This window comes from Urocampus carinirostris, chromosome 1 (genome assembly GCF_059441175.1).
Source record: "Urocampus carinirostris isolate Australia breed hairy pipefish chromosome 1, RoL_Ucar_1.0, whole genome shotgun sequence".
In the NCBI taxonomy this organism is placed as follows: Eukaryota; Metazoa; Chordata; class Actinopteri; order Syngnathiformes; family Syngnathidae; genus Urocampus; species Urocampus carinirostris.
The window spans coordinates 22,080,782-22,151,587 of NC_142349.1; the positions used below are offsets into that span (position 1 = coordinate 22,080,782).

General features: G+C 39.9%; 30 non-coding genes across 30 annotated transcripts; all 30 read right to left on the minus strand.

The window, feature by feature from the left end:
• Positions 1-17,706: 17,706 nt before the first annotated feature.
• Positions 17,707-17,788, minus strand: trnas-gcu (transfer RNA serine (anticodon GCU)). The gene has a single exon. It is a non-coding gene; the product is annotated as a tRNA-Ser (tRNA).
• A 341-nt stretch (positions 17,789-18,129) lies between these two features.
• trnas-gcu (transfer RNA serine (anticodon GCU)) lies at positions 18,130-18,211 on the minus strand. The gene has a single exon. It is a non-coding gene; the product is annotated as a tRNA-Ser (tRNA).
• A 764-nt stretch (positions 18,212-18,975) lies between these two features.
• Positions 18,976-19,057, minus strand: trnas-gcu (transfer RNA serine (anticodon GCU)). The gene has a single exon. It is a non-coding gene; the product is annotated as a tRNA-Ser (tRNA).
• Positions 19,058-19,394: 337 nt separating this feature from the next.
• trnas-gcu (transfer RNA serine (anticodon GCU)) lies at positions 19,395-19,476 on the minus strand. The gene has a single exon. It is a non-coding gene; the product is annotated as a tRNA-Ser (tRNA).
• Positions 19,477-20,241: 765 nt separating this feature from the next.
• On the minus strand, positions 20,242-20,323 carry trnas-gcu (transfer RNA serine (anticodon GCU)). Its single transcript has one exon. It is a non-coding gene; the product is annotated as a tRNA-Ser (tRNA).
• Positions 20,324-20,664: 341 nt separating this feature from the next.
• trnas-gcu (transfer RNA serine (anticodon GCU)) lies at positions 20,665-20,746 on the minus strand. The gene has a single exon. It is a non-coding gene; the product is annotated as a tRNA-Ser (tRNA).
• Positions 20,747-21,087: 341 nt separating this feature from the next.
• Positions 21,088-21,169, minus strand: trnas-gcu (transfer RNA serine (anticodon GCU)). Its single transcript has one exon. It is a non-coding gene; the product is annotated as a tRNA-Ser (tRNA).
• Positions 21,170-21,510: 341 nt separating this feature from the next.
• trnas-gcu (transfer RNA serine (anticodon GCU)) lies at positions 21,511-21,592 on the minus strand. The gene has a single exon. It is a non-coding gene; the product is annotated as a tRNA-Ser (tRNA).
• A 341-nt stretch (positions 21,593-21,933) lies between these two features.
• On the minus strand, positions 21,934-22,015 carry trnas-gcu (transfer RNA serine (anticodon GCU)). The gene has a single exon. It is a non-coding gene; the product is annotated as a tRNA-Ser (tRNA).
• Positions 22,016-22,778: 763 nt separating this feature from the next.
• On the minus strand, positions 22,779-22,860 carry trnas-gcu (transfer RNA serine (anticodon GCU)). The gene has a single exon. It is a non-coding gene; the product is annotated as a tRNA-Ser (tRNA).
• A 341-nt stretch (positions 22,861-23,201) lies between these two features.
• Positions 23,202-23,283, minus strand: trnas-gcu (transfer RNA serine (anticodon GCU)). Its single transcript has one exon. It is a non-coding gene; the product is annotated as a tRNA-Ser (tRNA).
• A 341-nt stretch (positions 23,284-23,624) lies between these two features.
• On the minus strand, positions 23,625-23,706 carry trnas-gcu (transfer RNA serine (anticodon GCU)). The gene has a single exon. It is a non-coding gene; the product is annotated as a tRNA-Ser (tRNA).
• A 335-nt stretch (positions 23,707-24,041) lies between these two features.
• trnas-gcu (transfer RNA serine (anticodon GCU)) lies at positions 24,042-24,123 on the minus strand. Its single transcript has one exon. It is a non-coding gene; the product is annotated as a tRNA-Ser (tRNA).
• A 341-nt stretch (positions 24,124-24,464) lies between these two features.
• trnas-gcu (transfer RNA serine (anticodon GCU)) lies at positions 24,465-24,546 on the minus strand. Its single transcript has one exon. It is a non-coding gene; the product is annotated as a tRNA-Ser (tRNA).
• A 341-nt stretch (positions 24,547-24,887) lies between these two features.
• On the minus strand, positions 24,888-24,969 carry trnas-gcu (transfer RNA serine (anticodon GCU)). Its single transcript has one exon. It is a non-coding gene; the product is annotated as a tRNA-Ser (tRNA).
• Positions 24,970-25,310: 341 nt separating this feature from the next.
• trnas-gcu (transfer RNA serine (anticodon GCU)) lies at positions 25,311-25,392 on the minus strand. Its single transcript has one exon. It is a non-coding gene; the product is annotated as a tRNA-Ser (tRNA).
• A 342-nt stretch (positions 25,393-25,734) lies between these two features.
• trnas-gcu (transfer RNA serine (anticodon GCU)) lies at positions 25,735-25,816 on the minus strand. The gene has a single exon. It is a non-coding gene; the product is annotated as a tRNA-Ser (tRNA).
• A 342-nt stretch (positions 25,817-26,158) lies between these two features.
• Positions 26,159-26,240, minus strand: trnas-gcu (transfer RNA serine (anticodon GCU)). Its single transcript has one exon. It is a non-coding gene; the product is annotated as a tRNA-Ser (tRNA).
• A 342-nt stretch (positions 26,241-26,582) lies between these two features.
• On the minus strand, positions 26,583-26,664 carry trnas-gcu (transfer RNA serine (anticodon GCU)). The gene has a single exon. It is a non-coding gene; the product is annotated as a tRNA-Ser (tRNA).
• Positions 26,665-26,999: 335 nt separating this feature from the next.
• Positions 27,000-27,081, minus strand: trnas-gcu (transfer RNA serine (anticodon GCU)). The gene has a single exon. It is a non-coding gene; the product is annotated as a tRNA-Ser (tRNA).
• Positions 27,082-27,422: 341 nt separating this feature from the next.
• Positions 27,423-27,504, minus strand: trnas-gcu (transfer RNA serine (anticodon GCU)). The gene has a single exon. It is a non-coding gene; the product is annotated as a tRNA-Ser (tRNA).
• Positions 27,505-27,845: 341 nt separating this feature from the next.
• trnas-gcu (transfer RNA serine (anticodon GCU)) lies at positions 27,846-27,927 on the minus strand. The gene has a single exon. It is a non-coding gene; the product is annotated as a tRNA-Ser (tRNA).
• A 342-nt stretch (positions 27,928-28,269) lies between these two features.
• trnas-gcu (transfer RNA serine (anticodon GCU)) lies at positions 28,270-28,351 on the minus strand. Its single transcript has one exon. It is a non-coding gene; the product is annotated as a tRNA-Ser (tRNA).
• A 341-nt stretch (positions 28,352-28,692) lies between these two features.
• Positions 28,693-28,774, minus strand: trnas-gcu (transfer RNA serine (anticodon GCU)). Its single transcript has one exon. It is a non-coding gene; the product is annotated as a tRNA-Ser (tRNA).
• Positions 28,775-29,109: 335 nt separating this feature from the next.
• Positions 29,110-29,191, minus strand: trnas-gcu (transfer RNA serine (anticodon GCU)). Its single transcript has one exon. It is a non-coding gene; the product is annotated as a tRNA-Ser (tRNA).
• Positions 29,192-29,532: 341 nt separating this feature from the next.
• trnas-gcu (transfer RNA serine (anticodon GCU)) lies at positions 29,533-29,614 on the minus strand. The gene has a single exon. It is a non-coding gene; the product is annotated as a tRNA-Ser (tRNA).
• Positions 29,615-29,955: 341 nt separating this feature from the next.
• On the minus strand, positions 29,956-30,037 carry trnas-gcu (transfer RNA serine (anticodon GCU)). Its single transcript has one exon. It is a non-coding gene; the product is annotated as a tRNA-Ser (tRNA).
• Positions 30,038-30,379: 342 nt separating this feature from the next.
• On the minus strand, positions 30,380-30,461 carry trnas-gcu (transfer RNA serine (anticodon GCU)). The gene has a single exon. It is a non-coding gene; the product is annotated as a tRNA-Ser (tRNA).
• A 342-nt stretch (positions 30,462-30,803) lies between these two features.
• On the minus strand, positions 30,804-30,885 carry trnas-gcu (transfer RNA serine (anticodon GCU)). Its single transcript has one exon. It is a non-coding gene; the product is annotated as a tRNA-Ser (tRNA).
• Positions 30,886-31,310: 425 nt separating this feature from the next.
• trnas-gcu (transfer RNA serine (anticodon GCU)) lies at positions 31,311-31,392 on the minus strand. The gene has a single exon. It is a non-coding gene; the product is annotated as a tRNA-Ser (tRNA).
• Positions 31,393-70,806: the final 39,414 nt, after the last annotated feature.

The window sequence follows — 70,806 nt, forward strand, 5'->3', positions numbered from 1 at the left end:
GTTCCTGCTGCTGAAAAACATCCCCTCACCATAATGCTGCCACCACCATGCTTCACTGTAGGGATGGTATTGGCCTGGTGATGAGCAGTGCCTGGTTTCCTCCAAACATGGCGCCTGGCATTCACACCAAAGAGTTCAATCTTTGTCTCATCAGACCAGAGAATTTTGTTTCTCATGGCCTGAGAGTCATTCAGGTGGTTTTTGGCAAATTCCAGACGGGCTTCCATGTTCCTTTTACTAAGGAGTGGCTTTCGTCTGGCCACTCTACCATACAGGCCTGATTGGTGGATTGCTGCAGAGATGGTTGTCCTTCTGGAAGGCTCACCTCTCTCCACAGAGGAACGCTGGAGCTCTGACGGAGTGACCATGGGGTTTTTGGTCACCTCCCTGACTAAGGCCCTTCTTCCCTGATCGCTCAGTTTAGAAGGCCGGCCAGCTCTAGGAAGAGTCCTGGAGGTTCCAAATGTCTTCCATTTACGAATAATGGAGGCCACTGTGCTCATTGGGACCTTCAAAGCAGCAGACATTTTTCTGTATCCTTCCCCACATTTGTGCCTCAAGACAATCCTGTCTCGCAGGTCTACAGACAGTTCTTTTGACTTCATGCTTGGTGTTTGTGCTCTGACATGCACACTCAACTGTGGGACCTTATATAGACAGGTGTGTGCCTTTCCAAATCATGTCCAATCAACTGAATTTACTGCAGGTGGACTCCAATTAAGCTGTAGAAAGATCTCAAGGATGATCAGTGGAAAAAAGATGCACCTGAGCTCAATTTTGAGCTTCATGGCAAAGGCTGTGAATACTTATGTAAATGTGATTTCTTAGTTTTCTATTTTTAATCAATTCAAAAAAAGTTAAAAAAACAAAAGCTTTTTCACATTGTCATAATGTATTTTGTGTAGAATTTTGAGATAAGAGATTAAATTAATACAATTTGGAATGAGGCTGTAACATAACAAAATGTGGAAAAAGTGAAGCGCTGTGAATACTTTCCGGATGCACTGTATGGCGTCCAAACAAGAGTAGCTTAAGTCACAGGGAATCACATACAAGTTGGGAATGTAAACAATGTCACAAAAACATCGGATTTCATCCCAAAAGTTTGTAAGTCTTAGGTATGACTCGAACCTGTGACCTCCCAGTCTTGGGGCAACCTTACGTCTGCCTTTTTAGATGAGACACAGGGCCCACTGCCCGCTAGGGTGCATTATTTGAAAAAACAGGCTTTTATATGCGCCTTAAGGCCGTGAAATTGCGGTACTTATCATTAACCCTTATTTATATCACAAAAAATAAATTATAAGCTTTTTGTATTGCCAGAAAAAAAGAATAACCAAAAATAAATGATTGACTTAACATCTTATTATAAGCACATTTGTCTTTCTCCAAAGCTATCTTTGTTCATATTCTAAAGATAGATTGACAACATTCTTGCACTTATCGTGGGATAAATGTACAATTTTGACAAATATCTCATTAGCATCAGGCTAAAGTGCCACTCTTTAGGAGTCCCCCAAAACAACACGTTTTGATCGTTTTTCAGATCTACTCCATATTTAACACTGTAATGCATGCAATATCAGTTATTTGTGGACATTAATTTGTACCTTTATTTAAATATTTCAATATGATGAAAAAATGGATAGTACAGCAATTGTCTTTTATGGGGTCATTAAAATGAAAACTCAACGGTTTACAGGGGATGATCAGTGTCATGTCATTGGTTAATGGACGAAATTAAATGAGCGCCACTTTTGTGAAATAGTTACAGGATTTTAAAATGAATTCTCAAATACATGTGCGATATTTTTAAAATAGTTTTTAAAACAAAAACATTTGTGCGTAAACCACGCTTGAGTTAGCGCTGCATGTGTCAATGCATAGGTCACCACTAGATAGCAGCACAATATCAAATGAAAATTCCAAACGTCATGGCCCGCTCACACATGCCTATTTCCCGACGCTCGAAGAGTCTGAGAATTTGAGGAAGGGTCGTGGTTTGCTCCAAAGCTGGATGAGAGCAAACCACAGCGACCACACACTAGCTTTGCGGCTTTTGCAGAGCTACTGGCATGGCTCAATTAACAAGGTCTCAAAAAGCCCCTGTGTTGAAATGAAGAGACAAATCCCAATTTAGTTTTTCCTTCGACAAAAATAGAAGAGAAAACACTTGTGATTTTATTTATCTTACACGGGAAGTTCTGACCTTTGTGAAGGTCAATAGAACGCGACATGGGTGTAACCTGATTTTGAGGGTTCTCAAACCCCCTAAATTCAAGCTGAAGGAACCCCCTAAATGATAACATTTTTTAGAACGCTCTAATCCTTAATAAAGGACAGGATAGTCTTAAATATGATTAAAAACGCCAGATAAAACAATGAAAAAAGTACAACAAAAATGTGAACAACTGCCTTGAAATGGTTGAGTCCATTTGATTCCACACACACACTCTTGTCCACAGCTCTTGCCCCTTAGTGTCACTTTGACATAGTTTCGGAGTCTCTGGAGGCTCTGGTGTTTTAGGATGAAACTATATCATACAGTGGTTATATTGAACAACTATTTTACCACCCGATATATAAACATACACATATATATATATATATCACTCAGTTGGGCATTGTTAACACATACTTAACCCTTGATCATAATTTTCCAAAAAGTAAATGATTCTTGTGTTGTCCAGGGTTCTAATAGAAAACATATTTACCTTTCAACTTTTTTTAAGGACACCTCAAACAATGCAACTCACAATGACTTAAAAATGAAAAATGAAGTTCGTGAGCAGCCATGTAGCACGCCCTTTGAAGAAGGGTGGCGGTGTTGCGCTAATTTCTGAAAAAACGCTCAAATTTACTCGTCGTACCTTTAATAATTACAAGGTGTTCGTGGCTCTGGTTATGCGGTCCTCTCTATTGTCAATTTATGTAGTAACTATTTATCGCGCACCAGGGCCATACACAGCTTTCTTGGACGAATTCGCTGAACTTTTGTCTGAACTAGTAACCTATGCAGACAAAATTATAATTATGGGGGACTTTAACATTCATATGAACTCCCCACTCAGTTCACTTAATGTTGCGTTTCGGTCTCTAATTGATGCATTTGGTTTCAATCAACTGGTTGATTTGCCAACTCATAAAGATGGAAACACGCTAGATTTGGTTCTGACTCGAGGAGTTTCAACCTCAAACATGACGGTGTTACCGTGTACTACCGTTATCTCTGATTATTATTTAGTTACATTCGAGGTGCTAGCTAAATATAGTACTAAAAAAGCTGAAGGATTTAGCGGACGCAATATAAGCACTGGCACAGTTTCTGAGCTCTCCGATCTTTTTTCAGGGGCAGTTGCGTCCTTTCCTTCATACAAAGGCTCTATCGACTCACTCATGAATAAGTTTAATGCTACCCTGGCTAGTGTCCTGGATTCAGTAGCACCCATACGGCTTAAATCACAACCTAAAAGACGCATGCCTTGGTTTACTGATGAAACTAAATCCCTTAAACAAGAATGCAGGAAATCTGAAAGAAAATGGCGCGCTACCAAGCTTGAGGTTTTCCATCAAACCTGGTGTGACAGCTTGTTAAAGTATAAAGCGGCCCTTGCCTCTGCAAAATCAGCCTACCTTTCGAAGGTGATTGCGTCACAAAAGAACAATCCCAAAATCCTTTTCGACACTGTTGCATCGCTTACAAGGCAAGAGATTATCCCAGATAGTTCCACCCATTCAGCCCATGACTTAATGGTCTTATTTAATAAGAAGATGCAATGCATACAGGAAGAAATTGCTAAAGACAAAATTAATACAACACATACTAAAGGGCTGAAATCTATAGATGCACGACATGGTGGCTGTCCAGGGAATTTGTCCCGTTTTAGTGAACTGTCAATCGATAATCTTAAACAGGTGGTGAATACGGCCAAACGGACGACTTGCCTGTTTGACCCGCTTCCAGGTTCACTTATTAAAGGTCTTTTTGGGGTCCTTGGACCTTCAGTTCTAAATATTATAAACATATCACTCTCCTCATGTGTAGTTCCAGCGGCTTTTAAGTCCGCTGTTATTAAACCTACACTGAAACGACCCAACCTTGATCCAGAAAGCTTATGTAATTATAGACCTTTGTCAAACCTACCGTTTCTTTCTAAAGTACTTGAAAAAGTAGTGGCACAGCAGCTGAATAATTTCATATCCGAGAACATTCTTTTTGAATCAATGCAATCAGGATTCAGGGCGAACCACTCTACTGAGACAGTCTGATTAAGGTAACCAATGATCGCCTACTGGCAATGGACTCTTGCGCTTCATCACTTTTGCTGCTGCTGGACCTTAGTGCTGCTTTTGACACAGTGGACCATAATATCCTACTATAACAGCTGGAAAAATGCATTGGTCTCTCAGGAACCGTCCTCTCTTGGTTCAGATCCTACCTCTCAGATAGGACGCACTGTGTTAAATATGGCGAAATGGCATCTGAGCGTGTTAATGTTACCTGTGGTGTTCCGCAGGGTTCAGTGGTTGGTCCCCTTCTTTTCAGCATCTACATGCTTCCATTAGGTAATATTATTCGCAAGTATAATATCATTTTCCACTGCCACGCAGATGACACTCAACTATATCTGCCGTTGGATGAATTTGCCACACTAAATTGTGGGAATTTGGAGGCCTGCCTCACTGAGATAAAAGAGTGAATGTCACTCAATTTCTTGCGTCATAACTCTGAAAAGACCGAAATGTTAGTTATTGGTCCATCTAAATGCCGTGACTTACTCTCAAAAACTGCTGTGAACATTGACAAATGTCACATCATACAAAAATTTAGGTGTCATATATGACCACGATCTGTCCTTTCAAACACATGTGAAGAAAATTACGAGAACCGCTTTCTTCCATCTTCGCAACATTGCTAAAATTCGTCCTATACTGTCTCAGTCGGATGCGGAGATTATAATTCACGCATTTGTTACCCCCCGTCTCGATTACTGTAATGCACTACTCTCCGGTCTCCCGAAGTCCAGAATCAAGAGTCTTCAGCTGGTACAAAATGCTGCAGCGAGGCTATTAACTAGGACAAAAAAGTCCGATCATATCACGCCGATTTTGGCTAACCTGCATTGGCTCCCTGTTAGCCTAAGATGTTATTTCAAGGTTCTCTTAGTATTATACAAAATCATACATGGACTTGCTCCTTCATATCTTTCAGATCTGATTCCCCCCTATGTTCCGGTCCGAAGCCTTCGTTCTGAGAGCGCCGGTCTTCTGGTGATCCCAAGATCCAAGAAGTGTTCCGCTGGTTCGAGAGCGTTCTCCATCCGGGCACCGGTGCTGTGGAATGCTCTTCCCCTCTGAGATCAATTCTGCAACCTCAGTGGAAATGTTTAAATCCAAGCTTAAAACACACATCTACTCTATAGCATATGAATAACCTATACTTTTCTTGGACAATATCTCTGTATTATTTGTGATTGCAACATCCTTTGCTGTCTGGTAATCCTGAAAGGGGGATGCCACATGTGCGGTCCCTTCTCAAGGATTCTTCATTTTCCTCATGTTGAGGTTTTTGAGTTTTTCCTTGTTGGTTCCAGATCAGGGGATGGTGTAATAATAGTCTGAAAAAATAGTCCGTGAAATAACCTGTGAAGCCCTTTGAGACTCTTTGTGACTAAGGGCTATACAAATAAAAATTACTTGACTTGACTTGACTATGCGCTGCTCCTTTTGAATAAAAGCTTCAATAGATAGATAATACCCCATTATGCCATTATGAAAAAAAGTCTGTGCAAGGAAAGAAAAATACTGGATAACTTGACTTGCTGTTAGCTTTCTAATACTATCAACTAATTCTATTGTTTAGGGCTGAGGTGTGCGCCAAACCAGAATCATTGGTCTCACTATCGCCCTCTGGTGTGAGGCAAGATAATTCCGTGCCTCACTTGGCTTTTGCATGGGCTCAGCACTGTAATATGTTACATACTGATTGTATGAATAAAATTGGAATATAATTTGACAATTCTGCGATTTTTGAAAAGAAAATCAAATTTTTTTTAAGTTAAATGAGAAAATATTTAACACTATCTATATGTCTAACCATTTAATGTATTTTTTATTTTATATTTCCATGCAGTTAACAGATACAGTGTAAAACTCAAAGACTTTTGATCAGGGATGTCAAACGGCTTTGGGGCCGGATCCAGACTTTCTGCTCTCAGTTGGGCCGGATCAATAAACGAATGTCAACTCCAGATATTTTTTAAAAAAATCATATTTTTTTTGAAAAAATGACTTAGAGGCTCGTTTCTTTTTTGACATACTCACAAAATGTATGGCGGGTCAGATTAAATCATCCAAGGGGCCCTCCGGGACTTATGTTTAACATGTCTGCTTTCGAGCCTTGGATGTCAAAGGCTACATTGAAACGTTGCTTCAGACCAGGGCTCGGCACCCAGTTTGAATGGCTTTTCTGAAATAACGACTTGTTATTAAAATGTCTGTTACCATGTTATAACAAGGTTAGTTTTCGGAACTATGGTTAAATATACTCAGTCAACCCCCAAAAAATGTTTTACTAGAAAATCTCAGTGACCCAGCACTTTTGAGCTATTTACAGAACAGATCTGTGGGCACCTCATCCTTTCCTGAGGGGGCACCCTGGTGAACCCTGCTTTAGACAAAGAGACTGACTGAATCGGATACTGTTGTGGTCTTCTCAACCTGGAAGTCCCCTAGACCTTACTGATAATCTTGTAAGAACTGAAACACATCAACCACAGCAATACTTAAAACTTTCTAAGCTGCAAAAGACGGAAATGTGAGTCAATGGGACGATACATTGTGTCAGTCTCTGAACTCGGGTTACAACGTCGTTTAAACTGGACCCATTCCTTCTGCTGCTGATGGGACTTTTTCCTTTGTAGTGGAAAAAAAATCAGATTTTTTTCTTTTCTCTTTATTTTGTTTAATTTTAGGAGTTCCAAGCAAACTTAAAAGGTGATAGTTGTCACGAGGCGTGGTGGAGTGGAAGGGGTGACCGGACCGGAACGGAGGCAGGAAGGGAGAACTCAATTAAGTAACGATCCAAAACTTTTATTCACCAAAATAAAAGTTGTCCAAAACTCTGGGACATGACAAAACCATCAGTTGTTTCTTCCAACTCAACTAAACAGGACAAGGCATAACAGAACGGACAATGTTTAAAACTAAAACAGGACAAGGCATAACAGACCGGGGAATGGGTAATGAGCCAGCGCCCGCCAAACCCACAACCCAGCCTTAAGTAGCAGACCAGCAATCAGCTGATCTGCTACAGCTTGAGTTCGGGGGCGCGGCAGACTGGTCGCCACGGCGACCGTGACAGAGCCCCCCCTTTAAGGGACAGCTCCTGAGGTCCCCAAAAAAGGAAAAAAATAAAATAAAAATACTACCTCACGCCCCGGAATGGTTCGACGCTCGGCAGGGTTGGGGGGGTCCGGCAGGCAAACTGGACCGGCGAACACGAGGACAGACGGAATCGGAACCGGCAAACACAGAGGACAGACGGAATCGGAACCGGCAAACACAGAGGACAGACGGAATCGGAACCGGCAAACACAGAGGACAGACGGAATCGGAACCGGCAAACACAGAGGACAGACGGAATCGGAACCGGCAAACACAGAGGACAGACGGAATCGGAACCGGCAAACACAGAGGACAGACGGAATCGGAACCGGCAAACACAGAGGACAGACGGAATCGGAACCGGCAAACACAGAGGACAGACGGAATCAGAACCGGCAAACACAGAGGACAGACGGAATCAGAACCGGCAAACACAGAGGACAGACGGAATCAGAACCGGCAAACACAGAGGACAGACAGAATCAGAACCGGCAAACACAGAGGACAGACAGAATCAGAACCGGCAAACACAGAGGACAGACAGAATCAGAACCGGCAAGAACAAGCGAGTCAGAATCAGAACCGGCAAAAACAAGCGAGTCAGAATCAGAACCGGCAAAACAGGCGAGTCAAAATCAGAACCGGCAAAACAGGAGCAGCAGAGTCGGACTGGCAGGCAGCAGAGTCGGACTGGCAGGCAGCAGAGTCGGACTGGCAGGCAGCAGAGTCGGACTGGTAGGCAGCAGAGTCGGACTGGCAGGCAGCAGAGTCGGACTGGCAGGCAGCAAAGTCGGACTGGCAGGCAGCAGAGTCAGACTGGCAGGGAGCAGAGTCGGACTGGCAGGCAGCGGAGTCGGAGTCGGCCCGGCAGGCAGCGGAGTCGGCCCGGCAGGCAGCGGAGTCGGCCCGGCAGGCAGCGGAGTCGGAGTCGGCCCGACGGGCAGCGGAGTCGGAGTCAGACTGGCACGCAGGGGAGACGGAATAGCAGGCAATCGGCACGGGAGTCGGGCAGGCAGGCATGAGAGTCAAACAGGCAGGCGTCAATTCTTCCCGGGACCCCATTCGAGGCACAGCAATGGCCACGACGGGCGGGGCCGTGGTTCGAACGAGCAGGGAAGGTTACCTCAGTGGGCGCTTGCCAAACTGTGTTCTCCAGCTCTCCCCAAGTCGCGCTGGGATCTTTCGCTGAGTTCTTGTCGTGGCTGGCTCATTCTGCCACGAGGCGTGGTGGAGTGGAAGGGGGGACCGGACCGGAACGGAGGCAGGAGGCAGGAAGGGAGAACTCAATTGCGTAACGATCCAAAACTTTTATTCACCAAAATAAAAGTTGTCCAAAACTCTAGGACATGACAAAACAAACAGTTGTTTCTTCCAACTCAACTAAACAGGACAAGGCATAACAGACCGGGGAATGTGTAATGAGCCAGCGCCCGCCAAACCCACAACCCAGCCTTAAGTAGCAGACCAGCAATCAGCTGATCTGCTACAGCTTGAGTTCGGGGGCGCGGCAGACTGGTCGCCACGGCGACCGTGACAATAGTATCTTATGTGATTTCCTTCAAAATGTAACTGTCATTATTGTTACCTATAGCATAGTAAATCTCACTTTCAGGATCAAATGAATCAAAAAATGTGAAGACGTTATCTTAAATATCTTAAAACAGGCGTCACCTATCTTTTCCCTTTGAGGGTCACATAACTTTTCCCTTCTGTGATAAGGTGCAGAAGTCAGTTTGTAACAGAAAAAGTGTAATGATTGCAGGATTGCCTGAATGCAAAAACTGCATTGCTCTCTAAACAGCCACAATAAAATAATCCTTTGGATTCTTCACGGAACAAAATTCAGAAAATTAATGATACCGTTATTTATGAAATAAAAAAAAGCAAGACCCGAATAACAATCTGTGTGTTCTTCAGAGAAAAAAAGTCCATGGAACATAAACTTTCTGTTGTGCCGTGCACAGTCTTAACTGGTCCAAGATCAGCTTAGTTGCCAGAGCAGTGGATCACCGGTCGTAAAATGAGTTGCGAAAAGGCAGTAGATTATTTCTCATTATTACACTATTGACCAGGGACGAATGTTAATTTCATTTTCCGTTTCAAATGTAACAATGACGAGAAAATTCTATTCTAAGTAAATGGCAAATGGTCTGCATTTATAGAGCGCTTCTCAAGCCACCGAAGGCCTCACAAAGTGCTTTACAATTTGCTTCACAGTTACCCAAGTCTAAGCCTTGTAAGTGACAAAATTATTGCCCTTGAAACCTGTGAAATACACCACAAAATTATCGTCTTTGGTATCATGGCTAAAAATAGTGAGATAATGAGATAGAGCCCAATGCCTTTCTGATGTATCATCTCTATCACTCATAGTGGTGAAAGTTTGGAGATTCCACTTCAGTGACCTGGGTTGGAATCCTCGCACCCAGATTTTGAGTTGTTTTTTAGATCAATATAAAATGTGTGTGAGAATGTTTTCTGTTATTATTCAGCAGGTTGGACAAAATGTGGGGGCTGGTTGTACCCAGCCTGCAGGTTGTAGTTTGGGGACCACTGCAATTGTGAGGAATATTTGCTATTTTGTTATATACAGTTCGTCATCACGTGTTTTAGATGTGTGATTTTAATATAAAAAAGTATTGGAGGTCCAAGAGAGTAGTGAATACGGCCTATCAAGTATTTTAATGTGTTCTATCCTTATTTTGGAATGTAAAAACTTTGTATCACTATTTAAAATATGTACAGTGTATAAAAACTTCATGAAAAACACAAGCTAAATGGATTTGTGAAACCCATTTACATTTCTTAAAGGGACATTGTGTATTATTTAGGGCCTCCTAGTGGTAATATATCTATATCTATATCTACATGTATATCTATATCTATATCTATATCTATATCTATATCTATATCTATATCTATATCTATATCTATATACCAGAGCCATGTCCCCCTAGTGGGAGGTGGCTAGAGTCTTTTTTGAGTCTTTCTGGGAAATCGATACAGAGGAGAGGATTCCCAGCCCCCTCGCTCAACCCAAATGATGTGTTGGGAGTCATTAGGTGACCAAACCTCCCAATTCCAACCCCTAATGCCGAGCGCTAAGCAGGGACCCAATGAGTACCAATGTTGTAAGTCTTAGGTAAGACCGAGGCTTGAACCAGCGACCTCCTAGTCTCAGGGCGGACACCCTATCCCAAGGCCGCCAAGCTGGCAAAAAAAATAATTCAATGAAAATAATATTGATTTTAATAATAAGCATAAAACGTGAATCACAGTGTAAGAATTCAAAGAAAAAGATTGCAGTTTGGCCACTTCGAGTCTCGGTAGTAAGTTATCTTCATAGTGCTTTGTAACACTCAATTCCGGTTGTACTACTGTTGTAGTATCCCAGTATGAGATTCTACATAAGAATAGAGATGAAAAACGGATTCAGCTCCCTCATATTAAGTCAAAAATATCTACATAAGAATCAGCTAACCCTTGGATACACTGCAGTTTTTCGTCAGCAGAATATTATTGGGCATAAAGATCTTGAGTTTATCTTCCTGCACACATGGACGCGTCAATGTCATTGAGAATTCGATCAGCTGTTTTGTACTAATGTGCTTCAATTTTGAAGCTGTTATGCAGATTATCGGTCTATTTGTGCCAACACATGCCATAAAACTGAAAATTCCTCTACTCATTGAAACGGCAACCATCACGTTTGCGAGTGCTTTAAACACAGAATCTATTGGATGTTTGTGCTGAGGTTTATTTTAACTTGTTTGCTTTGGGCTGCGTCCAACATATGCTGCAGATGGGCACTTTCTCACAGAATGCTGGAACTTTTTCCAGCTCCCAGTGTATTTGTCAGGGTCTGCCTGGGGTGGGTGTGGGGGCGGAGGTCGCACTCGCGCTCTTTTTCAGCGGGCCGGCTGGGAAACTTTAGTTGCTGGTTAATGTTATCGAATTACAAAAAAGAAAAATTGTCATAAAGATCTGACCTTTGTCAAAGTTAAACAGTCGGCATAAGCATATCTGTTTGCTGGTCACCAGGCTACTTCCTGGTTCCTAAAAAAGATAAAACAACGGTCCCTCTAAAACAGGAAGTCATGAAAAATGAAAATGTCATCAAAAGACAAAAATGCAAATAATAGATCAAATTCTGGCTCTTTTAAAGGACTTTAATTGGGTGGTGTTGCCTTAGAACTGTATTAGAAATTACATTTTTAGGAGTTACAATAGACGGAAAATTAAACTGGAAAACACACATCAAACACATACAAACTGAGGTATCTAAAAGCATTTAAATAAATCAATAAATCAACATTATTATTAAACTATAATGCATTGCATTTATTATATTCTTCTCTAGTTTTAAAATGTTTATTGTGCTGTGCAGAAGTTTGGGGCAATATTTACAAAATTTCACTCCATCCCCTTTTTATTTAACTTTTCTTTATTAAAAAAACAAAAACAAAAGAAAAAGTGAATATATTTCAAACAGCTAAAAATATCAAAAAGTGACACGGTGATAGCAACATAATAGCACATCACCTCTAAATTCTAAATCATGACCATTTTATGTGCTCCCGATAAAATAACCACTTGATTACATTGCTAGCAATGCTGTTAGAGTTTGTCCAAAGTGGCTTTGTAATTTCTCCCAATCTATTAGGGTTTTCCATCACTTGCCATTACTAAAGTCTATTGTTCAGAATCAAACTTGTGCATGGTAGTAATAGAGGTCAGAGGCTTAGTGAGGGAGGGATCAGTGAAGCAAGCATCTATTCAGATTTTCATTTGGTTTTAATCCCCCTTTACTAAAACTAAGGTAGAATTGGGCACATGAGGGCTTCCCTTCAAACTCTGTGGGAACAGATTTTTAGTTATCACGCTAAAGTAAAAGAAACATTAGACACATTTGGTGGCAAGGGAATGGAAAATAAACAAATATCAATGGAAGTAAATAAAATACTTTTCAAAATTTAATTTTATATATACAACAGAAAAAAATAATAAAGATGAAAGGAGCCCTGGATCTTTTTTTTTTTTTAATAAATCAACTGAATATCTTGGAAAGTTGTGCAACTTGATTATAATGTCACTAATTATGATAATGTTAGTTATTTTCAAAGTTAAAATCATATCTTATCCACATGAGGGTTTACGTGGGACATTGTTAGGCTCACTCTTTTTACCAACTTTTGAAAATACTGCCCGTGTTGAAATGTTGAAAGATATAAATAATGCCTACTGTTTTGAAAGCCACTTCCCATTACATCAATTTGATAGTAAGGGCTGCCCCAATTCACTAACATGTTGGGTGACTAGGCCAGATTACATTGTTGCTGACTCGATCGATATCAGATGTGGTCTCTGGGACAGGACTCAAAAAACAATATTGTTATTTTTCAAAACTTTTCGGGGAATGGATGTGGAAAAATGTTTTAATGACTATGACCATAATCATAATAACATTTCTTTTTATTACAATTTATTTTGTTTTTAGCGTATTTTAGCCATTGTGTGTGTGTCTGTGTATTAGGTGTTTCGGTCAGTTTTGTGGGGATAAAGGAAAAGGATTTTATTGTCCTGTTGGATGCTGAATCTTTTTATACAGCCCTTTGAGTGGCAATTTATGGCCTAAAAATACTTTACAAATATATTTGATTTGACTGTGCCTAAAGTAAAAGTAAAACAATGAATTTATTCTGCCAGGGTCCCATTTAGGGTGGCGCACAAGCACATTGCACGTTGGTGCAGCAAGGCTTTTAACTAAGACAAGAAAGTTTGATGACATGACCCCGATTTTAGCTAACCTGTTAGCTTAAGATGTGATTTTAAGTTTCTTATGGTAGTATACAAAATCATGCATGGACTTGCTCCCTCATATCTTTCAGATATAATCTCCCCATATGTTCCGGTCCGGAGCCTTGAAAATGCTGGTCTAATAGTGATCCCAAGAGATCCGCAGGTTCGAAAGTGATGGCGTATGAATTGATCTGCAACCTCAGTGGAACTTCTTAAATCACACTTCTATTCTGCAGTATATGAATAACCTATATCTTATGTTGACAATATCTGTGTAGTATTTGTTATTGCAACATCCATTACAGCTTGGTCATCCTGGAAGGGGGATTACCTCATGTGCGGTCCCTTCACAAGGTTTCTTCATTTTCCTCATGTTGAGGTTTTTGAGGTTTTCTTTGCCCTCATGTAGGTTTTAGATCAGGGGATGGTGTAATACTAGTCTGTGGTTTTCAATAATCTTTGACTTGACTTGACTAGTACAGTGGTCTTTATTTTGGACAGGGTTCGGGACACGGGTAGTCAGGTATTGAAACAACAGTATCTACAACACCAGAGGCAGCACTTGTGGTCCAAGAGGTAGGCAAGGGGTCAGTGATTCAGCAGGCAGCAAAGTTGGCAGTCCAAGAATTCAGCAGGCGGTACTTGTGATCCAGAAGTAAAAGCTAGGGGGCGACACACTGTATAGGGAAAGAAACTTTTGGCACGAGAAAGGTGGCAATGAACCAGCACCAAGCCAATGAGACGGAGTGTTTAAATAGTGAATAGGGAGAGGTGTGATTGGAGGGTAATCAGGACAAGTGACACCAGATGTAGGGTGGCAATAACAGCCATGAAGTGAATTGCCAAATAAGGTAAGGGAAACCCAAAGGGTAAGAGAAAGAAAGAAAGATACTGTTTGTATTGGTTCACCAGAAAACGATTCAAACCTGAGGCCCGAGGTCTTCTAATTAATTCCAAACATATGTGCATCTCATTTCACTGGTCACCAAAAATAATACATTAACACTTCTGTAATAAGACCACGAATTTCAATAGAGAAGAGACCTGGTAAATGTGCCAACCTTTACAGTCAGACGGATGTTTTACAGTTTAATATTGAAAACATTTTTTTTTTTCAGATATGCATCCTACTTATGAGCATTAAGTAGTGTTTTACTGGGACTTAACCAATTCAACAGATTCAGGTTGATCAGTTACTAGAAATTATTTCTGGTTTTACCAGTTGAAAATTCTCTTTTGGGTGAAGAGCAGCATTCAAGCCATTGTGCAGTAAAATCCTTGATCTGAGAAAATGAAAGTAAATACCACACATTTTAATGTTAATGTTTTTTGTGTGTTACAAACAAAAGACACACAAAAGGCAGTACCTGGTCTTGCAGACAATGAGAAAAACCTTGGTCTATAGCAGCCCTACTGGAGGAACTGAACACAAACATGTGACATTCCGGAGCTTGTATTGTGAAACAAACAGGGTCCGCATGACCTACAAAAGTAAAAAAAATGTTTGTCTGACCGACAAGTCTTTCAGTCCTGAGTAGCTAGTCCTCGATTAAATACTTTTGCAAGTGGATTAGAAAGAAGACAAAGAAGACAAAATAAATTGTGTACGGCAAGAAACCTGCACCCTCTGCGTGAAAGCAGGACAAAAATTGACCCCTCTGGACCTAAGCACACCTCTCTCTAAACCAGAACCTCAATGACTCTTGAAACCACACCCATCCTCCTTGGGAGTCTTTATCCTGCATCTGCTTGAAGATCGACGATCCATTAACGTGTGAAAGGGAAAGGATGCAAAGGTCTTCTTTTTATTGCAAGCTCAGCAGGAGCTTGAAAAGGGCCGGAGAACCCCCGACTCCCTCACCGTCCATTCAGAGAGACCTCCCGGGCATTGTAAAAATCCCACTCAAAAGAGTGAACAGCTTCCCAGGTTTGCTTAGAGCAGGCAGTACTGCGTGTGCACATCTGGAAGGCATCAATCTGTTGGCTGCAGGTGAAACTCCTGAATGATGACGCGAGTCTGAGTGTGTTTTTGCGAGATTTTCTGGAAGACATAAAAACCCAATAAATCTGCATTAATGTAATAAAAAGAGATGCCGAGGTCCTTTGTACAAAAGCTGGGAGATTGGACACACCCAAAATTATTTTAAATACATTGCGTTATATCCTGTTAAGTGTGACGCTTGTGATTTAAGTCAACACCCATCAGCTGCCTTCCTCCTTGACCAGTCAGTACCCAGTAAATCTCATAATCTTCAAAGAGGACTGATACTTTGCTAGCCGAGTGAATGTCAGTCAACAAATCTATCAAGAATACATTTTAGCAAGGTAAGGCTATGAGATATTGGGATTTTGGCGACAATGGTACTGTTCAACAGGTAAATAGAAACGGTGCACCAATATCCAAAAATGCACTCCAGTAACCAATGAATGTAAGTATTTAGCGTTGTAAGAAATTTATTGTGCCGTTTGAAATACCACCTGTCCATTAAAATGTCTTGCGTCCAACTGTTTAATTCCGGTCTCTGAACAATCTTTTATTTGGAAAAACCCACTAAGGTTGACGACTACACAAAACCATGTCTTCAATATATCAACATTAATGGGAAAACTATACAGCTCGGACAATAGCAGTGTGTGTATGACTCCCCTTTTGCTTCATTCAACATTTTCCAAAACATTGCTTGCTTTAGAGGCAGCACAGTGAACCAAATGGTTTGCAGGTCGAACTCAGGATGGGGAGATATTTTGTTACTATTTTGGTTATAGCAGTGGACGGCAACCCTAATTGTTGAAAGAGCCACATTGGACCCAAAAACACACAAAACAAATTGGTCTGGAGCTGCAAAATATTAAAAACCGTATATAAGTGTTTTAATAAATGCAACATAGGACATATGTAGCTACATCAGCTACAATAGCTTACTATCAAAATTTGGATGCAGCATATGTAAAGAATGATGCACTTTGTTGTAGGACATTGCTTCGAGTTTGACTTTATTACAATATTAATGAATTACAGTATGTTTCATTGCTTTGATAAAATTCAAGAAATGTAATAAATAAATCCCATTTTTTATGTCATATTTATTTTGAGGATTTGAAAAATATGGCGGGTTTATGACGTGCTCCTTCTCTGCACAACAAAAGAGTGTAATAAAATGCAGTATGCATAAATAGAAATAAAAGAGCAGCTTTTAGAAAAAGGTAAAGTAAATATAATCAAATCATTACAGTTTGTGTTTGATTTTTAACTAATACTTTGACCTGGTTCTGTATTCTCCTACCAACAAAATAATGAAAGGATTTCAGAACATACTTTCCCTACAGCTAACATTCTGGGAAAGGTAAAAACAGTGATTTGGAGTTCAATGACTTTCCCAATGGAACACGTGAGAGTAGCCTAGGGGAAAACAAATTGACTTCCGACTGTAGGCCCGCTTCATACAGTACTGTTCTTTGTCTAAGTACCAAGCGGCCTAAAACAAGCCGTCTTTGTATGTGCAGTCATCAACGCCGCCCCTCCCTCACTCCTGTTCGATTTACCTAGAAGTCGGCCGCTGCCCCAGGCATCTTACATCAGAACCCCCACACTCACCTTCCCGTGCCCTCGAAACCACAAGCCACCCCAGCCCCGAGCTGACCTTCGCGTAAGCCTTCATGTGAGTGACATAAAGCTTGCCAGAAGCTAATGGAAAAAAGTCAAAAGGAACGAAGCACACCACAAATTTGTTCCTTGTACGGCACTTGAACTGTGTACGACAGACCTAATGAGTCGCTACAAGCACTCTAAACACCACAATAATGATCATCCGGATTGTTGACGGACTGATTTTCTTGCTCATAAATAAAGCCAGGCCTCGTGGGAGAGGAGACCATATGGGAGTCTTGATCCTCAGATGAAGTGGATCACATGATGCTCGGACGACACTGACTGGCATTTATTATTTATGTCCTTAACATTTTGTTTTATTAGATAGACAGAGTGAGGATTTTTCACTGATCCACAACAAAGAGTTTTGCCTGGCAATTTCTTAACTTGATTATTGTTTTTAGATTTAAAAATGTCCACTACGGTATAGATAATTCAAAATTTTGTGTTGATGTCAGCCTTGTGGAAATACCTGATGTATTAAGGGTTAGGTGGAAATGTGGTAGACGGAGGGTAACTTAATTCTGAGGTCTGTTTTGGGAAACACATGGATCAGTAATTAAAGTGCAATGCTATTGTTTGTGTAACATTTTATTGATATTTTTTTTAATGAATATTGGAGTTATTGAAGGGCAGCACGGTGACGCAGTTTGGAAGAAAGTTTCTCAACTCTGACCTCAGAACAAAGGATGCACTAGGAAAGTTTAACATATCATTCACAGGAATTGGATTCTAATACATAGTAAGGAATGACACGTTACCGTAATATATGAGAAAACTTCAAAAAATGCTACTTGATATGAGTTTTTGGGGGAAACTTTCTCAATTTTGACACGACAAACAACATGGTTAATGAAATAGTAAGCCATCACCGAAGAGAATGGGATTCGAACCCATGAGTGCAGAGTACAATGGATTAGCAGTCCATCACCTTAACCTCTCGGCCACCTCGTCCTGTTTCATCCTCAAAAAACACCTTTCTTTCCGATTATTTGAGGCCATGTGATAAGGCGTGATGCGATGTTCCGAACAAAAGATGATAAAGGCAAACTATTGCTGATGGATTTAAAATACTGTAAGACATTAGAGCAATACTAACCTCAGAACAAAGGATTCACTTGGAAAGTTTAACATATCATTGACAGGAATTGGATTCAAATACATAGTAAGGAATGACAAATTACTGTAACATATGAGACAACTTCAAAGAATGCTACTTGACTTGATTTCTTGGAGGATAGTTTCTCAATTTTGATAGGATGGACAATATGGTTAATGAAATAGTAAGCCATTATCAACGAGAATGGGATTCGAACCCATGAGTGCAGAGCACAATGGATTAGCAGTCCATCGCCTTAAACTCTCGGCCACCTCGTCCTGTTTCAACCTCAAAAAACACCTTTTTTTCTAATAATTTGAGGCCATGTGATAAGGTGAGATACTATGTTCCGGATAAAATATGATAAAAGCAAACTATTGCTGATGGATTTAAAATACTGTAAGACATTAGAGCAATACTAACCTCAAAACAAAAGATTCACTAGGAAAGTTTAACATATAATTGACAGGAATTGGATTCAAATACATAGTAAGGAAGGACACGTTACTGTAACATATAAGACAATTTCAAAGAATACTACTTGAATTGATTTCTTGGAAGACATTTTCTCAATCTTTTCATGATAGACAACAAGGTTAATGAAATAGTAAGGCATCATCGACGAAAATGGATTTCGTACCCATGAGTGGAGCGCACAACGGATTAGCAGTCCATCGCCTTAACCTCTCGGCCACCTCGTCCTGTTTCGTCCTCAAAAAACACCTTTTTTTCTAATAATTTGAGGCCATGTGATAGGGCGCGATGCTATGTTTCGGATAAAAGATGATAAAAGCAAACTATTGCTGATGGATTTAAAATACTGGAAGACATTAGAGCAATACTAACCTCAAAACAAAGGATTGACTAGGAAAGTTTAACATATCATTCACAGGAATTGGATTCTAATACATAATAAGGAATGACACGTTACCGTAACATATGAGAAAAGTTCAAAGAATGCTACTTGATATGAGTTCTTGGGGGAAACTTTCTCAATTTTGATATGATGGACAATATGGTAAATGAAATAGTAAGCCATTATCGACGAGAATGGGATTCAAACCCATGAGTGCAGAGCACAATGGATTAGCAGTCCATCGCCTTAACCTCTCGGCCACCTCGTCCTGTTTCATTCTCAAAAAACACCTTTCTTTCTAATAATTTGAAGCCATGTGATAAGGCGCGATGCTATGTTCCGGATAAAAGATCATAAAGGCAAACTATTGCTGATGGATTTGAAATACTGTAAGACATTAGAGCAATGCTAACCTCAAAACAAAGGATTCACTAGGAAAGTTTAACATATCATTCACAGGAATTGGATTCTAATACATAGTAAGGAATGATTACTGTAACATATAAGACAATTTCAAAGAATGCTACTTAACTTGATTTCTTGGAAGAAAGTTTCTCAACTTTGATATGTTAGACATTATGGTTATTGAAATAGTAAGCCATTATCAACGAGAATGGGATTCGAACCCATGAGTGCAGAGCACAATGGATAAGCAGTCCATCGCCTTAACCTCTCGGCCACCTCGTCCTGTTTTGTCCTCAAAAAACACCTTTCTTTCTAATAATTTGACGCCATGTGATAAGGCGCGATGCTATGTTCCGGATAAAAGATGATAAAAGCAAACTATTGCTGATGGATTTAAAATACTGTAAGACATTAGAGCAAAACTAACCTCAGAACAAAAGATTCACTAGGAAAGTTTAACATATCATTGACAGGAATTGGATTCAAAAACATAGTAAGGAATGACACATTACTGTGACATATAAGACAATTTCATAGAATGCTACTTGACTTGATTTCTTGGAGGCAAGTTTCTCAATTTAGATATGAAGGACAATATGGTTAATGAAATAGTAAGCCATTATCGTCGACAATGGGATTTGAACCCATGAGTGCAGAGCACAATTGATTAGCAGTCCATCGCCTTAACCTCTCGGCCACCTCGTCCTGTTACATTCTCAAAATACACCTTTCTTTCTAATAATTTGAGGCCATGTGATAAGGTGCGATGCTTTGTTCCGGATAAAGGATGATAAAAGCAAACTATTGCTGATGGATTTAAAAATACTGTAAGACATTAGAGCAATACTAACCTCAGAACAAAGGATTCACTAGGAAAGTTTAACATATCATTGACAGGAATTGAATTCTAATACATGGTAAGGAATGACACATTACTGTAACACATAAGACAATTTCAAAGAATGCTACTTGACTTGATTACTTGGAAGAAACTGTCTCAATTTTGTCGTGATAGAAAACATGGTTAATGAAATAGTAAGCCATTGTCGACGAGAATGGGATTTGAACCCATGAGTGCAGAGCACAATGGATTAGCAGTCCATCGCCTTAACCTCTCGGCCACCTCGTCCTGGTTCGTCCTCAAAAAACACATTTTTTTCTAATAATTTGAGGCCATGTGATAGGGCGCGAGGCTATGTTTCGGATAAAAGATGATAAAAGCAAATCATTGCTGATGGATTTAAAATATTGTAAGACATTAGAGCAATACTAACCTCAAAACAAAGGATTCACTAGGAAAGTTTAACATATCATTGACAGGAAATGGTTTCAAAAACATAGTAAGGAATGACACATTACTGTAACATATAAGACAATTTCAAAGAATGCTACTTGACTTGATTTCTCGGAAGAAACTTTCTCAATTTTGTCACGATAGACAACATGGTTAATGAAATAGTAAGCCATTATCGACGAGAATGGGATTCGAACCCATGAGTGCAGAGCACAATGGATTAGCAGTCCATCGCCTTAACCTCTCGGCCACCTCGTCCTGCTTTGTACTCAAAAAACACCTTTCTTTCTAATAATTTGACGCCATGTGATAAGGCGCGATGCTATGTTCCTGATAAAAGATGATAAAAGCAAACTATTGCTGATGGATTTAAAATATTGTAAGACATTAGAGCAATACTAACCTCAAAACAAAGGATTCACTAGGAAAGTTTAACATATCATTGACAGGAATTGAATTCTAATACATGGTAAGGAATGACACATTACTGTAACACATAAGACAATTTCAAAGAATGCTACTTGACTTGATTTCTTGGAAGAAACTGTCTCAATTTTGTCATGATAGAAAACATGGTTAATGAAATAGTAAGCCATCATCGACGGGAATGGGATACGAACCCATAAGTGCAGAGCACAATGGATTAGCAGTCCATCGCCTTAACCTCTCGGCCACCTCGTCCTGTTTTGTCCTCAAAAAACACCTTTCTTTCTAATAATTTGACGCCATGTGATAAGGCGCGATGCTATGTTCCTGATAAAAGATGATAAAAGCACACTATTGCTGATGGATTTAAAATATTGTAAGACATTAGAGCAATACTAACCTCAAAACAAAGGATTCACTAGGAAAGTTTAACATATCATTGACAGGAATTGGATTCAAAAACATAGTAAGGAATTACACATTACTGTAACATATAAGACAATTTCAAAGAATGCTACTTGACTTGATTTCTTGGAGGAAAGTTTCTCAATGCTGATATGATAGACAATATGGTTAATGAAATAGTAAGCCATTATCGACGAGAATGGGATTCGAACCCATGAGTGGAGAGCACAATGGATTAGCAGTCCATCGCCTTAACCTCTCGGCCACCTCGTCCTGTTTCGTCCTCAAAAAACACATTTTTTTCTAAAAATTTGAGGCCATGTGATAGGGCGCGATGCTATGTTTCGGATAAAAGATGATAAAAGCAAATTATTGCTGATGGATTTAAAATATTGTAAGACATTAGAGCAATACTAACCTTAAAACAAAGGATTCACTAGGAAAGTTTAACATATCATTGACAGGAATTGGATTCAAAAACATAGTAAAGAATGAGACGTTACTGTAACATATAAGACAATTTCAAAGAATGCTGCTTGACTTGATTTCTTGGAGGAAAGTTTCTCAATTTTGATATGATAATCGACATGGTTAATGAAATAGTAAGCCATCATCGATGAGAATGGGACTCGAATCCATGAGTGCAGAGCACAATGGATTAGCAGTCCATCGCCTTAACCTCTCGGCCACCTCGTCCTGCTTTGTCCTAAAAAACACCTTTCTAACTAATAATTTTAGGCCATGTGATAAAGCGCGATGCTATGTTCCGGATAAAAGATGATAAAAGCAAACTATTGCTGATGGATTTAAAATACTGTAAGACATTAGAGCAAAACTAACCTCAGAACAAAAGATTCACTAGGAAAGTTTAACATATCATTGACAGGAATTGGATTCAAAAACATAGTAAGGAATGACACATTACTGTAACATATAAGACAATTTCAAAGAATGCTACTTGACTTGATTTCTTGGAAGAAACTTTCTCAATTTAGTCACGATAGACAACATGGTTAATGAAATAGTAAGCCATTATCTACGACAATGGAATTCGAACCCATGAGTGCAGAGCACAATGGATTAGCAGTCCATCGCCTTTACCTCTCGGCCACCTCGTTCTGTTACAACCTCAAAAAACACCTTTCTTTCTAATAATTTGAGGCCATGTGATAAGGCGCGATGCTATGTTCCGGATAAAAGATGATAAAAGCAAACTATTGCTGATGGATTTAAAATACTGTAAGACATTAGAGCAATACTAACCTCAAAACAAAGGATTCACTAGGAAAGTTTAACATATCATTGACAGGAATTCGGTTCAAAAACATAGTAAGGAATGACACATTACTGTAACATATAAGACAATTTCAAAGAATGCTACTTGACTTGATTTCTCGGAAGAAACTTTCTCAAATTTGTCACGATAGACAATATGGTAAATGAAATAGTAAGGCATTATGGACGAGAATGGGATTCGAACCCATGAGTGCAGAGCACAATGGATTAGCAGTCCATCGCCTTAACCTCTCGGCCACCTCGTCCTGTTTTGTCCTCAAAAAACACCTTTCTTTCTAATAATTTAAGGCCATGTGATAAGGCGCGATGCTATGTTCCGGATAAAAGATGATAAAAGCAAACTATTGCCGATGGATTTAAAATACTGTAAGACATTAGAGCAATACTAACCTCAAAACAAAGGATTCACTAGGAAAGTTTAACATATCATTGACAGGAATTGGATTCAAAAACATAGTAAGGAATGACACATTACTGTAACATATAAGAAGATTTCAAAGAATGCTACTAGAATTGATTTCTTGGAGGAAAGTTTCTCAATGCTGATATGATAGACAATATGGTTATTGAAATAGTAAGCCATTATCGACGAGAATGGGATTCGAACCCATGAGTGCAGAGCCCAATGGATTAGCAGTCCATCGCCTTAACCTCTCGGCCACCTCGTCCTGTTTCGTTCTCAAAAAACACATTTTTTTCTAATAATTTGAGGCCATGTGATAAGGCGCGATGCTATGTTTCGGATAAAAGATGATAAAAGCAAATTATTGCTGATGGATTTAAAATATTGTAAGACATTAGAGCAATACTAACCTTAAAACAAAGGATTCACTAGGAAAGTTTAACTTATCATTGACAGGAATTGGATTCAAAAACATAGTAAAGAATGAGACGTTACTGTAACATATAAGACAATTTCAAAGAATGCTGCTTGACTTGATTTCTTGGAGGAAAGTTTCTCAATTTTGATATGATAAACGACATGGTTAATGAAATAGTAAGCCATCATTGATGAGAATGGGACTCGAATCCATGAGTGCAGAGCACAATGGATTAGCAGTCCATCGCCTTAACCTCTCGGCCACCTCGTCCTGCTTTGTCCTAAAAAACACCTTTCTAACTAACAATTTGAGGCCATGTGATAAGGCGCGATGCTATGTTCCGGATAAAAGATGATAAAAGCATACTATTGCTGATGGATTTAAAGTACTGTAAGACATTAGAGCAAAACTAACCTCAGAACAAAAGATTCACTAGGAAAGTTTAACATATCATTTACAGGAATTGGATTCAAATACATAGTAAGGAATGACACATTACTGTAACATGTAAGACAATTTCAAAGAATGCTACTTGACTTCTCGGAAGAAACTTTCTCAAATTTGTCACGATAGACAATATGGTAAATGAAATAGTAAGCCATTATCGACGAGAATGGGATTCAAACCCATGAGTGCAGAGCACAATGGATTAGCAGTCCATCGCCTTAACCTCTCGGCCACCTCGTCCTGTTACAACCTCAAAAAACACCTTTCTTTCTAATAATTTGAGGCCATGTGATAAGGCGCGATGCTATGTTCCGGATAAAAGATGATAAAAGCAAACTATTGCTGATGGATTTAAAATACTGTAAGACATTAGAGCAATACTAACCTCAAAACAAAGGATTCACTAGGAAAGTTTAACATATCATTGACAGGAATTCGATTCAAAAACATAGTAAGGAATGACACATTACTGTAACATATAAGACAATTTCAAAGAATGCTACTTGACTTGATTTCTCGGAAGAAACTTTCTCAAATTTGTCACGATAGACAATATGGTAAATGAAATAGTAAGCCATTATCGACGAGAATGGGATTCGAACCCATGAGTGCAGAGCACAATGGATTAGCAGTCCATCGCCTTAACCTCTCGGCCACCTCGTCCTGTTACAACCTCAAAAAACACCTTTCTTTCTAATAATTTGAGGCCATGTGATAAGGCGCGATGCTATGTTCCGGATAAAAGATGATAAAAGCAAACTATTGCTGATGGATTTAAAATACTGTAAGACATTAGAGCAATACTAACCTCAAAACAAAGGATTCACTAGGAAAGTTTAACATATCATTGACAGGAATTCGATTCAAAAACATAGTAAGGAATGACACATTACTGTAACATATAAGACAATTTCAAAGAATGCTACTTGACTTGATTTCTCGGAAGAAACTTTCTCAAATTTGTCACGATAGACAATATGGTAAATGAAATAGTAAGCCATTATCGACGAGAATGGGATTCGAACCCATGAGTGCAGAGCACAATGGATTAGCAGTCCATCGCCTTAACCTCTCGGCCACCTCGTCCTGTTTTGTCCTTAAAAAACACCTTTGTTTCTAATAATTTGAGGCCATGTGATAAGGCGCGATGCTATGTTCCGGATAAAAGATGATAAAAGCAAACTATTGCTGATGGATTTAAAATACTGTAAGACATTAGAGCAATACTAACCTCAAAACAAAGGATTCACTAGGAAAGTTTGAAATATCATTGACAGGAATTGGATTCAAAAACATAGTAAGGAATGACACATTACTGTAACATGTAAGACAATTTCAAAGAATGCTACTTGACTTTATTTCTTGGAGGAGAGTTTCTCAATTTTGTCATGATAGACAACATGGTTAATGAAATAGTAAGCCATCATCGACGAGAATGGGATTTGAACCCATGAGTGCAGAGCACAATGGATTAGCAGTCCATCGCCTCAACCTCTCGGCCACCTCATCCTGTTTCATTCTCAAAAAACACCTTTCTTTCTAATAATTTGAGGCCATGTGATAAGGCGCGATGCTATGTTCCGGATAAAGGATAATAAAAGCAAACTATTGCTGATGGATTTAAAAATACTGTAAGACATTAGAGCAATACTAACCTCAGAACAAAGGATTCACTAGGAAAGTTTAACATATCATTGACAGGAATTGAATTCTAATACATAGTAAGGAATGACACATTACTGTAACATATAAGACAATTTCAAAGAATGCTACTTGATTTGATAACTTGGAGGAAAGTTTCTCAATTTTGATATGATAGACAATATGGTTAACAAAACAGTAAGCCATTATCGACGAGAATGGGATTCAAACCCATGAGTGCAGAGCACAATGGATTAGCAGTCCATCGCCTTAACCTCTCGGCCACCTCGTCCTGTTTCAATGTCAAAATACACCTTTCTTTCTAATAATTTGAGGCCATGTGATAAGATGCGATGCTTTGTTCCGGATAAAGGATGATAAAAGCAAACTATTGCTGATGGATTTAAAAATACTGTAAGACATTAGAGCAATACTAACCTCAAAACAAAGGATTCACTAGGAAAGTGTACCATATCATTGACAGGAATTGGATTCAAAAACATAGTAAGGAATGACACATTACTGTAACATATAAGACAATTTCAAAGAATGCTACTAGAATTGATTTCTTGGAGGAAAGTTTCTCAATGCTGATATGATAGACAATATGGTTATTGAAATAGTAAGCCATTATCGACGAGAATGGGATTCGAACCCATGAGTGCAGAGCACAATGGATTAGCAGTCCATCGCCTTAACCTCTCGGCCACCTCGTCCTGTTTCTTTCTCAAAAAACACATTTTTTTTCTAATAATTTGAGGCCATGTGATAAGGCGCGATGCTATGTTTCGGATAAAAGATGATAAAAGCAAATTATTGCTGATGGATTTAAAATATTGTAAGACATTAGAGCAATACTAACCTTAAAACAAAGGATTCACTAGGAAAGTTTAACTTATCATTGACAGGAATTGGATTCAAAAACATAGTAAAGAATGAGACGTTACTGTAACATATAAGACAATTTCAAAGAATGCTGCTTGACTTGATTTCTTGGAGGAAAGTTTCTCAATTTTGATATGATAAACGACATGGTTAATGAAATAGTAAGCCATCATTGATGAGAATGGGACTCGAATCCATGAGTGCAGAGCACAATGGATTAGCAGTCCATCGCCTTAACCTCTCGGCCACCTCGTCCTGCTTTGTCCTAAAAAACACCTTTCTAACTAACAATTTGAGGCCATGTGATAAGGCGCGATGCTATGTTCCGGATAAAAGATGATAAAAGCATACTATTGCTGATGGATTTAAAGTACTGTAAGACATTAGAGCAAAACTAACCTCAGAACAAAAGATTCACTAGGAAAGTTTAACATATCATTGACAGGAATTGGATTCAAATACATAGTAAGGAATGACACATTACTGTAACATGTAAGACAATTTCAAAGAATGCTACTTGACTTCTCGGAAGAAACTTTCTCAAATTTGTCACGATAGACAATATGGTAAATGAAATAGTAAGCCATTATCGACGAGAATGGGATTCAAACCCATGAGTGCAGAGCACAATGGATTAGCAGTCCATCGCCTTAACCTCTCGGCCACCTCGTCCTGTTACAACCTCAAAAAACACCTTTCTTTCTAATAATTTGAGGCCATGTGATAAGGCGCGATGCTATGTTCCGGATAAAAGATGATAAAAGCATACTATTGCTGATGGATTTAAAGTACTGTAAGACATTAGAGCAATACTAACCTCAAAACAAAGGATTCACTAGGAAAGTTTGAAATATCATTGACAGGAATTGGATTCAAAAACATAGTAAGGAATGACACATTACTGTAACATGTAAGACAATTTCAAAGAATGCTACTTGACTTTATTTCTCGGAAGAAACTTTCTCAAATTTGTCACGATAGACAATATGGTAAATGAAATAGTAAGCCATTATCGACGAGAATGGGATTCGAACCCATGAGTGCAGAGCACAATGGATTAGCAGTCCATCGCCTTAACCTCTCGGCCACCTCGTCCTGTTTTGTCCTTAAAAAACACCTTTGATTCTAATAATTTGAGGCCATGTGATAAGGCGCGATGCTATGTTCCGGATAAAAGATGATAAAAGCAAACTATTGCTGATGGATTTAAAATACTGTAAGACATTAGAGCAATACTAACCTCAAAACAAAGGATTCACTAGGAAAGTTTGAAATATCATTGACAGGAATTGGATTCAAAAACATAGTAAGGAATGACACATTACTGTAACATGTAAGACAATTTCAAAGAATGCTACTTGACTTTATTTCTTGGAGGAGAGTTTCTCAATTTTGTCATGATAGACAACATGGTTAATGAAATAGTAAGCCATCATCGACGAGAATGGGATTTGAACCCATGAGTGCAGAGCACAATGGATTAGCAGTCCATCGCCTCAACCTCTCGGCCACCTCGTCCTGTTTCATTCTCAAAAAACACCTTTCTTTCTAATAATTTGAGGCCATGTGATAAGGCGCGATGCTATGTTCCGGATAAAGGATAATAAAAGCAAACTATTGCTGATGGATTTAAAAATACTGTAAGACATTAGAGCAATACTAACCTCAGAACAAAGGATTCACTAGGAAAGTTTAACATATCATTGACAGGAATTGAATTCTAATACATAGTAAGGAATGACACATTACTGTAACATATAAGACAATTTCAAAGAATGCTACTTGATTTGATAACTTGGAGGAAAGTTTCTCAATTTTGATATGATAGACAATATGGTTAACAAAACAGTAAGCCATTATCGACGAGAATGGGATTCGAACCCATGAGTGCAGAGCACAATGGATTAGCAGTCCATCGCCTTAACCTCTCGGCCACCTCGTCCTGTTTCGTTCTCAAAAAACACATTTTTTTCTAATAATTTGAGGCCATGTGATAAGGCGCGATGCTATGTTTCGGATAAAAGATGATAAAAGCAAATTATTGCTGATGGATTTAAAATATTGTAAGACATTAGAGCAATACTAACCTTAAAACAAAGGATTCACTAGGAAAGTTTAACTTATCATTGACAGGAATTGGATTCAAAAACATAGTAAAGAATGAGACGTTACTGTAACAAATAAGACAATTTCAAAGAATGCTGCTTGACTTGATTTCTTGGAGGAAAGTTTCTCAATTTTGATATGATAAACGACATGGTTAATGAAATAGTAAGCCATCATTGATGAGAATGGGACTCGAATCCATGAGTGCAGAGCACAATGGATTAGCAGTCCATCGCCTTAACCTCTCGGCCACCTCGTCCTGCTTTGTCCTAAAAAACACCTTTCTAACTAACAATTTGAGGCCATGTGATAAGGCGCGATGCTATGTTCCGGATAAAAGATGATAAAAGCATACTATTGCTGATGGATTTAAAGTACTGTAAGACATTAGAGCAAAACTAACCTCAGAACAAAAGATTCACTAGGAAAGTTTAACATATCATTGACAGGAATTGGATTCAAATACATAGTAAGGAATGACACATTACTGTAACATGTAAGACAATTTCAAAGAATGCTACTTGACTTCTCGGAAGAAACTTTCTCAAATTTGTCACGATAGACAATATGGTAAATGAAATAGTAAGCCATTATCGACGAGAATGGGATTCAAACCCATGAGTGCAGAGCACAATGGATTAGCAGTCCATCGCCTTAACCTCTCGGCCACCTCGTCCTGTTACAACCTCAAAAAACACCTTTCTTTCTAATAATTTGAGGCCATGTGATAAGGCGCGATGCTATGTTCCGGATAAAAGATGATAAAAGCAAACTATTGCTGATGGATTTAAAATACTGTAAGACATTAGAGCAATACTTACCTCAAAACAAAGGATTCACCAGGAAAGTTTAACATATCATTGACAGGAATTCGATTCAAAAACATAGTAAGGAATGACACATTACTGTAACATATAAGACAAATTCAAAGAATGCTACTTGACTTGATTTCTTGGAAGAAACTTTCTCAAATTTGTCACGATAGACAATATGGTAAATGAAATAGTAAGCCATTATCGACGAGAATGGGATTCGAACCCATGAGTGCAGAGCACAATGGATTAGCAGTCCATCGCCTTAACCTCTCGGCCACCTCGTCCTGTTTTGTCCTCAAAAAACACCTTTGTTTCTAATAATTTGAGGCCATGTGATAAGGCGCGATGCTATGTTCCGGATAAAAGATGATAAAAGCAAACTATTGCTGATGGATTTAAAATACTGTAAGACATTAGAGCAATACTAACCTCAAAACAAAGGATTCACTAGGAAAGTTTGAAATATCATTGACAGGAATTGGATTCAAAAACATAGTAAGGAATGACACATTACTGTAACATGTAAGACAATTTCAAAGAATGCTACTTGACTTTATTTCTTGGAGGAGAGTTTCTCAATTTTGTCATGATAGACAACATGGTTAATGAAATAGTAAGCCATCATCGACGAGAATGGGATTTGAACCCATGAGTGCAGAGCACAATGGATTAGCAGTCCATCGCCTCAACCTCTCGGCCACCTCGTCCTGTTTCATTCTCAAAAAACACCTTTCTTTCTAATAATTTGAGGCCATGTGATAAGGCGCGATGCTATGTTCCGGATAAAGGATAATAAAAGCAAACTATTGCTGATGGATTTAAAAATACTGTAAGACATTAGAGCAATACTAACCTCAGAACAAAGGATTCACTAGGAAAGTTTAACATATCATTGACAGGAATTGAATTCTAATACATAGTAAGGAATGACACATTACTGTAACATATAAGACAATTTCAAAGAATGCTACTTGATTTGATAACTTGGAGGAAAGTTTCTCAATTTTGATATGATAGACAATATGGTTAACAAAACAGTAAGCCATTATCGACGAGAATGGGATTCGAACCCATGAGTGCAGAGCACAATGGATTAGCAGTCCATCGCCTTAACCTCTCGGCCACCTCGTCCTGTTTCAATGTCAAAATACACCTTTCTTTCTAATAATTTGAGGCCATGTGATAAGATGCGATGCTTTGTTCCGGATAAAGGATGATAAAAGCAAACTATTGCTGATGGATTTAAAAATACTGTAAGACATTAGAGCAATACTAACCTCAAAACAAAGGATTCACTAGGAAAGTTTAACATATCATTGACAGGAATTGGATTCAAAAACATAGTAAGGAATGACACATTACCATAACATATAAGACAATTTCAAAGAATGCTGCTTGACTTGATTTCTTGGAGGAAAGTTTCTCAATTTTGATATGATAAACAACATGGTTAAAGAAATAGTAAGCTATCATCGACGAGAATGGGATTCGAACCCATGAGTGCAGAGCACAATGGATTAGCAGTCCATCGCCTTAACCTCTCGGCCACCTCGTCCTGTTTCATTCTCAAAATACACCTTTCTTTCTAATAATTTGAGGCCATGTGATAAGATGCGATGCTTTGTTCCGGATAAAGGATGATAAAAGCAAACTATTGCTGATGGATTTAAAAATACTGTAAGACATTAGAGCAATACTAACCTCAGAACAAAGGATTCACTAGGAAAGTTTAACATATCATTGACAGGAATTGGATTCAAAAACATAGTAAGGAATGACACATTACTGTAACATACAAGACAATTTCAAAGAATAATAATAATAATAATAATAATTTCCTTTGTATTGTCATTCTTTGTAACAATGTACACAGAACGAAATGTCGATACACCTGAATGCTTCCTGACTTGATTTCTTGGAGGAAAGTTTCTCAATTTTGATATAATAAACAACATGGTTAATGAAACAGTAAGCCATCATCAACGAGAATGGGATTCGAACCCATGAGTGCAGAGCACAATGGATTAGCAGTCCATCGCCTTAACCTCTCGGCCACCTCGTCCTGTTACATCCTCAAAAAACACCTTTCTTTCTAATAATTTGAGGCCACGTGATAGGACGCGATGCTATGTTCCAAATAAAAGATGATAAAAGCAAACTATCTCTGATGGATTTAAAATACTGTAAGACATTTCAGCAATACTGACCTCAGAACAAAGGATGCACTAGGAAAGTTTAACATATCATTCACGGGAATTGGATTCTAATACATAGTAAGGAATGACACGTTACCGTAACATATGAGAAAACTTCAAAGAATGCTACTTGTTATGAGTTCATGGGAGAAACTTTCTCAATTTTGACACGATAAACAACATGGTTAATGAAATAGTAAGCCATCATCAATGCAAATGGGAGAGCTTCTTTATGCTATTTAGTAATCCATTTTTTTGTGCTTTAAATTTAAATACTGCCAATCATGTCATTTTTTAGATATACCGATGTGTATTCCATACTGACCCTTTTTAAAAATATTTTATAAATTTAATATAAAGACTTATGACTCAAGCAAAAACGCAAAACACACAAAACCATATAATATTTAAAGGTTTATACATTCGTAATTATTTTTCTTTATAACTGGGTCTTAAACTCAATTGAGTTGGGGGCCACTAAAGCTATGGTGCGGGTGAGATTAGGCCAAATTCTGTTGTCCAAAAAAACAGCACTGTTAAAAACATTCAGCTGTCTTAAGGGGATGGTGTTTTATATTTCTCCACTAAATGGCGCTGTATTGTGTGGTGCAACCAAAAATGGGTCCAAGGCAGACTACAAACTACGAAGACTCAAAGTGAGCAAAAAGCACCTCTTGCTTCCAACCTTAACCCAGCCTTTCATGTAAATGGAAATGTAAATGGTTTGCATTAATATAGTGCCATAAAGAAAGACAAAAAGAAGGCAAAAAGAATTTTCATCCAAAACAGAATATAAAACAGGGGAACAAGCAATAAAAAGGGGTGAAAAAAGGCAAACGGTAATAAAAAGTAGGTAAAAAGAAAGCAACAAAGGAAAGAAAGAAAAGAAAAGAAAAAAACGGGAAAAAATGCAATTTTCTCTCTTCTTTCCTTTACCTTTTTTCTTTTTCTCTATTCTATTTATTTCATTTTTATTTTCCTTTATTCTTGAGTTTTTCCTTTTGTCTTATTTCTTTTTAAAAACATGTTTTCCCGTCTTTTTCTACTTTTGTTTTTTGTTTGTTCATTTATTCTTTTCTTTTTCAGAGTAAAGAAAAACATGTTGAATTCATTGTAAACGTTAAAAATCCACTATACGATCTCTTGTTAAAAGTATCTTGTTAAAATGCAAAGATTTATAAATGTATTGTGATATTCTAAAATGTATTTTCTGTAAAGTGAAAAGACAGCTCTTTGATATGCTTTGTTGTCAGTTTTACCAGAGTACTACAAAGAGATCAAAGAGATCAGACCCAGCAGAAAAAGCTAATGTTGTGACTCATCCATTTGCAGAACTGTAATAACAAAAACCTCATCATCCAGTCCAGCGTGAATGTGGATCTTTGGTGGGACACGTACAAAGCGGTTACATTGGTGCCGTGACCCGTGACTACTATCAAACATGTTTTTAAAAAGAAATAAGACAAAAGGAAAAACTCAAGAATAAAGGAAAATAAAATTATGATATACCGAGCGAACTTCAAAGAGACCCGGCATCCTTGTGGACAGCTATTCCTCTTAATAAACGACGGCGGCGGCGCCGTAAAGAAAGGAAACAGAAGCGTGGTTGCCGTGCAGGTAGATGTGTGAAGCGTGTGAAGTCCAAGCAGCAAGATGGACGCGAGGATGGACGCGAGGATGTAACTAATTCCACCATTCATTCCTCGCCGGACAACCGACGCTTTAAACTCAGCGCTCACGAACGGCCACAACGCCGGGAGCTTTTGAAGATCTCGACAAAGACTACAAAGAGTTCAGCTAAGTCAAATGATTCAGCAAAGCTGAAATTTGGTCTGTTAAATATTAGATCGCTTGCTCCAAAAGCTTTACTTGTTGATAACATTATTCGTGATTATAAACTTAACTGTATGGGTCTTTGTGAAACGTGGTTACGCCCGGATGAGCACTTAGCGCTAAATTATGCCTCTCCCCCAGACTACGAGAGTAGTCATATAGCACGCACGCTGAAAAGGGGTAGTGGTGTTGCGCTAATCTCTGAAAAATCGCTCAAATTTAATACACGTACCTCTAATAATTACAAAACGTTTGAGGCTCTTGTGATGCGGTCCCCTCAATTGTCAATTGATGTAATAACTATCTATCGTGCACCTGGGCCATACACAACTTTCTTAGACGAATTTGCTGAACTTTTGTCTGAACTAGTAACCTATGCAGACAAAATTATAATTATGGGAGACTTTAACATTCATATGAACTCCCCACACAGTTCACTTACTATTGCGTTTAGTTCTCTAATTGATGCATTTGGTTTTACTCAACTGGTTGACTTGCCAACCCATAAAAATGGGAACACGCTAGACTTGATTCTGACTCGAGGAGTTTTAACCTCAAACATTATGGTGCTACCGTGTACTACTGTTATCTCTGATCATTATTTAGTGACATTTGAGGTGCTAACTAAATGTAGAGTTAATAAAGCTGAGGGATTTAGCGGACGCAATATAAGCACTGGCACAGTTTCTGAGCTCTTTGAACTCCTTCCTGGAGCAGTTGCGTCCTTTCCTAAATACAATGGCTCGATTGACTCACTCATGAATGAGTTCAATACCACCCTGACTAGTGTGCTGGATTCAATGGCGCCCATTAAACTAAAATCACGTCCTAAAAGACGCACACCTTGGTTTACTGATGAAACTAGAACCCTTAAAAAAGAATGCAGGAAATGGGAGAGAAAATGGCGCGCTACCAAGCTTGAGGTTTTCCATCAAACCTGGTGTGACAGCTTGTTAAAGTATAAAGCGGCCCTTGCCTCTGCAAAATCGGCCTACCTTTCGAAGGTGATTGCGTCTCAAAAGAACAACCCCAAAGCCCTTTTTGACACTGTAGCATCGCTTACAAGGCAACAGCCTATCGCAGACAGTTCGACACACTCTGCTCAGGACTTAATGGTCTTCTTCACTAAGAAGATTCAATGCATACAGGAAGAAATTGCAAAAGATATTGTTAGTACCACACGTATTAAAGGACTGAAATTTACAGATGCACGACAGGGTGGCTGCCCTGGGAAAATGGCCGGTTTTAGTGAACTGTCACTTGATGATCTCAAACAAGTGGTGAATGCGGCCAAACCGACAACTTGCCAGTTCGACACGCTCCCAGGTTCACTTATTAAAAGTCTTTTTAGCGTCCTTGGGCCTTCAGTTCTAAATATTATAAATACATCACTCTCCTCAGGTGTAGTTCCAGCAGCTTTTAAGTCCGCCGTTATTAAACCCACACTGAAACGACCCAACCTTGATCCAGAAATATTAAGTAATTACAGACCTGTGTCAAACCTACCTTTCCTCTCTAAAGTACTCGAAAGAGTAGTGGCACAGCAGCTGAATGCTTTCATATCGGAGAATAACCTTTTTGAATCCATGCAATCAGGATTCAGGGCTAACCACTCTACTGAGACAGCTCTGATCAAGGTAACAAATGATCTCCTAATGTCAATGGATTCTGGCGCTTCATCACTTTTGCTGCTGCTGGATCTTAGTGCTGCTTTTGACACAGTGCGCCACAATATCCTACTAGAACGGTTGGAAAAATGGATTGGTCTCTCAGGAGCCGTCCTCTCGTGGTTCAAATCCTACCTCTCAGATAGGACGCACTGTGTTAAATATGGTGAAACGACATCTGAGCCCTTTAATGTTACCTGCGGTGTTCCGCAGGGTTCAGTGCTCGGCCCCCTACTTTTCAACATTTACATGCTTCCATTAGGTGATATTATTCGCAAGTACAATATCAGCTTCCACTGCTACGCAGACGACACTGAACTATATCTTCCGTTGGAGGAATCTTCCACACTAAACTGTGGAAATTTGGAGGCCTGTCTCACTGAGATAAAAGAGTGGATATCACTCAATTTCTTGCGTCTTAACTCTGAAAAGACCGAAATGTTAGTCATTGGTCCTTCTAAATGCCGGGACTTATTCTCAAAAACTGCTGTGAACATTGACAAATGTCACATCACACAGAGTGAGTCAGTTAAAAATTTAGGTGTCATATTTGACCCTGATCTATCCTTTGAGATGCATGTAAAGCAAATTACTAGAACTGCCTTCTTCCATCTTCGCAACATTGCTAAAATCCGTTCAATACTGTCTCAGTCTGATGCGGAAACAATAATTCATGCATTTGTTACCTCCCGTCTCGATTACTGCAATGCACTACTCTCCGGTCTCCCGAAGTCCAGAATCAAGTCTCTTCAGCTAGTACAAAATGCCGCAGCGAGGCTTTTAACTAGGACAAAAAAGTACGATCACATAACACCGATTTTGGCTAACCTGCATTGGCTCCCAGTTAGCCAAAGATGTGACTTCAAAGTTCTCTTAGTATTTGTACAAAATCATACATGGACTTGCTCCCTCTTATCTTTCAGATCTGATCTGCCACTGTGTCCCGGTCCGAAACCTACGATCTGAGAATGCTGGTCTTCTGATGATCCCGAGAGCAAAGAAGTCTTCTGCTGGTTCGAGAGCGTTCTCCATCCGGGCACCGGTGCTGTGGAATGCTCTTCCTCCTGAGATCCGATCTGCAACCTCAGTGGAAATGTTTAAATCTAAACTTAAAACTCACTTCTACTCCATTGCATACGAATAACCTACTCCTCTTGTCGGTTGAAAATAGTTTGTGTAATATAGTGTAACAATCTGTGAAGCCCTTTGAGACTCTTCGTGATTTAGGGCTATACAAATAAAAATGACTTGACTTGACTTTTTTTTAATTGTATTTCTCTTCTATTCAAAAGTAACAAGGTGTCTTTTGGTCACTTTGAGACTCCGTATTTTGTTTTCTTCATTGTGCTTTTAGCACTCGTTTTCGGTGGCACGACAGAATACAGCGACGTCTAGTGGCCATGAGTGTTAGACCGCTGCTTTAGAAAGCCTCTTTGAGGGGTTGACATGTTTCAATGTCATCTTACTACTACTAATGCCATGTTGACAATTTTGAAAAATTAACTTGTCTCGGTGCTGGTTTAGAGGCTACTTTCTTTTTTTAAGGATCCTGAAATAGACACAGAAACCCAAAATGCTATTGTTCAGGTTTCACAGAACCTGGTGAAACCAGTTGAGTTACCAGCAGCAATGTAACGAATCTACAAATATTGTATATCAATGTCAATAAGACAATTAAAGCATTCCATTCCAATAATTTCAAAAATAAAGTCAGTCGAGCAAAAAAGGGTAAACACAGTTGAATTAAATTTGAAAGTTTAACGTATGAATAATCTCATGACCCACTTTCAATATTATTATACTAGTAATAGTTTAAATGGGAATACGGAATCGATCCCAAGACATTAGTATTGTTCCAATTCAAGTACTCTCTAAGTAACGATGATATCGATATTTGGATCGATTTGCCCACCCTTAGTCTGAATCCAGTTGTGAATATACAGTTGAATTAGCAACTGTCCCTTCATTTTCGGCAAATATCACTTTTTATTTTATTATCTTTTTCAAATATATGTTTGATATAGAATTCTTTGCAGATATCCATTTTTTTCTACATTTTTTTTATATTTTGGGGGCCTGTACCCATTTATTATTTTTTGCAAATATCCCCTTTTTTATTTGCAAATACTGTATCCGCTTTCTTTTTTTGTTTGCAATCGTCCCTTCTGCAAAAACCCATAGTCTGAATCCAGTTGTGAATATACAGTTGAATCCCATCCTTCTTGGTTGGAGCAGAATTTCCCAGGACTTGTAAAATGTCACTTTTCAGTCCAAACATGAGAATTGTGAAATGCACTATCAACTTACTTTTTTTTCCTGCTCAATTCATACAACATCAACTGTACACTTTTAGACGTTTGACGGGTTAAGATGGCGTGAGATCTGTGGGCTTGTGGAGTTTTCCCGCCACACGGTGGGGGTCTCCATAACAAGAGCACATGCTGTGCTCCTCAAAGTGCCCCGGGGCTCACAAGATACAAGCACTACATGGTCATAACCCCCGCCTTATCCTTGCACCCCCTCACATCAAACCATCATCTGCTTTGCCTTCCTACCCTCCTTCCCACTGTGCCCTACAGTCAAGTCTGCTGTGATTGAACACAAATTTCACAGACGCTCCCACAGAGACCGAGTGACCTCATCAGCAGGCAGGAAGTCAGAGGGTTCGAACCCCCCCTTTGGAAAAGTGATCCAATGCAGCCCAACAGAAGGGGAGCAGGGGCTCAAGGCTTTGGAGCTCGCCAAGCCCCTGTCCACATAATCACTGTCATCACATGAGGATGGCTTACGCAATACAAGGAGCAAGGAGAACAACCTCAGCTGGGTCCAGGTGTCTGTAACTTCTCCATCCCAATGTGGCTGTGGAACAATGTACAGGAAAATGGTATTAGGGCATTGTATGTATCCTTTTTGGACAAAGATGTGGCTTGTGTATGACCATTAATAGACAATAGTCTCTTCCCCCAACCCCTTGCCTTACTCTCCCCTCTCATGACATCAGGGAATAATCATTAATGTGAAACAGGAACACACTACCGATCGGGGTTTTTTTTAGTCCCTGTAACAGTGGGTCAATGACCTTGACTGTCCGTGCCTTCCTGTGGTCTGCCCCAATGACATCATCGGGAATATAAAACCACATGTAATCAGCACGTCGACCGGGGTCTCATTAAGGCTTTTCTCTTAATTTACCACGTAGATCTTATGTTAAGAAATACTAATTTGAAGGAGGAAAAGGGCTTCATTTTCTTTTGCATTTGTATTGATCCATTTTTATTTCAGGCTAAAAATCTGCGTGTGCTTGTTTACGGTTGATCAATAGCAACTGTTTCACGTAACCTGAGGCAACATCACGCCAGATATGGGTAGAGTAGCTTAAAAGTTACTCAAGTAAAAGTACTCTTACATGACAATAACATTACTCAAGTAGAAGTAAAAGTAGTCATCCAAATACTTAATGAGGAAAAGTAAAAAAGTACTTGGTGAAAAAATGACTCAAGGAGTAACTGTGGCAAGGTCGTATTTTTTGCTTGAATCAAAGACGCTGGATGGTTGAGGATAATAAAAATCCATTTTACTTCTAGGCAGCTTTCAGGACACCCAAGTTCCTTGTACACAGAATATCAAACAACAATAAAACAAGAAAAGAAACAAGCAAGTAATAAATTGTGAATAAAACCAAAGTAAAGTTAAAATTAAAATTTAGGAAACTTAGTGCTACATGTTTCCTTAAGTTCAATGTTGAACTCTTAAGTGCAGAAATCTCTGTTTAGGCAAACAAAGGAGACATTGCATATTGTAGCTGGTGTTTTTAAGGGGCACATGATTTTGAGGTGTGGTCAGGGGTGCTCCTCCACTTCATAGTCACTATTGCTAAGCACCATTTTCGATCTGTTTCATCCGTAAACAATTATTCCGAAGTTGAATATGGTCACATGACGAGGCTGCTACATTTGATTGGTTAAACATGATAGCGCCTGGCGGAGTTCTGCCTCAAAAAACACCTTTCTTTCTAATAATTTGAGGCCATGTGAGACAGATTGAAGCTTACTTACGTGCAGGGGATTTATTAAGTAACAAAGTAATGACTTTAATGTTGCCTAAGGTAGTGAAGTAAAAGTACCGTTTTTCCTTCACAAATTTACTGAAGTGATAGTCAAAGTATAGGGATTTAAAAACACTCCTAGAAGTACAAAATTTCCTAAAACGTAAAAGTAAATGTAACGGAGCAGGACTACTCCGTTACTACCCACCTCTGCATCACGCACAGGGTCACTGATGCGCAACCTCCCAATGTGCTCACGTCCTCTCTCAGGTTCTTGTTGCAGTGGAAGAACTGGCTTTTAAAATCAAATTAATTTTACCAAACCACAGTCCAGAGACCAAGAGAAAGTTTATTAGACCTGATAACAAAGCTCATAAAAACATAGTTTTAATTGATCAATGTAATGCTTAATGCTTACACAAACATCAAAGGTGCATATAAAGCAGCCCCCCGTCCCCACCTTGGCTCATCAGATCACCTTTCTGTTATGCTAATTCCAGCATACAAGCCCCTGCTGACCAGAGAAAAACCTACAGAGAAGCAGGTGAGGGTGTGGTCTGAGGGGGCAATGGAGGCACTACAGGACTGCTTTGATTGCACTGATTGGGACATGTTTAAATCGGCTGCCACTTACAACAACAAAATAAATATAGATGAGTACGCCATTTCTGTGTCAGCCTATATCAGTAAATGTGCAGAAGACGTCAGCAATACCAAAACTATATGCACCCGTGCCAATCAGAAGCCCTGGATGACTGCTGAGATACGCAAACAACTAAAAGTACGGAACCTTGTCTTTAAATCTGGTGACATGGAGGCGCTGAGATCAGCGAGGGCTAACCTGAACCGTGCTATCAGACTAGCAAAGCGAACGTACAGTCAAAAAATCCAGGAACGTTTCCTCAACAAAACCAACACCAGGGATATGTGGAAAGGCATTCAGGCCATTACCAAATACAAGCCACCCACCGCCCCAGTGCAGGACACTAGCATGGACTTTCTGAATGACCTCAACAAATTCTTTGGAAGGTTCGAGGCACAAAACGGCACCACTGCAGCGAAAGCGGTTCCAAATCAGGACGAAAGAGCACTCCACCTGGACTCATCTGACGTGAGGAAGACCCTGAGAAGGGTCAACACAAGGAAGGCTCCAGGCCCGGACAACATTCCGGGGCGGGTACTTAGGGAGTGCGCCGATCAGCTGGCTTGTGTACTAACAGACATTTTCAACACCTCGCTAGACCAAGCCAAAGTACCATCATGCTTCAAATTTGCCAACATCATCCCAGTGCCAAAGAAACCCCAGATCTTATCATTCAACGATTACCGGCCCGTTGCACTGACTCCTATCATAATGAAGTGCTTTGAGAGACTGGTTAAAGAGCACATCACCTCCAGTCTCCCCTCCTCATTCGACCCCTTTCAGTTTGCCTACAGGACAAACCGCTCCACCAGGGATGCCATCTCCTCTGCGCTTCACCTGAGCCTGACACATCTAGAGGAGAAGAACACCCATGTGCGGATGCTGTTCCTGGACTTCAGTTCAGCATTCAACACCATCATCCCACAACATCTGGTAGACAAAATGAGACTCCTGGGTTTCAACACCCCCCTGCGGAACTGGCTGCTGGACTTCCTCTGTGACAGACCCCAATCAGTGCGGATAGGTCAGAACAGTTCAGATGTCATCTACCTCAGCACGGGCTCCCCCCAAGGCTGCGTCCTAAGCCCCTTGCTGTTCACCTTGATGACACACGACTGCGTCCCTAGGTCCGCCACAAACCACATCGTGAAGTATGCTGACGACACAACAGTGGTGGGCCTCATCAGGGATGACAACGACCTAGCCTACAGAGAGGAGGTGGAGCAGTTGGTGGGCTGGTGCAGGGACAACAGCCTGGTCCTGAATGTTGACAAAACTAAAGAGACAAAACTAAAGAGATCATTGTCGACTTTAGGAAAAACCAGCCCAACCATGCCCCACTTTGCATCAACAACAAGGCTCTGGAGGTTGTCAGCAGTATCAAGTTCCTAGGGGTGCACATTACAAACAAACTCACCTGGTCCGTGAACACTGCATCACTGGTTAAGAGGGCACAGCAGCGCCTGTACTTCCTGCGGAGGATGAGGAGAGCCCACCTGCCCCCACCCTCCCTTATCACATTCTACAGGGGCACCATAGAGAGTATCCTGACCAGCTGTATCTCTGTGTGGTGTGGAGGCTGCAGCGCTACCGACTGGGGTAGTGTGAGGAGGGTAACGAGGACAGCAGAGAAAATAATCGGGACTACAGTTCCCTCCATTCAGGACATTGGCCAGAAGCGCTGCCTATCCCATGCTAAGAACATTACCGGGGACCCCTCTCACCCCCATCATGGACTGTTAACTCTGCTAGCCTCTGGGAAGAGGTTCTGCAGTGTGCGGTGCAGGACCACCAGGCTCCGCAATAGTCTAGTCCCCCTGGCCATTAGACTGTTAAATGGTCAATCTAACATATAGTTAACTTAAATCTAAACGGCTGCTAATCTGACTTTTTGCACTACTGGCAGTTTTTTATAGCTTGCCACTCATTGCACATTGCGCTCTGCACTATGGTAATTACAGCGTTATTGTTACAGTGTTAATGTTACTGTGTACCTGACTTGTTAACCTGACTGCCCATTTTGCACATCTGGTTAGCTACTCTTCTTGCACTATCGGCACTATGGTAAAATACTATATGTAGCCAATTACAATACAACTTTATTTATATCTGTACATTCAAGGAAACTGTGGGGGTCAGATGCATCGACATTTCGTTCTGTATACCCGTGTACTAGAATGACAATAAAGTAGATCTGAATCTGAATCTGAATCTGAATCTGAATTAAAGCACTCTAACGGGTGGAAATTATCAGCGAAACCAATTACTGTTCAATCAACTGCACCAAAGCCATTTTGCCACTTTATAATTACCATAAAACTATGAAATCAGCCAGAACTGTTTCAAAAGGTGACTGAAAGAAGAGAGGAAAAAGTGTGGACCAGTAAACTGGAAATTATGAATAACTGTTTACATTAGGCCTACAACAAATTTCTTGATTAGGGCAGATTAAGCTTGTGTCTCACCAAATGGCAAAGGTTTGAGATTCTTTGCGAAAAATTGCATAGATGCTTACTAGACACTTACAAAAAGATTCTCAAACCAAAGCTAAAATCTTCGCTGCTCAACAAAAACCAGGGTTGAGCAAGATAACATTTTAAAGAGCATAAGTCTTTACTACTTGTACCATGCCAAATTTCACCCAAAAACTTGGAAATATGCCAAAGCACCCTTGCAATAACAGGTGTGGTTAAGCACACAAACATGATAGATCTTGCCAAAAGCATTGGCACACCCCTTGGGAAAATAAAAATAAAAGAAAACAGCAACATAAAGCAGCATAAAATACTTTTAATAAACAAAATCACAGACTTATCGCGACTCAACAAATAATGCAAAGATAAAGTGCAGAAATCTAAACATCACCATATGTCTGAGAGGCCCACTGTCACCCGGCAATATCACAATGGGCCGAGTGTGTGTTTTCAAGAGCCTCCGTCTGAGCATTCGAAGCTGGGTGAAAGACAACATTCAACAAGATAGAGGCTGCACTGAAAACTGGACATTCACTGATAAACTTTGAACCCTCTCACAATGATAGCATTCAGACGAATCCTGGGATGGGCTCATTTAATACACAGTGGGAGTATGTGAGGTCTAGTGACATAGAACAGTAAACGATGATACACTTCTGTCAACTAGAGCACCAATCTTTTTGGAGCTGATATGCAGTCTGTTCAACCTTAGTCGCATTTCACAACGTTTTTGGTGTTTATCAAACTGTCAATGTCCATAGACTGGTAATCGTGAAAATATGTGACATTGTCACAATGTAAAACAACATTTTTAAATAAATTGTTGAAATACACCCAGAAAAGCACTGAAACCCTCTGCCTCATCTACCATATTAGGACTAAAATAAAAAGTGGAATTGTTTTTATTGTCATCGATAATTATGTAGTGAACATTGCTTACAACGAAAGTAAAGAATTCCTGCTGGATCACCACCGCATCATGATGCGGCACGTCTCTTTGACCCTTAGTTCTATATCGGCTGGAGTCTTGCACTCCTGCTAGGGTCGCCCAAGCCGAACCGGTTGAAAGATAAGAGTCCACACTTAGAGTGATCCAAGAAGTTTGTGGCAGCATGCTTTAAATCAGTTTCCCAAAGACCTGGATTCCAGCAGCAGCCTGCAGTTGTAAGAAGATGCTAATCGTCTAGGGTCCTCCTTGCCTCTGGTGCCATCTTCCCTACTACCAAGATAGTGACTTTGGTAGAAGCACACCCTTTCCGACACTTTAAAAATCCTCATCGAGCAGGTATTTTCTTTTTCCTGAGTCTTCGACTTGAAAAAGTCTGACGACAAGGGGAGTACCCGGTGATTTGAGCAAGTTTGAATGAGCTCAAAGCTCTTATCTCGACACCTGCAAGTCAGCGGCACACAGGTGCTAGCAGCTGGGATTGAGTGGCAGTTGCTTTCGGCAGACCCCTGTGCAGCCCTATTTAGGAACCGTACTGCTCACCCTAATGCGGGAAAGGCCTAGAAAAGATTGCCTAAAGATTGCCCACTCAGCATTGTACCCGGACAGGATACCTACATGTCGAGACATTCCACGACGCAGTCAAAAACCAATAGCATTTACAATTGCATTATAGAACACTCCTGGATACTAGTCTGGGCAGACCAGAGCACAGAACAATACTAATTTCAGGCAAGTTAAAGCGCTACAATGTGGCCTTGGCAGCACTCAGGGAGACCAGATTCTTTGAAGAAGGCTCACTAAGTAAAATAGGTGAGAATTTACATTCTTTTGAAAAGGGTAACCCGTGGGTGGACAACACCTTTATGGAGTTGGTTTTGCAATCAAGAACAGCCACCAGCTCAAGCTCACAGATTCACCAGTGGGTGTCAGTGAAAGGCCCATGACTCTTTGCGTCCCACTCACAAAATGCATGTCACGCGAGTAAGTGCCTATGCACCCGCTCTGCCATCGAGCGATGAATAGAATAATCGCCTCCACCAGGCACTTGATGACATCCTCAGCCACATCCCGAGGATTGACAAAATCATGCCATTTAGAGTTTTTAATGAGTCGGGAAAAACTTGCAAAACTGGAATGGTGTGATCAGCGCTCATGGCATTGAAAAGTCAACCCCAATGGCATAAGACATCTTGGTCTTTGTGCAGAGCATGACCTTACCATCATGAAAATCATCTTCCAACATAAAAATACATATAAGGCATCATGGGTGCATCCTAGGTCCAAACACCGGCACCTGATCGACTATGTGACCGTGAGTTGGCCTGACCTGAAGGACGTGCTCATTACAAGAGCTGTTCGAGTGGCCGACCACTGGAACGACCAACGCATGATTCTAACAAACTTGTATTGGTATTTTGGATTTTTGTCCAGTATTCAAATCAAATTATTCTGTTTAATGAATGAAAGGTTTTGTACCACTTTGAGGCACTAAATGCCACACACTGTCCCGTTAAAAGAGAAAAAATAAGATAAAAAGAATGTAGTGATGAAAAGCAAAAATATTTACAAAGTACAATGTATAGCAATGATTTTACAATGTCTGATTTGTAAACCCTAAAAATTGTAAAGCAATTGATTAGGTGGAAGGATTATTGACATGATCTGAGTTCTATTGTAAGATTTACACAAGTGCTTTATAAATAGAAAGTGGGCGCGGGGAGAAGTGATAAAGAACGCATTTAGAAGTGAGAGAAAGTGAAGATAAGTGCGGGTTATTTGAGTCTGGCTGCAGAGCTTGTTAACTCATTCAATGCCAGAGGTTTTCTCTCAAATTGGGACAGTCATTGCCAGCCAATAGTTGCCATTTGGACCCATTTTCGAAAACCAACAGAATTTATTTTTGTTATATAGGTGTAAGACATATCACAAAAGCTTCGACCCTCATTTTTCACATGTCTACTTGCCATATGAGGCCACCTACACACACTCATTCGCTCTAAAAAGGAAGCAACATTAGGAAGTTGGGCTTCCTCAACATGAGGACAAAGATCTGATCAAAGCCACTCCTGCCATGATTTATCATACTGAAATCATTCCCAGAGGCTTGATACTTCCTGATTAGCAGTACCAAACCCTTTAGAATTGTTTTTTCTTTTTGAAACAAGAAAAAAACAATTTTTACGTTTTGTCACTCAGGTACAATGCTTCTGAAAACGTCTTTATATCTTATGGCATTTAAAAGTTAAAAAGTTGATGCTCAGGCAGGATTGTGATCAATTGTTGCCTTGTTAAAACACTTGGAAGAAGATCACAGCTTGCGACACGCGACATATGATTTGTGGGAGGTTGATTTGGGGGCATATTCAGGTCCGTTTGGGATAATTGAAGTGCGTCCTTCAGTAACCTCATTGGGAGAAGGGCAAAAGCAAAGGGGAGAGAACCAAAAATGAGAATTTTAGACCTTTAGCGGGTCTGGTTCCCATTAGACCAGAGGCCCTGGATCACTTTGTTTGTACAGGAAGAAAGTCCCACAGGGGTAACGCAGAGGCGGCCTGCTGTTGCTCCTCCTAACTTGGCCGCCATGGAGGGAATATCAGCTGCATTGCTTCACTCTCTCACCCACGAGTTTGTCCTAGTCCTCCTCCTTCCCACCCACGGCCCCTCTGAAAGTCCAAACCGGCCCTTAGAGAACTGTTTACGGATGTTCTCTGTTTATGTGACGGAGTTCTGCTCTTGCCTTCTTGAAAGTTAGACGTGCGATCAATACATGATTTTCCTAGCTGTCAGGAATCAGGATGCAGTGAGAGTTCCTTACTGCTCCTCAAGGAATACTCTGTTTACATAAACTATCTCAATGTATACAGTAAATGCGACATTTCAAACATTACATTTAAAATGGTACAAGCATGTACTGTAGTTGTAAAAGACAAGACACAAAAAAGAATCCCTACATGGAGATTGCAAAATAGAAATACAGAAATAGAAGAAGTGTAGCTATCAATTAATATCTTTGAGAGAACTACCCAGGTGGAGTAATGAAGCAGGATTTTTCAGAGTACCACCTCAATGACAGACCCCTAAAAGTTGCAATTACATCCTATTCCACATTTGAAAAGGTACATGTTTTTGAGTGGAAATAGAAAATCCTCAAAGCTTTAAAAGCTGACTATTTAAAAAGAAACACTTCATAAATAAGGTCTTACTATAAGGGACGATGTCAGGCTTTTGTCCGTATTGGTCAAAATTTGAGTTTGGTGCCCGAACTATAAAGGAGAACAGTACAAAGGGCACTACACATCGCTTAGCAAGAAGTAGTTTATTCAAGTACACCTTGATATACATTTGTTAGACCAGAAAAAGGTTCTCAAGTCTGCTTAGATTCATTAAAATAATACAGATAATCTAAAGATGGATTCATGTATATATGTTTACCTAATAAATATTAAAACATTTTTATTACACTGAAAAATATTATACAACATAACTCCAGACTATCTCTGTGTCCTTGTAGTGGCCGAACTGCCTTTGGACTGAAAAGTCATGGGTCTGATCTCCTGATGAGTCACACTAAAAACTATTATCGTTGGAAATAAGTACAATTCCAGATTAAATTAAATAAATTGTTACATACTGTGAACAATGTGTTGCCTAAGATTTCATGTTTTGAACTATATAGTGGCAATAATAAATATGAATGCTAGTTTATTGAATTAGAATAATTAAACTTCTAAAAGTCATTTTTGTTTCAATATAATCTTAAGACGTATTGAGTTAGTACACTATCAGGAACACTACTCGTACCTTAGTCAGAGTGTATTTGACACATTTATACCTAATTCTTTGATATATGATATACCTTACTTCTTTTTCGTAAGGGTAGTGAAACGCACTGTGTCATAATTCTGAAAATGAAAGTGTAACAATTAAGACAGGGCATTAGCCTCATAGTGCAGAGGTCAGGGGTTCGATTCCAGCTATCGGCCTCCCCGTGCTGAGTTAGCATGTTCTCCTCATGCCTGTTTGAGTTTCCTGAGGGTTCTCTGGTTTCCTCCCACATTCCAAAACATTCAAATGGCCTCAATATATGAATGAGCATGTCTCTGTATGCCCTGTGACTGGTTGGTAACAAGTTCAGAGTGTCCCCTGCCAACTGCCCGAAGATGGCTGGGACGGGCCTCCATCACCCCTGTGACCACTGAGGATAAGCAATGCAAAAAATGGATGAATGGATTGGTGCAAAAATACATTCTTTGATGAAATCACACAATAAAAAAAGATCTTTAATAAGGGACGCAGATCTAACCCGTGCATCTCCATAGGGGACTTAAAAATAGATGGCTGTTGCTCGCCTGGGATTGGACAATAAATTCAAAAAATTCCGCTGGCCCTCTGAAAAAAAGCAAAACAGTTCTTACATAACATCACTTGACATGGGTGACTTTCCCACCACCCAAATGACCAATGTTGGGAATAATGCCGCTATAAAAAAATGCAGTTACGTAACGGCGTAGTTATTTCTAGTAACCGGGTAATCTAACTTATTGTTTTTTTCCTGTTACTGACGGTAAAAAGCGATGTGTTACTAGTTTCTAGCAGAAATCGACATGGATAAGCAGGACATCCTCAGTCAGCCTTTTGGGATATTTACTAACCAAAAACACGTGAACAGGGCTCTCATTCCACCTAAAACCGCAGACATCTGTCCTACCGAGCGCCCTACTGTAATATTACAAGTAAGCGCGCTATTAAATCCACAATACTTCACATCTTGTTCGGGGAAAGTAGTGTAGTATTCTTTCTCAGTTGTTAGTGCGTCTTTAAACACTGTTCCAAAACGGCTGCTCTCTCTTCAACGAGAGAAGTCTTGTCAGCTATCATAGGCAGAGATAGAAAGAGGGGAGGATAGAGCCAAGGGTAGAGAGGGGGTGGAGTAGAAGAGGTAGAGAGAAGTATTGGATAGTCACTTGTACTGGTGACCTTTGTCGTGATCAAAATATTTAAAGTGAAGTTGCCGATTTCTACTTGACCAGTTGTCTCGGGTTGTGAGAGTTTGATTTATCGATTTTACGCTGTAGTGTGAAACGCACTTCATATTGTTGAACTGTTTACTTTTGATGTGTGAAAATACTTGACGTTCAGTAGCATATGTCTACTTGAGCATTTGTCTGACCAGAGATTGCGATTTATTTTATAGAGTAAAACTCAATTTATATTTTTTTTACAATTGACTTGTGAACAAATTACTCTGAGTAAAGTAGGGTATGTCTAATTGATCACTTGTCTCAGGTTGTGAGAGTGTCACAAGCCAGAAACGGAGACAGGACCCAAGTGCGTTCTTTTTACTCAGTTTTATTGATGCTTGCTTGCTTTCACGATCTGATGATCGTAGGACTCGGGTAGCTGATGTCAGGAATGCGGAAGTGGCACTTCCGTGTCAAGCGAGGATAGTCGTTGGCAGTGGGAAAACAGGTCGATGGCCGGGACGGAGTAGCAAGGCAAAAACGGGTCCAGAAACAGGTCGGCAACAGGTATCAGGAAGGAGAAAACAGGGCAGTAGAATGTCGGATAGCAGCTTCCTCTTGGAAAATGGGGGTTTAAAAAGAGTCAGGGAGCCAATCAGCAATTAGGGCTGTTGGCGCCAGCGGGGCAGTCGCAGGTGCCCCGAATCAGCAATCATGACAGAGAGTTAGATTTGACTTTTTAAACTCACTTTATATTGTTTACTGTTGATTGTTATTTTATTATTTAGTTTACTGTTTGTGTCTGTTGCATTTCAAGTGAAGGATAATTCTGTTTCTGGTGAGGTGAAATAAATATTACAAAGTTATATAACAAAACTGTTCTTGTTTATTCAACTGACTCAATTACGGCTCAAAAACTTCGAATTATTTGACATACAATAACTTTAACAGAAATAGTTACTTTCACTTGTAACTACTTACTTTCAATATGAAGTAAACCTGTTGCTTACTCAGTAACTATAACCAATTACTTTTTAAAAGTAATGTGCCCAACACTGCAAATGACACATTGCTGCTGTTTGCAAAAAAAATAAAATAGGCCACAGTTCTGTGTTCTTTTAAACACTATAGACACCTTGACCGGCACCGTTGCTTTATATTGCGGGCGATAAAAAAAAAAAAACACCCCTGTCTCAAGTTGACCACACTGACAGGTAAACGCAACGGTGGGGCCAAGTGAAACGGTGCCGACGTGGTGCGAAAAAGGGCGTCGTAAACATCTGAGCGCACAGTGAGCGGCTCAAAGTGAAACAGACATTTGTTGAAAGGAGGCGGGGAAACTATGAGGAAGTTCCAATACCTCCGGTGCACTAGAACAGACAGTGAGCAGTAGGAGGTATTGAAAGGGAATTGCAAGGTAGATTGGGAGTTTCAAAGAAAGGAAAGTGGAGGATTTTTTATTCCACTCCATGTCCTGAAGGGAAAAGTCTCTATAGGCTGATTTATAGAATACAGAATTTACTACAGCTTTTTAAGGAATTCTAGCTTTTCTGAGGAGGGTTGGGAGAGGATTTTCAAAGAGGTCAAGGGTGAAGAGTGATCCAAATCTGGAAATGAGGCAGTATTTTATCAGGACTTTCAACATCAATCTTTTTCAGGGAGGAAAACGAGCACCGATGCACGTTTCCTATTGCATCACTCGTTGACTTCGATGGTCGAATGGCTTAGTCCAGACGGGACTGAACCATTTTAGACATTTTTAGTCCAAATTGGTGAAGCAAGCATGCAGATGATTTAGTGTCTGCGAATTGAAGAATAAGAAGGGTACCTCCCCCAAAAATCCCATCAGATTAAAAAAAGCAATCTGATTGAATAAAAGAATGTTTGCCAGTAATTCATGTCCAACAGATTGTTTCTTCCGCATGAGTAACTTGATCTTTTTTGTTTTTCAACTTCCAAACCTGTCAACCATATGATATCCATCACAAAAGCCCATAAAGACCTCCCTTTTCCATTTGAATTGAAACTTGTGCAGAGGGAAATTTATCCCAGTCAAGATTCACATTATAAAAACAGAATGTTTTCTCCTCAACCACTGTTAAGGGTGCTGCTTATTTAGTAGCACCAGTGGTTCTCGCTTGATGATGGGAAAATGAGTGAATTCACTTCAATAAATAGATAACACAATCTTGCTCCACTAAAAAATAAAACAAAAAATGTCGCACTCACTGTTTCACTTGTGTTCACAGTTTAAGGATTCCTTACCCGGTCAAGTGTCGGTGCACCACCAAAGACCCTCTCTCAACACTGACGGTCCCTGGCCTGAGTTTGGTCGTGGCAAAGTTGGAAATTGTCCATTTAGTAATGTTGTCGGCACAGTTTTTTTTGTCTTCCTTAAACTGTGCCCCGGAGAATGAGCCTCGTCGGCCCTGATGATCTTGTGACCATGCAGTTTTTGTCTGCGTACAGTTGTCAACAGTTTTCTGTAGGGTCCAATGTGTCCTCTGATGGTGTTGCCCACTGTTTCATTTCTCGCATTTGTAGCTGATCCCGAAAAGTTTCCCGTGGCGTCACATCTCCATGGCCTAGACTTTCCTTTCCAGTTTTGCTGTGAGAGTCCATGACTAGTGTAGAGGAATATGTGAACTGTCATTATGCCAGATTTTGATCGTCAAACACGCCAGCCAATTTCATAATAGCCTTCTACTAGAAAGTAGCTAGCATGCCTATTTGAAAACGACATGGGGAGATGATAATATGCAGCCTCGCCCTTAAAATCAACTTACTTCTTTGACACAAATAACAACTTAAACTAATTGATGATCTATTCCAGCCTGGTCATCCTGGAAAGGGGATTACCACTCGTGAGGCCCCTTCTCAAGGTTTCTTTTTTCCTCACGCTGAGGGTTTGAGTTTTTCCTTGCCCGCATGTTGGTTTAAGATCAGGGGACAGTCCTTTGAGACATTTTTTTGTGATTAAGGGCTATATAACTAAATGTGACTTGACTAGACTTGATGAATGAGGCGATCATTCTTTATGATTACTTGATTGGCTTCATACAGAATTGAGTATCTACGTGCAGCTTCTGTAGTTTGTATGTTCGTACTGATTCCTTTACCTGCCCCATCTAATCACCAATTGTTTATAGTTTATCAAAGGTAGATGCTGCTTCTCTCGAGGGCCGAGATAATAAATCTCCAGTCTTGGAAGGTGTGAGTCACGCACACGTCAAAGGAGAGCCAAGCCCCATATGGCAAGCATCAGCGTGCGAAAGACTTCCTATCTGAGCTTCATGGAAAGCAAGATGTTTTGTAATCGAGGGTGGCGCTCTTGACTCGCTGTGGCTCTTTTGGATGACTGCAGTTATTTTGAGTTATTTAGCCATCAAATGCAATTATAGTAATCATGTCATATCTAGTTTCAGCTGCAGCAGGCCTCATTTTTTATTTTGTATGAAAGAAATACCCATCTGGGGTATATGCTAACTCGTGTTTAATTTATGAATCTATGCCTGGCAGCATGAAGATGACATTCTCAACTTGACTGGCTGCGGCTGATGAGGTCACCGTGTTCAGAAAATGGTTCATTCTGTCGCTGTGGCTTCCGAATCAATACAAAAAAGAAACTCCCCTCACTTCACCAAACCACCTTCCACCTCACGTTTTAAACAAGAAGAAAATGCCAAAGAAATGTTCCTTTAATGTCACAATAAGTTTTCAACAAAAACTAATGAAATTCAATTTACTAAAGAGTTACAGTCTGTTGCTGCCATTTTACTCAAATTCCAACAATATCACAGTTGAAGTCAAAATTAACATAAATATACTTACCCTAGATGAGAAACAGCATATCATAGTATAAAACATAAACATTGTAATTATCGATGAAGACTTTGCTACCTTAAAGCACAGAAGATGATAAAACTAGTTTTGGGTGTTTTCGGTAGAAATGACGAAAAGGACGGTAGTTTTAGCAAGGAAGAAAATGCTACTTGTTTTTCGTGTGGAACAAAACAACGCTATTTTTTGTTAATTCTACACTTGGGCCTTCAGCTCCAGTCTGAATTAGTGATGTGTAGTTAACAAACAAATTCACAAGCAGATTTTTGCACTACCGCATATTGCACTAATACGATCCCAAAACTGTTCGTACCATCCATCTTGCGTATATATTGTGTAAATTATAACCTTTATCTTCTTTGTTCCTTTATATTGTGTAAATTATAACTTTATCTTCTTTGTTCCTTTATCTTCTTTGTTTTTTTTTATCCTCACTGTTAAATGTGAAACTGGAGTGCCACGTCCAATTTCGTTGTCTCAATATGTTCAATCCATTTTGTAAAAATGTCAATAAAGGTATATTCTATTCTATTCCTGCGAGAGAGCTGTACATCTGCTCAGGTTCAGTATGAGGTCTTATCATTAGTGCCCCTCTCATGAAGAGGTTAAGGGTCACGGGAAAAGGAAAAGATTTATTGAAGCAGCGTGAAAGCAAACCTTCTTTAAAAGCTCATTTAGGCGAGGAGTGAACTTGTGTGGCATGCACCACGTTGGATGGGTTGACCTACACCAGACATGCCATTAAATCATGAGATCCAGTATTAAATTATACACACACTATTCCCCTCATTATTCCGCTGCGCTTGCATATAATTACTTCAAGTTCAGTCAAACAGAGGTGACCGTGGATGGGAGGGATTTGGGACAAGGGCCAAAGAGGTGTTGCAGCTGCAGACAATAAACGTAAAAAAAGTCCGCCAGGGGAATAGTGACGGTGATGTGAAGAATGCATGCAGGATGCGGATCAAAGCCTCGCGTACCGGGCGGTGTGTTAATCTTGACCGCATGGGCGAGACGGCAAACCACAATATGCTTTATATGCAATTCTAACTGCACTAACATCATGTTAGAGCAATTATGGAGTCCTCCATTAGAATTTGCGCGCTTCTCATTAAAAGCATTAAACATCTGTTTTTCATTAGTTGGGACAAAAATATTTATTAGAATCAGGCTTGGAGTATATTTCAACTGATTTTAGGTGAGAGGAACACTTAAACCAGTGGTGCTCGACTGGTGGGTTGCGAGCCCGTTTTTAGTGGTTGGGAGGTAGACGTAAGATCTTAAGCCCAAGCCTTACCCAACCCGAATTTTGAGTCGGGTCTAGAATGTCAATCATTACGTTTGGCTTCTTTTTAAATTGTCCACCCATCATTGTTTTTTGTTATTTTTTCTTTGTGTGATGCATTCAGTCCCCATATGTTGCCACCCGCTTGGTGGCACACTCTGGGGAATGTTCACTGATGTCCTTGGTGAGGCGTTTTGTGAGGCATTTTGTGAAGCGTTCTGTGAGTTGCTCAATGCCACTCGGTGGCACATTCAGCGCTACACGAGAGGGGGACTGACTCCATTGCGCAGATCCTTCACCGCGCACCAGAAAGATAAAGAAACAAAGAACAAGGAAAGGTGGATAATACATTTTTTTAAAGTCAGCGAGAGTGAAGCCTGGCCCTCATAAATATAATATGAAAATATGTGTATGCTTGGGGCTCGATCCCCCAATTCAAGTTAATTGGTCCGGCTCAAGCTAGGTCAGTCTTTAATACCCGCGGGTCGAGCTCAGGTTGGGCTGGATTTTCTGGGCACAAGCTTACCTCTAGTTGCAGGCCTTTTTAAAGTAATGGTGAAAAAAATGAAAAAAATAACTGGAAGTCAATGACTCTCCTTAACAGTAGACGTCAATAATGCCCTGTGAATATGAGTTGACACCAGCTAACAGAAATTGACGGGTAACATTTGTTTACACATATTGAGCATTGCCAAGTGAAGATACAGCAGAAAATATATGACACATGGTATAGTTATTTTGAAGGCAAAGCTACTGAAGTGAAGTTTTTGGATATTATAAAAAATGAATGGGTGCATTATTTGACCACTAAATGTCGCTGTATTGCATAGCACAACCGAAATCAAGTGTTAAAAAGCCCAAAAAACAATACAAACCACGCAGACTCGCAAGTGACCAAAAAGCATTGTTTTTCTTCTCACCTCTTAAAGTAAAATAAAAAGAAGGAAAAAGAGAATGGCAACAAAAGCAAAAAGGAAAAGGGAAAAGAGGAACATTAATAGAATAAGAAGAAAAACAAGGAAAAAGAGCAAATGAAAGAAAAAAGTAGAAAATGTTGAGAAAGGAAAAGAGGGTGAAAAAGAATAAAAAACTGTGGGAAAATGGAAAAATATTCTGTAGTTTGCAATCGTCTGTGGTCTGTGCAGCCCTTTGAGACTCGTTGTGATTAAGGGCTATACAAATAAACATGGCTTGACTTGACTTGACAGAAAAAAAAGTGGAAAAAAAAGAAGAAAAAGCAGAAAAAGAAAAAGGAAAGAAATAAAAAAGAGAAAAATAATAAAAAAAAGAAGGGGGGGAAAGTGAGGATCTTCCACAAAGAAAAAGAAGCAAAGAACAATGGCAGATGAATATATATATTTTTTTAAAGTCAGCAGGACAGAAGCCCTTCCGCCATCAAGTCCTCAAAATAAAATCTGAAAATTCGGGTTCAGGCTGTCTCGCAAACCAAGTCAATTGGTTCTGCTCGGGCTGGATAGGGCTGGATTATTTTAGACCCAATCTTACCTCTACCAAGCAAATGTAAAAAAACATGCAAATTCCATACAACGGAGGATAAAGCTAAAAAATATAACGTTAATGGTGTGACCACTAAGTCAACATGCATTTCATTTATTAAATGATGAGAACAGACAATTTTGTCCATACAAACAAAAAGCTTAACAATATTTTGAAAAATGTTCTTATGTAAAAACTAACCTGGAAAACTGATTAAGAATAGATGGCGAATAGTCAGTGGAGACCGGTGGGACTAATGGCTATGTACGCCAAGTTTTTGTATGGCCATGAATGATCGCCATGCGGTAAAAACAATCAATTGTTTACAACCACTTTGCATTAGAACGAAAGCAGAAGGAACATCAATTAACCTGTCTGTGCAAGGATTCTCAGGCAGGAATGGAAAACACATCCAAGCAGGGAAAAAGAGTGTGCTATTCCCATTATGTGTCGTATATCAGCATGTATGTTACAAATTCAACTTTGTTACAACATCTGCCTCCTCATTTAATGCATTTTGCTCCAGCAGGCCTTCAGTTTGAATTCCGTTCCTGCTCACCTGTGTGTTTTCTTTTACAGTAACTGACTCGCTTCCTGTTTATAGATTGCATTTCATAGGTTTCTTGTATCAATGAGGGTTGCCAACTCTCTGAAAGAGAAATAACACCTCCTCATATGGCCAACCAGATGCTGTGAATCTTTATTTACCGGTATTTATATATTTGTATTTTATTTATATTATATGCTTTTGGAATGAAGACAAATCAGCTGCCCACAAATGGCTATTTAACAATCAGCAGATTCAAATTAGAGTGATATGTTTATCGTTGAGTTCACGGTTGATGGATCCTTAACCACATTAGTCATCAAGGCACCACCGAGAAGGCAACTCTGGACAGTTTTCTACACTGTTGAAGTTGCCTGGCCTGTTTTTGGGTCGTGGCAAAGTTGACACCAGTCCATTCCTTAATGTTGTCTGGCCAGTTCTTTTTTGGTCTTCCTCCCATCCTGCCCCCTAAGTAGCTGATTCCTAGAAGTTTCCTGTAGCATAACATCTCCATGGCCTGGATTATTTCTTGGATCTTTTCCAGTTTTGCGTAGAGGAAGATGAAAGTAACGCTTGTACAGTAGGTACTTGAAAAAAAGAGAGAAGACATCAATGCACTTTGAACACTGAAGGAGAACAGGGGAGTACTATATAAAAACATCATTGTATTGTCAGGATAGAACATTGCCCTGCGACCCAGTTTTTGAAAGGAGGGGATCGCTCTCTGCTCCAGGATTTCAAAGTACATGCTCGAGATCATGTTTCCCTCAACAAAATGCAACTCCCCAAACTTTTGTTTTGTTCTCCTCACATGCTTCGCACCATCTGGGCCAAATTAATTCATCTTTGTCTCATCAGATGAATGGATATATTTTCATTAAGACATAGCCTTTGTTGACAGATGTATTTCATTGTGTCAAAGCGATGTTTCTTCAGTGAAATCTCTGCAGAAATGTGTGGGGTGTACTCACTTATGTGACCGACTGTAATTGGTAAATAATGACAATGATGTAAACAGCGCATAATAGTCCAAAACGCACAACAGTGAGGAATATTGTATTATAGGGTTAATTTACTCAATGAACATAACACTTCTAAGCAAAAATGGTCAGTATTGGATCGGTATCAAACAATACCACAATTTTAATCAATACTAAAATTCAAAGTATCGCCCACCCCAATGTCTGACTGTGTGTCTGTGTGTCCATCCGTCCGTCCGTCCATTTATCATCTATCTGTCATCTAGACAGCTAGCTATCTGACACTTGGCCAGATAGCTAAATTGCAGAGCAATTCTTTTAAATGTGATGTCCTACTCAATCAATCTTTGTTTTTGTCCTTGACTGTGTGGTGTTCTCGGGGCAATGTTGGACAAGTGTGAGTGTTGAGCACCCGCTGTTCTCTTATCATCCCTCCACAGTTCACACACATTCTTTGTCTAGTTCAGTGCTATGTTTGACCACAAAGCGCACGTCTGTGTGTGCCTTGCTTGCGTTTGGAGTGGCAGTGGCGAGGATTCCTGCTCAGGTAACAAAAGAAACACACAAACCTTGCATTAACGCAGGGGTGGGCAAACCATGGCCCACAAGCCACATGCAGCCAGCCAGGCTTTTTCATCCTTCATTCCGAAAATGAAAAAAATACTATAGAAATACTACAAACAGACTGCAGTAATGTGATGAATATACAAAAGAAATATGAAAAAATTACTACCTAAAATTACTAAAAAAAACACCAATACAATAATACAAACTTATACTACAGAAATAGTATAACAGAAATACAACAAAAATACAAGTACAATAACATTCACAAGTACCATGGAAATGCTGCAAAAACATTAAAGAAATAAAACAGAAATAGTACAAAAATACTACCATGGAAATATTTCAAAAAATACTTCTAGAGAACTACTATAAAAATACCACTACAGTAATACTATAACAGATATTACTACTACAGAATACAAATATAATATTACAAAAGTATTGTGAGGGAAATTCTACAAATACAATATACTGTAAATTCCGGACTATAAGCCGCTAATTTTTTTCCCAAACGTTCAACCCTGCGGCTTATTCAGTAATTTTTCTAACAGCCGCCAGCGGCGCTCGAGTACAAAAGGTAAGATTTAGACCGGTGGAATATATGCGCCGAGGAAGACTGCAACAACATACCCTCATCATGCAAATCTCATAAAGAAAGGCACATGACGCAGCTTTCAAGCTAAATGCAATCGAGCAGTCCGATCGAGAAGGAAACATTTTACATTGCGAGCGTGTTGCTAGCATGTTTATGAATAAGGGAGCCTGGGACGACGTTTATATGACAAAGTTTCTTTCCCCAACTCAGAAAAACGTCTTTGAAGACGCCGTTTTATGGAGTAAGATGAGGACGGTGTTTTTTTGGTTTCAACAAGCCCGGTATATTTTCTTAACAGACCCAGTTACTGTGTTGCGAGCGTGTTGCTAGTAGCGTTTTGCTACCCTTAACAGGCACGGTTTGGGATGAAAGTTATGATATTATTATTAAAGCTTTGAAAACGCTCTCGGTGTATCGTCTTTTTTTGTAAACATGTGTAACCATGTATAATATGTATTTGCAACTGTATATTTTTGTGATGTATTTATTTTAGAAACGTATTCTGATAAGTTTTGCACGAGCAAATGAGAAAGAAGGGGCGGGGCAAACGCGGGCTGACGGGAAGTGGAGTAAAGGTGAGACGTGTTTGTGGACGCTGCCAACAATAGTGGATAGATTTTTTTTCCCACCCTTACCTTTGGAAATATACATTTTTTTCCCTTGGATTACTTTCAATGGGCACCCAGACTCTGCAGGTCTGCATCAAATGTTAAGTACCGGTATCATATTCCGTTAATTTTGCCGGCTGTGTTTTTGGACTTTGTCGGGTATGGGTTAATTTTGTGTTTGTGTTGCGTTTTTTCAACGTGGGCGCATGCGGCTAATATACAGGTGCGGCTTGTGTATGTACAAAATCGGTTTTCCTCCCGAAATGTGGTGGGTGCGGTTTATAATCAGCTGCGCTCCATAGTCCGGAATTCACGGTAGATATACTACAAAAATTCTACTATTGAAACACTAGAGTAATAACACAGAAATACGACAGCGAAACTACAAAACCTCTACAATGGAAATACTACTATGGTAATACTTCAGAAATACTACAAAAATAGTACAAGGAAAATATTACAAAGTTACACTGCAGAAATAGTACAAAAACAGTAGTGCTGCAAAAATACTACATCAATACTAAAAAGAAATTTGACTGCAGAAATCCTACGAAAATACTTCCAAAATACAACTACAGTAATACTACAAAATAAATATCAAACTGTTAAAACGTGGTTAAAACGGTAACCCAAAAAATCATTTTGCTTTATTTATGAGAGTTTCGAAACCAATTTGATGGAACTATTCTGTTTGAAAACAAATGGAAGGATATGCAACATGTAGATGTCTGAATGTATATCTATTAATTTACAAATGAAAAAAATGGATAGATTTCCAAGATTGGCCCCTCGTCCAAAATGTTTAACCCAAAGCGGCCCCCGACTGAAAATAGTTGCCAACCCCTGGATTAAAGTAATGTCCTGACCCTGGTGTTTTTGATCTCGTGACCTCCCCCCATCCTCACTTCATCACTCACCAGCCAAGTGGCAGCCGGCACTGCTCTGGTAAGCCAAAGAGGGGAAATGTGCACCTTTGACGCATGTGTTTGCACAAACTGCCTTTTGTTAGCCGGCCTTTAAACAAATAGTGATCACCGTGCCTCTAGCAAAAATACACAAAGATCAACGTGGACAAAGTCCTCCTGGCGGGCGACGCTCCTGCCTCTCCGGGCCAGATTCCATCGGGCACACGCTTGACCTGTTTACCGAAAGCTTATTTTACCCTCTACTGACCGACTCCACTTCCTTCGCTTTATGCACGTCATCCGCTTTCTGTTTGCTTGTATGATCATTACCGTTCACCTTTATATTCGTTGAGGATAAGAAGCATTTGATTCGTACTCAGGCCAAAATACCAGCACAGATGTTATCCTCACTTTTTCTTCACCTCTCATATATCTTCGGGGGTTTATTCTTTTTGTTGTGGTTGTTGCTGAAAATGTTATTGCACAAAACTGTAAAAATGTATTCCTTGTGGAATATTTTGTTTCTGCTAAATGATATCACACTTCTCATTGCACTACTAATTTCATGCACTATACCTTTTCATTCATAATTATTGCAGTAGCTTAGGCCAGTACTACATTGTAGATATTTTTGCCCATTTATCCTGACAGTCCTTTATCCCTTTTTTCTCTTTAAACTTTCAACTTTGTTGTCATATATGCTATATGCACAACATACAGTTCAGATTAAATTCCATCCTCCTCACTGCTTGCAGACATAAAAAAGTAAGACACAAATACAAATAACAACAAGTTAAAAAAAAGAAAAAGTATCAATATAAAATTCAAATCGAATACTGTTGGACATTTAACATCAATCCTTTTTTGTATTACAGTAATCCCTTGCTACTTCGCGCTGTGGTTATCACTGGTTCACTGGTTTGCAAATTTTGAATCGAATTGTCTTTGTTGTTAATTATATCAACTTATTTTGCATTGTGTTCTGCAGTAGACAGCAGACAGCAGACAGCAAACGCTACCACAGCGGTAGGTTGTATGTGTGTGTGGGCGTGTATGCCTTTGTGCATGACTGTGATAGGCTGGTGTATGCTGTCAGTCAAAAAGCAGGGTGGGCGCACAAGTCAATGGGTCCACCTAAAAGCTTTTAGCAGCTCATGACATCCAAAAATAAATCATTTAATTGGATTTAGAAGAAATTGAGAAAAGCGCAACGAAATGGTCATCACCAGCTGTACTCAGTGGATTATTATCGGGTTAGGCAACTGAGGCGGCATTCGTAGAGAAGGCAATAGCAAGGCTGCAGATCGGGACAACTACTATGCTTAGGCTAACAACTTGCTGAGCCTGTACCTCACCAATGTCAGACCCACAACCCATAAAACAGATGACCTGGATGTACAACTTATGGGGAAACCATGACATTCGGGAAAGTGAGGGTGTGTTACTCCTGAGTCTCTTCTCCTGTTTCCTGGCTGTCCTGGCTTCTGGCATCATACGTGTTCCCTTTTGGCACTGCCAAAGCCATGAGCTATGGTTGGCAGAAGAATCTTCCTGGGCTTCAGGTCAAATCCTACACTGTCTTCAGCTGGTCTTTGTGTTGCTTCTTCTGGCCCTCAGCTGAGATTCGACCACGATGTAGTTTCCCATTTGAGCCAGCAGGTTAGCTGGCATCCTCACTGCCTGGCCCAGCCATCCTAGCTGTTGCTGTGTAATGTTTGTCTGTATACTCCTACAGTTGGTCTTAGCGAGTATTTCAGAATGAGGCACACGGTCCTGCCAGGTGATCCCTGAGATGCGTGTAAGGCAGCGTATGTGGAACAAAGCTAGCTTTCAGGAGAAGACCTCATCATCTTGAGGTAAGTATGACCACTGTGGACTTTTATGAAGGGGATCATCGTGGATTTGCACATTTTAAGAGGGTCCCTGGTCCCCATTAACCACGACAACTGAGGGATTGCTGTACTCTGGAAAAAAAAAAAAGCTTTTTTCTTTTTTATATCTCATGAAAGCAAAGAAACCCTTTGTTCATAGAATTTCTAAGTAAGCACTACAGTATTATTACTTAGCATTGGACGAATCATACAATTGCTATTGTAGAGCTAAATGTCTCTTCTACGTATCGTGCAAGTTTTTGCTTTTGAATTTGAAATGTTTACAATTCTGTCTTGGCCTTGGCAGAAGTCCAGCATTTCAAATAAATGTCAAATTGAGAGCTTCGTTTGAAGGTCCTGTAACGCTTGACGCTAAACGATGACTCACCTTTTGAACTTCCCCTCTGCTTCGTGATTAAGCGTCACCAACGTCAGGTCAAGCTTTCTGGCCGCTGATGGAAGCCATATGGTGATGCCAGAGAAGATTAAATGCCGTGCAACTTGCATGTGTGCAATTGTGTAAAAACACTGAAGCCTTTGTAGAGTTTTTCTTTTAAAAAAAAATGGACTAATGACCGACCAAAGGGCGGACAAACAGTCTTCGCGACAACTTGCGCTGCAAACACAGCGGTTCATTATGGGAAAGATAAAAGTTTGGACTTAATATGGAAGTGTGGATTTTACTTAGGCTCCTTCTATGAGACCCTTGTAAACACAACCTAAATCTGTAGGAAGCCACAAAAGTCATGACTCCCCCCCTCCACACCACCTCCTTCAAGCCATGTGGTCCGCTTTCCTTTCCACTCAAACCCCCTCCTTTGCCCAGTCCAGCGCAATACAATAAACACATCCGACATCCAATACTCAAGCAGGATGCTCCTGCAAGGGGGGGGTGTCATATGGTCTGAAAAAGCATTACTTTAGAGAGGCTGCTTAAGGAAGGCTTGTTTTTTAAATAAAAAAAATGGTACAATTTGTTTACAGTCTGGAAGAGTAAAACTCTTCTATTTGGTCAAAAAAGTTAATGCAACAATGATAACATACTGTATTATTAAACACATAAAGAGAATTAGGGGATAATTTTGTGACATGAGATCGTTGTTTAAAAATAATGCCTGTCAACAAATGAGCTGTGAACTTCGGTTTTCCCTGCTGTTTTCATTATTCTTTCAATATAACTAAAGCCATACTTCTATATACCTTTTGTGTATGACTTGCCTTCATTCCAAATAACCTATCTATCTATCTATCTATCTATCTATCTATCTATCTATCTATCTATCTATCTATCTATCTATCTATCTATCTATCTATCTATCTATCTATCTATCTATCTATCTATCTATCTATCTATCTATCTATCTATCTATCTATCTATCTATCTATCTATCTATCTATCTATCTATCTATCTATCTATCTATCTATCTATCTATCTATCTATCTATCTATCTATCTATCTACCTATCTCTCTCTCTCTCTCTCTCTCTATCTATCTATCTATCTATCTATCTATCTATCTATCTATCTATCTATCTATCTCTCTCTCTCTCTCTCTCTCTCTCTCTCTCTCTCTCTCTCTCTCTCTCTCTCTCTCTATCTATCTATCTATCTATCTATCTATCTATCTATCTATCTATCTATCTATCTATCTATCTACCTTGGTCATATTCCTCAAGGGTAACCGACAGCAAGACAAACACATACAACAACAACTAAGAAAATAGAAAATAAAAAGGGAAAAAAATAGCAAAAAAATACACACAAACATTTTTGGACCATGGCCAACCCAAATGCCCAAACATCCAAACAAGTTAGGCACCTCGGCACCTAAATTGGTCATGCTTTCATCCCTCCAGATGAAACAGGACACGAGAAAGCGGCCATGTCACCCGGGTCAGGGTGACACAACACACTTCTGTTCAACATTAGGGCCCGACAGCTTTCACTGGTTTACCCTTGCCGCATCATACAGGTGCCCTGCCCATTCCTTAGAACACGTCCAAACATCCCACTATCCTTTTACAACACCTCTCCACTCATTCCTTTCACCAACAAGAGCTTGAACTTCCAATACATTTAGACCTCTTTCCTGCAGTGCACTCATAACCCCATCCATCCACGTCAATCGCGGCCTTCCTCTTGGTCTCCTTCCATTTACTTCTGCTCTGTAGATCCTCTTCAACATTCGCTCCTCATCTATCCTCTCCATGTGTCCAAACCAACCGAGTACTCTCTTATCCACACGCTTGATCAGTTCCACCACTACTCCAGTTCTGTCTCTAACAATTTCATTTCTCAATCCATCCAATCTTGTCACTCCTAACATAGTCCTCAAACACTTAATCTCAAAAACATTTAATTTCCTTCTCAAATCTGCATTCAGGCTCCAAGTCTGTGCACCATACAACACAGTCGGCACAATCACACTCTCATACAGTTCCCTCTTAACATCCATACTCATACTCTTGTTGCTCATCACTCTCCTCAGAGCACCCAAAACCTTGCTTCCTTGATTCACTCTGTGCAATACCTCACACTCCATTCCACCAACTGCAGCCACATTACAACCCAAGTACCTAAAGCTTTCAACTTCTTCCAGCACCTGTCCATGCAACCTTATTTCCAACGCCATGCCCACTCCATCACATGAACACTTCATCACCTTATTTTTCCCACCATTCACACATAACTTACGCCTAAACAAATAACCTAAGCACTTTAAATTGCAAAAGTGCCTGGCTGCCCTCCTAGACCTACGTAGTTCTGTTTGTTTAAATATACAGTAAACCTTTGCTGTACCGCGGCTTAGTTTTTGTGCTTTCGATACTTTACTTTTGATTTGAATTCTCTTTATTGTCTTTGATAAACATATAACTTATTTGGTTCTGCAGCAGACAGCACACAGCAAATGCTATCACAGGGGTGACTGTCTGTGGGTGAAACTGAGAAAGGCTGGTGTATGCTATCAGTCAAACAGCCGGGGTAGGCAGGCACATAAGTGAATGTAGTTACTAAAAACAACATGTGAGGCATTGCCACAGCTAGAGCTGGTATTTCAGAAACTTGTTACGTCGAGAAGAAATTCATGAAATAAATTCGACTCTGAGTATTGTCATTAGAGCTTTAAGAAATTGTGATCACCAGCAGGTGTTCCGTGGATCATTATCGGGTTCTGGATGGGTGGCATTGGGAGAGAAAGCAATGGCCGTGCTGCAGGTACCGCCTGCAACTACGGCTACATAACATGCCATCCCTTCCGAGCCTGTATCTCGCCGACTCCAGATCCATTGCCCATGAAACGGTGGACCTGGAGCTACAACTTGCGGGAAACCGCTACATTCAGGACTATTGTATTGTAATTATCACGGAGACCTAAGCTCCACCCGACAATACCCGATGCTAGCTTGCATAGTAGCAAAAGCAAAAAATAGTGAAATTAGATATGATTGCCTATTTTTCTATATATAGGCACAATATATATTGTCCATCCATGTCATGTGTGTTTTTTCGGAGTGGTGACAGCACTGGGGAATAAACTGTCTTTAAGTCCTTGTTTTAGGGGACCTGTAGCACCTACCAGAAGGCAGCAGAAGTGGTGACCAGGTTGAAAAAAAATCCTTTGCAATGTTGTTGGCTGTGGTGCGTTATCGCCACCTGGCAATGTCCTATAAAATAGGCAGAGAGCAGCCAATTATTTTCTGGGTCGTGTTGATGAATCTGTATGTTTTTTTTGTCTGCTGCCATGTTCCTAACCAGGGTTGGGGTGTAATGTAATACATGCAACGGCTTTAGAAATTAGGATACAAAAAAAGTCATTGTATTCCGTTGCAGTTACAGAAAAAATGTCATCAGATAGCCGTCCCATTTAGGTAAAATATGGATTACTTTGTAGAATTCTAATTGTATTCAAAACTACTTTTACATATACATAATGTGCCGATTTGTGTCTATCATAATTTCAATCACTGACACTCGAAAGACAGAAAGATGAGGCGTGACGTAATAACTTAATACCTATTGTACAGACTGCCAACTTATACACTGTGTTACAGGTAAAAACACTCTCTCTTTTTGTCTGTATTTTATTTATTTTTCAGGATTGGCGTGATCCTGGATTTTTGTGAGGGCAGCGTACAAGAACAATGAGAGAAAGAGAAATACAGAGAGAGAGAGAGAGAGAGAGAGAGAGAGAGAGAGAGAAAGAGAGAGAGGGAGAGAGAGAGAGAGAGCGAGAGAGAGAGAGAGAGAGAGAGAGAGATGTTGAAAGATACGTGATAAGAGAATACTGTGGGAGTGCATGGGTGCACGGATTCCTTTCAAAAACCTGTGAACTTGTGGCACAGACAGAGCTCAACCTGCTATTGAAAGCACAGAGATAAGCGAGCATAACTCTAACCCACACGATCTTTACACCATTGAGAAGTCTTTGTGATACGCATTACCATCTCCAAATCCGGGACTTGTCCTTTTTAACACACACCAACCAGATGTTATGTCTATTAGGTGGATTATTGTGGACCCCGCCTTCGTCTTGTGCTAGCTCACATGAGCCGTCCTGAGTCAATTTTACAGCTTCACTACATAATGAGTTAAATATAGGTCATTACAGCATTTCTGCAGTGCAGTTGAAGTAACAAGCAAATCATGTGCCGATGGTGATGATTGCTGTGTTTTATTGAGGTCCATCCTATGACTGCAGGCTGCAAACTTCCTGTATCCGAATACTGAAATATCTTTATTGGTCAAACTTTTTCTTGACTATAGGGGAAGTTAGAGAAAGTATTGGTTACAGTGTAGAATGGCAAACCAGTAAATATCTGCCATACTCCTCCCTTACAGCTCATGTCGGAGAACCTGCTGAGGCATTCAGGTGTTGATATTTTTTGACGTTCTTGAGCCACTTTTTTCCCAAGTTTATTCATTAATTTATTGCAAATAATTTTGCAAGCTTTACAAGAGCAAGGAAAACAGGATCGAGCCGTTATCTTTTTCTCATAGAAGAATTATAAGCTGCGCTACGTAAAGGCTGGTTTGCAGTTAACTCTTGGTTTGATCCTCTTTTGTGGTGAGGAACAAGCTATCTGACTCGAGGTTTGAGAAGCTTCTGCTCCTCAGATACAATTACTTGTTCGAGAAGGGGTGGGATAGTCTGGTTGGGTGGATACATGATGAAAGAAGAACAGAATGTCTCATTTGTCTCAGGTTGTGAGATTTACACACTTTGTTGTATATTATATTGTGTAGCTGTTTACTTTTGTGTGAAAAAAAATACGATCCCAGGAGTTTCCTTTAATCTTTGAGGAATGATGACAAGCGAATGCAATTCGATCCATTATCGTGTCAACCGCAAAATGAAAAATCACACGTCAGTGTTGCAATCTGGAACTATTCTCCGCAGTATGGTTGCACTGAAGCTGTTACCATAAAACATAGGGCTTAGATTTTACGGGACGCAGCCCTCATTTGTGTTTTCTTTCAGGACAGTACTAAATATGTTCTTGTCTTTGTTATCCCTATCTTGAATGGTCACATTATCCGAATACTTGTAACCTAGGGAAACTCAGAATAAAGCTGAAAACTGCACAGCTGAAAATAGCTTCATTTGTGCAGAGGCACAGCGCCATTGGTGAAGCCATAGGCGTTGATTACAAATCCCCCCCATCAGTTGGCACCAGGCTTTTTTCATGTCAGCTTCCTCTAGGTGAGCATCATGTCACGTCGAAATAATACAAATTTGTTGACCTAGAAGTATTTAAAAAAATGCACGTATGTATGATAAACCAAGTATTTTGGCTTTTTATTCGAATCAATCATGTCTATTTTTAATGAATGAAGTTTTTTTTACCACCAGGGAGCACTAAATAATAAACAATGTCCCTGTAAAGATTTTTTTTCAGAAATTAAATAAAATGATTTTCCTGTGTTGTGAAATTGATACCTGTGAAACGTTACCCATGTTAACAAGTTGCGTGCAGGGATAGACACCAGGTATAGCCAAAGCCTCTGCCCATCTGACATCTCCCCGAAAAAAGGGCCCTTTGAGTTTTTTTCATTTACAATTCTTAAACAGTTCACTGAGGTCACTCATGACAGGCACAGTTTTTTTTGTTTTTTTAATCGAAAAGTTTGACTACTGACCGTGTGTGCATGTAATAATTGTTTCCCCCTTTTTCCCCTTTGATCACTTGTCCCCTAAAATGTCTCTGCAAAGCACTGACGTCCACCATCCTTACTCATGATGCTGAGTTGGTTGCTGTAGCATGCTGCTAATAACAGCTGCCAGATGTGTAGAGTCCCTTGAGCCCTTGCACATTCTCACAGACAATGGAATGCTTGTGAGGAGCCCCGACAGGAAGTGAGGTCAAGGCTCATGACCCCCTCCCTTAAACTATGAGTGCCGCGGCAGGCGGCCCCAGTGGACAAACTCCTGAGAGAGCGCCGTCGTAAAAAGAAGCTCCGCAAAGTGCCGTCGGTGACACGTACCGCCGTACTCGAAACCTGAAACGTGTGAAAAAAAAGCCCTAAAAACAAGCTTCTCCGCAGCCTGACTACTTTCCACATACCAGCTGTTGCGGGGGCAGTGGGGAGTGCTTGTTTCACAATTTTCGCCGAGTCGACTACAGGCAGACACGATATGAGTCAAAGAAGCTGAAAAGCTTCAGCGTAGACTCGTCGGGTTATTTTTTTATTTTTTTATTTTTTTGCGCTGCTTAACTCCCGAACAGCGCCGCAGGTGGATGCTTGGTTGTGGGCCCCTGCTTTAAGTGGTCTGATGTCACTCAGCGAGGTATGAGCAACGCGCCAGTCTCAAGAGGGAAGACTCAACATGAGGTCATAATTAGACAAACTCCACCCAAGCGAATATTATTCTCCAAGGTAACTTTAATTCAAAAACTTTAGAAATGAAAAGCTACTGTAAGAGAACATTCCCTTAATGATAAGACAGCGAGAAAAATGCGTTTTTATTTGATTTTGCTCTCAAATGGTACAGTATAGTTTGTTTAAACATATGGAACACGAGATCTTCAAATTGAACATTTTGCCCGATCCAATCTAGCTCAAGGGTGGGCTAACTATGTCATGGGCCGCCTTGGTTAATTAAAAAAAAAAAAGAAGATTGACTGATTAGATTTTTTTTGTACTTGCGATACTGAGTCTCGAATCCAATACTTTGGCATTACATAAGGAAATATTAAGGGACACTGGGAACAGGAGTAATACAAAGACAACAACAACTTTTATTATTAGTATTTTAATTACCATTTTATGTATGGTCATATTTTATCATGGAGCTGACTTCCCAGATGAACTGTTACTGCCCCATCAGAATAGCAAAGAAGCCTGCTCCCATGTGCAGAATTACAACTCCAGGAATTTATAGTTTTTAAGAGTTTAGGCTGAAGTCCTGACATACTGCTGGTTAAGCAGTGGCTCTGGAGGTAGAGGGGATTGTCTTGAGACCAAAGAGGTCGCTGGTTTGATTCCCGGCTCCCCTGAGTTAAATGTCACAGTGTCCTTGGGAAAGACATTGAACCCCTCATGCCTCCAATATGTAGATAGTCACCTTGCATGACTGTGTGTGTGTGTGTGTGTGTGTGTGTGTGTGAAGGGTGGAAAGTGTGAAGTGCTTTGGAGGCCCTCAGTGACTGGTAAAGTGCTGCATAAATGCAGTTTATTTACTATTTCCACAGTTTTTGTTTGGTGGCTTGCCGCATTGATAGGCCTGATGGGCCGCATGTGGCCCACAAGCTGTAGTTTGCCCACCCCTGCTCTATTGTATCAGGTATTACCTGCTCCACAAATAATGCTCCATCCATCCATCCATCCATCCATCCAGGGTCGGGGGCAAGAGCCTTAACAGGAAAGACCAGACGTCCCTATCCCCAGCCACTTCCTCCGGCTCATCCGACGGGATCCCGAGGCGTTCCCAGGCCAGCCTAGAGACATAGTTTCTCCAGCGTGTCCTGGGTTGCCCCCGGGGTCTCTTGCCGGTGGGACATGCCCGGAACACCTCCCGAGGGAGGCGTCCAGGAGGCATCCTTATCAGATGGTCGAGACAACTCAACTGGCTCCTCTCAATGCGGAGGAGCAGTGGCTCTACACAGAGTCCCTCCCGGATGACTGAGCTTCTCACCTTATCTCTAAGGGAGAGCCCAGCCACTCTGTGGAGATACCTAGTTTCAGCCACGTGTATCCGAGATTGTGTTCCTTCGGTTATAACCCACAGTTCTTGACCATAGATGAGGGTAGAAACGTAGGTCAACCGGCAGATCGAGAGCTTTGCCTTTCGGCTCAGCTTCCTCTTTACCACGTCAGACCAATACAGGGTCAGAATATAACACTCATGATGGGATTAAATGTAGAAATGAATGATATGTCTGCCCCACTCACAACTAAAAAAAATAACAAACAAACCAATCTAAATATAAAATGGTTAAATGTGAATGTGAACAAAACAGGTGTGCTCAAAATTTTTGAACAAAATTGTTTTTTCCCAGTTATTTGGGATCTGATATCTTAAAGAGCGGAATACTGTTTCATGTGAGGAAGCAACTCTACCCAGAAAAAATAGCCTAGAGAGGGATGGGCACACAGGAAGTGGTGACCCCATGAGCCTGGTGGCTAAGGGATCCGTGAACCATAAACTGCGTAAATGGTCAAAATGTGATGTGTCCAGAAATAAAATACTAGACTAAGATAACCATAGTTTGTGAATATTAGGATTTGTAATAGTTAACAAATCCCTCGTTTTGTAGTATTACCACCAGTATGTTAAGAATTAGGCCTAAAGTCTGAAAAACTCTAAATTCCTGGAGTTTTAATTTGAACATGCCAGCAGGCTTCATTGCTAATCTGATTACATTGTAGCAGTTCTTGTACATGATCCTGCAGGTCAGCTCTATGATAAAATAGCACATCATTCCCAGAACTTAATGTATTACCAGTTGTTTAAAAACTAACCCTGACCTCAACCCTATCAAATGCACATAAAAGGAAATTTCCTTTTGGTGTAAATTTGGAAGGGTCAATTAAATTCAAACACAATTAGGGCTTTAAATTATTGGTACTTAACATTTCTTCAGCACTTTCTGCTTAGAAAAAACAAGTTTTTTCAAATAACCACAGCAGACATCTTTGATTGCAAAACCTGACTGTATGGCATCAATTTTAGGAATTTTGTTTCTGGAGTGGTCTCTTTGAAACATTTGAATAGAAGATAAAAGATAAAACGTATTATACTTAAACATATGCAAACAAAATAAATGATTTCGTTCATTCCGCTCGGTTGGAGTCATAACGATGTTCTCACAAAACAATTCTAACCCACTATTAAAAAAAATTGGAAATGATTGATAGATTTTTGGGGGACAGTGAAATAAAAAAAGAAATCTACATCTATTATCTGACAATTTTTCTCATTTATGTGGCAAGTTTTACGATTGTTTTACATTACATTTGCAGTAATACAAAAAAGAAGAAAATTATCAAAAAAAATCATTGCCAAATAGCCAATGATTTTGGTCGTTTTATACAGTATTTAATTATGTATTGACTTATTTATAAGGTTATCGTAATTAAAAGTTTTTTTATAAATGTATAAATAAAACAGGCAGCACGGCAGCGCAGTGGTTAGCGCGTGTTCTAAGGGTCATGAGATCGGACCTTCCTGTGTGGAGTTTGCATGTTCTCCTCGTGTGCGTGGGTTTTCTCCAGGCTCTCCGGTTTCCTCCAACATTCCAAAACATGCATGTCAAGTGAATTGGTCAGTCCAAATTGTCCCTAGGTGTGAATGAGTGAGTGAGCTGTTTGTCTCTGTGTGCCCTCCGACTGGCTGGCAACCAGTTCAGGGTGTCCCCTGCCCACTGCTCGAAGATAGCTGGGATGGGCTACAGCACCCCTGCGACCCTACAGAGGACAGGTGGTGCAGATAATGGATGGATAGATGGATAAACACACCCAGAAATCTATTTTTTGTGTCGTGATGGTGTGTCAGATTTTTTTTCTACCTGAAG